This window comes from Coffea eugenioides, chromosome 6 (genome assembly GCF_003713205.1).
Source record: "Coffea eugenioides isolate CCC68of chromosome 6, Ceug_1.0, whole genome shotgun sequence".
In the NCBI taxonomy this organism is placed as follows: Eukaryota; Viridiplantae; Streptophyta; class Magnoliopsida; order Gentianales; family Rubiaceae; genus Coffea; species Coffea eugenioides.
Genome location: NC_040040.1, coordinates 23,787,258 through 23,859,346, shown reverse-complemented (window position 1 = coordinate 23,859,346; position 72,089 = coordinate 23,787,258). Strand labels below are relative to the sequence as shown.

At 33.3% G+C, this 72,089-nt stretch overlaps 1 protein-coding gene and 1 long non-coding RNA gene across 3 annotated transcripts; one reads left to right on the top strand and one right to left on the bottom strand.

The window, feature by feature from the left end:
• Positions 1-25,421: 25,421 nt before the first annotated feature.
• LOC113775148 lies at positions 25,422-27,243 on the top strand. 2 transcript variants are annotated; one of them, XM_027319906.1, is made up of 5 exons: positions 25,422-25,491; positions 25,996-26,122; positions 26,450-26,575; positions 26,810-26,940; positions 27,064-27,243. In XM_027319906.1, exons 1-5 carry the CDS (start codon positions 25,447-25,449, stop codon positions 27,181-27,183), a joined length of 549 nt encoding a protein of 182 aa, XP_027175707.1. In that variant the 5' UTR covers positions 25,422-25,446; the 3' UTR covers positions 27,184-27,243. The 2 variants fall into 2 exon arrangements, with proteins under 2 accessions (XP_027175707.1, XP_027175708.1); XM_027319907.1 differs by having other exon boundaries at positions 25,996-26,127; positions 26,455-26,575.
• Positions 26,512-26,798, bottom strand: LOC113775149. The gene is made up of 2 exons (XR_003468859.1): positions 26,741-26,798; positions 26,512-26,617 (listed from the first exon to the last, which is right to left on the bottom strand). It is a non-coding gene; the product is annotated as an uncharacterized LOC113775149 (long non-coding RNA).
• Positions 27,244-72,089: the final 44,846 nt, after the last annotated feature.

Below are 72,089 nucleotides of genomic sequence, written 5' to 3'. Positions count from 1 at the left end.
GACACATAAATAACATAAAATCCAGAACTTGCATATTAACCATACTTAAGAATCCAATACAAAAGATAAAGAATTGGAGAAGAGATAACCCATGTCACTTGAGTTTCAACTCCTCCTTCTTCATCTCTATCTTCATCCTAATCTAGCTAATATACAAGAATGAATGAGCTAACTAGCTAAACTACACTAAGAAAATGGAAGAACTACATTTCTGCACTTCCAAGTTTTCTCCCGTATGTTTCTCCCTTCAATCTTGCAATTGTTTTGGCTATATAAAGATTAAGGTCGTCAAGGAATGAGGTTTACACCTCCCTTTTACAGCTGCAAAGTGGTTGTCACATGTCTAGCCTTACATGTGACTTGTTAGAGGTGAAATCAAGTTCTTCGCATAAAGAGCAGCCTTTTCTGACCACAATCCGGCCATAAATCCGGCCATAACTCCGTCCAAGTTCCGGCCGGATTGCTACAGTGACCTTTTTTGCAATTTCTGTTCAATTTTCATCTCTGCTCCGATTTTGCCTCAATTTCAACTAAACTTTTCTTGATGATAGAAGCTGATTTAACTCTTGACCAAAACATAAAACTTGTAGCCCTTTGCGTTAGCTTTCCAATGCATTAAGAATTAATTCAATTGGATTTGTGTAGACTTAGAAATGACTGAAATACCCTTGACTGCTAAATGCTCTGTTTCAGTTTCGACTAATAGAAATTGACTACCGTAATTCGGCTTTTTGACCTGGAAAACCTTAGAACTGGATTTCAATGTCTTCATCGAAGTTGTAGATCTATCTCTTATCTTCAAGAATCATCTCAATCCGATCACTGTAGCTCAAGTTATAGCCGAAATACGAAAATGTGTCAAGACTGTCAAAAATGCACAAAATGCAAGTAAAAAGTGATAAAAACCTCATTTAATCACTTGAGACATTTTTCCCCAATTATAGCCAAAATGATTCATTTTCTTCCAATAATATAAGCAAAGTGACTAAAAATAATATAAAATATCAATCAATTATTACGTAAATTAGTCACTTATCAAACTCCCCCACATTTGAATCATTGCTTGTCGTCAAGCAATCCACACATAATCAACTACAATGGTTCAAGAGGTGAAACAATATATGCACTTTTGTTGAATTTAATTACTCATGACTTGAAAAACAATCATTATACAATTGTTCAAATTACACTAAATACTTATAATATCAAGTAAAGGAAAGATAATTATGCCCTAAATTCAACAAATTAAACTTAATCTCTCACCCTAATCTAATTTCACAAATAAACAATTCACATAGTCAATTTATAGCCTTCCTCCTCCTATAATTATCTTTTTCTCAAATTTTTAAACTAAGAGGATTTTATTCATACTTGATTTTTACTCAAATAGTGAAAATGTCTTTTGACGCGAAAATCGACACTTTTAGGTGAAGATCTCCGGTTATTCAACATTTCACTTATTCTAGTTGTCATGCATACTCTTAATTCAAGCACTTTTTTACGCGAATGTCAACATTTGTAACTGCCAACCCCCGGTTATTGGGTACAAGAATCATTGGAGTAGACCAAAAACTCTTATTCTTCTTTTGTTTCTTTTTTCTCTTTTTTTTTCTTATTATTTTTTATTTTTATTTTTCTTCTTTTTCAAAAGTAAAAGACAATAAATAGATATTCCCTCTTAGAAAATATATAAGAATAATTAAAGGAGGAATATAACCTTCATTGACTATATCAATCACTCACTTGCAAAATTAAATAAAGAGGAGAAATCTCATTCAAAATGCAAAATTATAGGCATAATTCTCCTCACTTTACAGGATATAATTTCTAAAATGCAAATATCCTAATTGCATAATAACCATTTCCAAATCAAATGAGAAATAAATCTTCCAAAATACATATAACGTTTCAACAAATTAAAGAATTGGACACTTAAGGTTGGAACAATTTTGCCCTTTTAAAAAGTGCAAAAATTTGAAGAATTTTGGGCCTTAATGAAATATTGGATAAGATTTTAGAAAAATTTTGATGGAGTTTTCCCTTATAAATAGACGAAACTCCCTGCCAACAAACCCAATTTCAAGCAAATTATCCACATGGCAATATTTTCAAGCACAATTCCAACATTTTTAAGCATTTAAATCTACAAAATATCATCACATAGCATTAAAATGCAAGTTCAAATATTTCCTCCCCCACACTTAAACTTCACATTGTCCTCAATGTGAGAAAAAGAGAATAATTGTCCTCAAAATGCAATCTATTTTCACATACAACATTCCCACCATTCATGTTAGAATCATTTTGCAAATTATTAAAAGAAATAACTTCACACAATACATTCAACTGCTCATGTATTCTATCAAAAGTGAGAATTTAATTCATCTATTCTTTCATCAAACCTATCAAAACGGTTGGAAGTCACATTAGCTAATTTTTCTATAGCTGACTCCCAAGATGGCTAAAAATCATTAGCTACTCTTTCTATTGCCAACTCCCATGATGGTTTTAATTCATATTGGACACATTCAGGTTGGTAATCATATAAACAAAAAGAAGCACTATTAACACATTGATTATCCCAACCATAAGCACAAGAATTGCCCCACTTTGGACCATATTGATCAAGATAAGGATTGCAATGCCCAAATTCATCATAATAATCCACATTTTGTGCTTGTATACATGTATAAGTAGCATGATCACCTCCATATAAGTCACAAATCATTTGATTAGAATTAAAAGTATTAACATTCCTCTTTTGTTCAATTTCATGCATAATGGTGTCCATTTGAACTTGTAACATGATTACATCAAACTTTTCCTTTAAGACCTTCAATAATTTCTTGATTACCTCTATTAAAGGAATTTTGCACTTGGTAATCATCCATTGCCAATCATCCATTTTTCAAGCATTGTCCTCCAAATTGACCTACCCTCCTCATTACCTAAAATTGCTTTTAAACAACTTAAGAGCAAGATTAGTAAGAAGAATAGGTTATAAAACACATACACACAATAAACACTAAAATAACAGAAAATAAAATTTACACTATAACTAATAAAATGTCTAAACTAATAAAGTTGCTCTTCACACCGATATTGCCAAATCTTCCCCGGCAACGGCTGATAAGAGTTTATTTTACGTATTTTTAAGTGCATTTTATTAGTTAATTTTGAGTTGATTATTTAGTTTTATAATTAAAATAAAGAGGTTTTTGGTAAAATTATATATTTTTGGTAAAAGTGGATAATATTGCATTTCTATTGATTTTAATGGTAAAAACTTCATTTTTATGCAGGAATGATGATTCAATCACCAAAGGATGTCAAATGAGGTAAAAAAAATAGAGATTTGGTGATAAATTCAAGTGGCAACAAGAAGAATGAAGTGAAAAACGTTCAAGTGAGGAAATGCAATACAAGTCAGTTTTGACACTTTTCAGTATTTTGACCATATCTGGAGCTACACTTATCGGATTGAGGTGATTTTTATACCATTTTAAAGCTAAGAAAGAGACCTACAATTCGTATGAAGACATCGAAATCCATTTCTGCCATCTTCGTGGGCAAAACGTTGGAATACAGAAGCTGCACCCTGTGGTCGGAAGTTAAAACAGAGGTTTGAACAGGTGACAGTATTTCGATCATATCTCAGGCTACAAAGCTCGGATTTGGATGATTCTTGAAGCATTGGAAAGCTAACTCAAAGGGCTACAACTTTTGTGTTTTGCACAAAAGCTAGTTCGGCCTTTATGATAGAGAAAATCGCAGATGAAGTAAGGCCAAAGTGAATACGCGAGTACACAAATCGTGACTTGTAACCGCGTTTTGTGTAGGCGCGTTTTATAGCCGAAATTCTGCAATTTGACTCAGCCAATTCTCTTGTGTTCATACCACTTTCCAGCTATAAGATGCAAGGGAATTCGGTGCACATGCTTCAGAAGACAAAAGGGCAAGAAAAGTGGCTTATTTTCAAGTCAAAAATATTGGTTTTTGACTATGCTAACAAAGTGGAGATTTGGGAATCAAAGGATAGAATTTGACTTGGAAAAATGGAGCATTTGAGTGTTTTTTTATGCAGAGATATGGGGAGAGATCGGGGAGCCATTCGTAGCTTAGCTTCTTACAGAAAAACATATTCTCTCTAGCTAGGTACTTGCAAGGGGCAATTGAGGTTTCATCTTGTAATCATCCAAGTTCAAGACAAAGGAGATTTTTGGAAGGCTTTACCATATCTTGGCTAAGACTTTCTTTATTCCTCTTGTATTTGTAATTCATGATGATTTACATTAATGAAGTTATGAGTGTTTCATCATTCATGAGTAGCTAATTTCCTTTATCTAGGGAGTAGATGAAGCTTATGGCCAAATGATATGAAGTGATTGTGATTTATGCTTGTTATGTCTTGTATTAACTTATCTACTTGTGTATGTTGGATTACTTGTTGTTGCTTGATCACCAATAGTAGGTTTATAGTTGTTTTTACTCATTGAGAAATGGTAAAAATAATGGAATGACACAAGTAGAACTTGAGTTGTATATTCATGAGAATAGAAATACATTCAAGTGGATGAAATCTGCATTTCATGTGTAAATAAGAACAGATTTAGTATTTACCAAGAGATTAGGAAAAACTAATCTGTTTTAACCCATTATTATCATGAGAATGTGAATTTGGTATTTCTGGAAATGAATCCTTGGTTAAACAAGAGCAGTAACAAGTGTTGAATTAATTCATTTTAGATCTTTTGAGTCATAAGTGGAATCTACATCCCTAGATCTTAATATTTAGTGAATTCTACTCCTATTGTGAAATTGCATTTATCTATTTAAGAATTTTTGTAGTTGAATTAAAATCTGAAGTTTCTGCTCAAATTAATTGTAAGTCTAAATAATAGAGTAAATTAGTATCTAATAATTGTTTTAATTGCTCCTCGTGGGATCGACCCGATACACATCTTGTACTACAATTGCGACCTGTATACTTGCAGTCCAACGGGTGTAAAATCGGAATTAAACTTGCATTGATAAAAAAATTCCCGTCAAGTTTTTGGCGTCAAAAACTTGACGGGGTTTTGCTATATGTACAAGTTAAAATCCGATTTACACCCGTTTCACTGCAAGTATACAGGTCAACTAGTAGTTTAGGGTATATATCAGGTCGATCCCACGAGAAAGATTGAACAATTACTGGCACTACTAAAGCTTCTCTATTATTTAGACTATCAATGAATTATAACAAGTAAAACCTACTGAACTTATATAAGAAAATAACAAATAAAAGCTCCTTAGGTTATGGTATCCCTAACTACTCATGCAAGTGTGATATTTGGATCATTGAGTACTACTATCTAGGCTAACTATGGTGTAATTTCCTTATGCGTATGAAACCTACTTTCGTAATGAATCAATTATACTCATAACTCATCCATACCTATTCTCATGATTATGAAATTAGCTACAAGTTCATTTCTTCAATGAAATTACATGAAATGAATCACTAAAATCACATAGGTGCACCTCTACTCTCGTGAGTGTACTCCCTATGTTTAGCACTTCTTGAACCAGTGTTTAAATCTCAATTTTCATTGCAGAAATAACACCTTAGATAATCACAACTAATGGTATCAGATTAATCATGATTTAAAGAGCTAAAGTGCTAAATAACTTGCTCAAATAATAGCAATCAAATAACCAAATATTAAACACTAACAATCATGGAAAGTTCAACCAAGCCCAAGGTATAAACTTTAGAGACATATAAATAACATAAAATCCAGAACTTGCATATTAACCATACTTAGGAATCCAATACAAAAAATAAAGAGTTGGAGAAGAGATAACCCATGTCACTTGAGTTTCAACTCCTCCTTCTTTATCTCCATCTTCATCATAATCTAGCCAATATACAAGAATGGATGAACTAACTAGCTAAACTATCCTACACTAAGGAAATGGAAGAACTACATTTCTGCACTTCCAAGTTTTCTCCCGTATGTTTCTCCTTTCAATCTTGCAATTGTTTTGGCTATATAAAGATAAAGGTGATCAAGGAATGAGGTTTACACCACCCTTTTACAGCTGCAAAGTGGTTGTCACATGTCTAGCCTTACATGTGACTTGTTGGAGATGAAATCAAGTTGTCCGCGTAAACAGCAGCCTTTTCTGACCACAATCCGGCCAAAAATCTGGCCATAACTCCGTCCAAGTTCCGGCCGGATTGCTACAGTGACCTTTTCTGCAATTTATGTTCAATTTCCAGCTCTGCTTCGATTTTGCCTCAATTTCAACTGAACTTTTCTTGATGATAGAAGCTGATTTAAGTCTTGACCAAAACATAAAACTTGTAGCCCTTTGTGTTAGCTTTCCAATGCATTAAGAATTAATTCAATTGGATTTGTGTAGGCTGAGAAATGACCGAAATACCCTTGACTGCTCAATGCTCTGTTTTAGCTTCAACTAATAGAAATTGGCTACTGTAATTCGGCTTTTTGACCTGGAAAACCTTAGAACTGGATTTTGATGTCTTCACTGAAGTTGTAGATCTATCTCTTATCTTCAAATTGCTTCAAGAATCATCTCAATCCGAGCACTGTAGCTCAAGTTATAGCCGAAATACGAAAATGTGTCAAAACTGTCAAAAATGCACAAAATGCAAGTAAAAAGTGATAAAAACCTCATTTAATCACTTAAGACGTTTTTCCCCAATTATAGCCAAAATAATTCATTTTCTTCCAATAATATAACCAAAGTGATTAAAAATAATATAAAATATCATTCAATTATTACGTAAATTAGTCACTTATCACTCCTCTTTCTGTCTTCTCTCTTTAGAAAAAACTTTCTAACTAGAACTCCTTTCAACTCTTCTATGGGAGAGAGATCAGATTATTATGATCTTTATCTATGAAAGGAGTTCTCTCTATAGTTTCTTTTATTTGTGTGAATAAAATCTCTTCTAAGATTTTCTAACGAGACTTTCTTCTCTCATTAGGTTGGCTAGTGAGAGTTAAAAACTGATGACACTAATTCATTTCACTTAAAAAAAAAAAAAAAACTGATGGCACTCACATGATCACTTCTCTAGGTGTCATAATTCTTATTCACCAGACTCATAGTCGAACAAGAAAGCATAAAGGTCACCTGCAGGTTACTCTATCATGTTTGATTATGAGTTTGGTGGATAAAAATTAGGATTCTCTATTCAAGAGGTGGTCATATAATAGTCTTGTGCTTTGTTTTTTTTTTTTTTTGGAAGAAAATAAATTGTGTTCCCATTTTGCCATTAAAATTGTGGGCACATAAGAGGCGTGCATATTTTGGCCAAAAAACTAATAAAAAATGAGCTCTGTGACTAAAAGGATGCATTTTTTTTATATTTAAGGGGCTATTTTAGCTAATTCTAATTGTGAGGGGCTCAAAAGTTATTGAAAATGGAAGGGACCAATTTGATAATTTTTTCTTTATTATATTATTATTTGCATGTGTAATATTAATGGAATAGGGGCCACACAAGTTTTATTTCCACAAGTTTGCTCTTTGATGTAATTGGGTTGGAAAATAGTATAACAAAAGTTTAAATATATTGTAATTGAACTTGTCCTGAAATCGAGTAAAGTACAACCCTAGATCCAAATTAGGGGCCGCTCCGAAACTAAACGTGTAAATCCCATCTAAGAAAAAATTATTAAATTGCAAAGATTGAAATGCACAAGACATAATCTCAAAGAATCAAAAGTATTTAAATAAGATCGGAATCCAAATCAAAGAAATCGACAACCAGAACCATGTGATCAAGAGTGCAGCTATTACTTAAGAAACACTTTATTCATGATTAATTAGAAAAACACTCAAATCTTTATCCACACGTGAATCACCAATTATATCTTTGATTATTTTCTGCAGGTATGAACTATGAGGTCACTTGGGGGTATCCATCATGCAAGAGGCAAATCAAAACTCAGAAGAAATGTAAGAATCTATATCCAGAAACCATTATTGTGCATAACAAATTGTTTTATTCGGAAACAGTACCCACCACATGCGAGCCAACTTAGAGCTCAGAAGAAGTATATGGTTGCTGCGGAATCAATCTCAAGAAACCAACGTTGTACCTAAGACATTATTTTATTTTTAGCAGAAAACCTTAATTATAAACTTAAGTAGACGGACAATCATAGAGTTCCAGTGTCGACGCATCCAACGCTAGCTCACCAAATCTAGGCCTTGTTCGAATTGCATTTTTTTGCCAAAAACTTTTGTAAATTTTCTTGAGAACTTTTTTATTATACATCACATTTTAAGAAAAGTAGTATAATATATTTTTATATAAAAACTCTCAAAAATTATAATATACATCTTTAAAAATTTACTACAGTATATTTTTCTATAATAACTTTTAAAAATTACAATCTAAATCGACTATTAGTCTCACTAAATACATAGTCGAAATTGAAAACGAAATGATTTCACGTGACCTGGCCAAATTAAGACCCCATAAATTCCATTCGTTTCATCAAATTAATATTTGTTTGGATAGTAAATTATTTGCCAAATTTTATTTACTTGCATCATTGACATATTTTTCAATCTCCTTTTTATCTCACATACATCACGTCCAAAAAGTATTACAGTATTTTGTTCTAAAAAATTATTTCAAATAACCTACTACCCAAACACACTGACCTAAGTTAGGTCTTTTGGAGCCTTACTAATGATCTAAAGCCTCAGCGAGGCACTTGCAAGTGTGTGTGTGTTTTTTTTTTCTTTAAAGGTATACAGTTTTTTTGTTTGAAAGGATACATCTACTAGGTAAATTTGAATGTTTTATTTGAATTGGTACTTGAGGAAGTAAAATTTTGTCCTCAGTTATGATTTACTCTAAGTCTGTCTGTACTGGTACCTCTTGTTCAGCACAATGGCATAAAAAAGACCGTTATTAATCTAAGAAACAATTATTAAATTGTAAGAGTTGAAAGAGACAAGAAAGACATAATCTGAAATGATCAAAACTAGTGGAAAAATGTTGGAGTCCAAATCGAAGAGATCGACAGCTAGAATCATGTGATCAAGACTTGCAACTACCACTTAAGAGCACTGAATTCTTTATCAACTCATGAATCACCCGGTAGCATTATTGATTATCTGTCGGTACGAATTATGAAGTCAATTCGATGTATCCGTCACATAAGATGCAAATCAAAGCTCAGAAGAAATGTAAGAATCGATATCCAGAAACCATTATTGTGTATAATAAATTGTCTTATACAGCAAGTTAAATTCTATCTAGTTCAAATCAGTTTGTATAATTTTTAGTACATTTCGTGTAAATTTGTATGGTTTTGATATAAACATAAAATTAATTATAAAAAATGTGCCCCTTTAGTCTCAAAACTCACTTTCGATCAATTTTTATGCCAAAAAGTGCACCATCTCTCTGGTTCCACAATTTCAATGGCAAAATTGAAACACAATTTCTTTCTCTTAAAAAGAAAGACATGACAATCACATAACCACTCCTCTAGCAAAGGAACCTTAATTCTTATCCACCAGATCCATAATCGAACAAGAAAGTGTAAAGGTCATCTCTAGTTTACTCTTTTTTCGATTGTGAATTTGGCGGATAATAATTAGAATTCCCTATTCAGGAGGTGGTCATATGATTGTCAAGTGCTTTTTTGGGAAGAAAATAAATTGTGTTCCCATTTTTCTATTTAAATTATGGGTACCTAAGAAAGGCATGCACTTTTTGGCTAGAGAACCGATGAAGAAATGAGCTCGCAGACTAAAAGGACGCTTTTCTTTTTTATATTTTGATGGACTATTCTCACTAAGTCTAATTTTGATGGGCAAAAAAAAGCTTTTACCAAAAATTTAAGAGACCAATATGGCAATTTTTCTTTGATTATAATATAATCTGCATGTGTAATATTAATAGGATCAGGGGCTGACGGGGTCTCACAAGTTTGCTTTTTAATGTAATTGAGTTGGAAAATAGTGTACCAAGAGTTGAAATATGATGTGATTGAGTTGAAAAATGGTGTAATAAAATATGAAAAATATTAAATACCTGAAATTGAGTAGAAATACGACTTTCAGGCCTTGAATTGAGATTAGAAGGGCTCTCCAGAACTAAACAGTTAAATCCAATCTAAGAATCAATAATTAAATTGCAAAGATTGAAATGAGAAAGACATAATCTAAGATAATCAAAATCCAATCTAAGAAACAATGGCATAATAAAATATGAAATTACTAGATACCCGAAATCGAGTAGAAATACAACTTGTCAGGCCTCGAATCCAGATTAGGAGCTATGTTTTCAGAACCGGACCGGATAGCGACTCGGCCGAGGTCAGGGGTCAGGGGTCAATGGGTTCGACCGGGGGTCGATAGGGGTCGAACCGGATGACGTCATAAATAAAAATTATTTAAAAATTAAAATATTATATATATAATATCTAATAATATATTGATATTAATAAAGATATATTCATATATATTTGATGTTTCATATATATTTAACAAAAAAATACAAAGAAATTAGAACAATCAAGTAGCAATTTATATTATTTAATAAATATTAACAAGTTTAGAATTAAAATTATGAATTTAATTGAAAAATAACATCAAATTTTAGGATAATATTTATAAAGTATCAAATATTTGAGGTATATCAATAAGTTTTAACAATTTAGGGGGTCAAAACATAATATTAAAAAGTTTGAATTTTTTTTTAAAAAAATTACTGTTGAACCGGAAAAACCGATTTTTACCCGGTCAAATCCGGTAAAACCCGGTTTTTGACCGGCTTTGACCGGGTTTTAAATTTCCGGTTTTTTAATGTGACTCGGACCGGCTACCTGGCCGGTTCCCGGTTCGACCGGCCGGTCCGGTCCGAGTTTCAAAACAGAGATTAGGAGGGCCTCTCCAGAACTAAGCATGTAAATCCAATCTAAGAAACATTGGTGCAATAAAATATGAAATTATTAAATACCCAAAATCGAGTAGAGATACAACTTGTCAAGCCTCGCGTCCAGATCAAGGGGCCTCTCGAAAACTAAACATGTAAATCCAATCTAAAAAACAATTATTAAATTGCAAAGATTGAAATGCACAAGAAAGATATAATCTAAAAGAATCAAAATCCAATCTATGAAACAATTATTAAATTGCAGAGATTGAAATGCACAAGAAAGACATAATCTGAAAGAATAAAAAATATTTGAAAAAGATTGGAATCCAAATCGAAGAGATCGATAACCAGAATCATGTGATCAAGAGGTGCAGCCACTACATAAGAAAAACTCCATCTTTGATCAATTAGGAAACACTCAATTCTTTTATCCACTCGCTAACCACCATACAACTCTATCTTTTATCCACTCAATTCTTTTATATTTTTCTATAAAACTTCCCAAAAATTACACTCTAAACCGGCTCATAGTCTCACAAAATATGTAGTTAAAAACTCAATTTTCTTTATTCAAACCCAATTTCTAAGCAGGTCTAGTCAATGTCTGTTCAACTCAATTGATTAACTCGGACGGAATGCCCACCGCATCCTCGGTTCAATGTTTGGAATCTGTTGGTCCCGTATGGTTTAAAAACGGTGTTATATGTTGATAGATAATTGGGAGACAAGGTGGATAAGGAAAACTCTAGTGAAACCAATGCGTTCTGATTTTCAACTACATATCTTTATGGGATAAGACTTAGAAAGCTGGTTTTTTTTTTTTTTACGATAGTTTCTTACACTATTGGGGTTACGATAGTTTCTTACACTATTGGGGAGGGGGAGGATCTAAAGAGGTTCAAGGATAATTCGAAGAGAATTGAACTACCACCAGACTAGACGGATGCATTATGCACCTACCTGGATTTTTTTAAATAATGCCACATTTAATTGAGGCACCCCACCAAGTTTTAATACTTTGGTGGTGGTTACCAACCCAAAGGCTGGTGGTTGACTCAGAGAGCTGGCGTCCGCACATTTCTGGACCAATCTTTCATGGGAACAGTAAGGACGGTCCCATATGTAGAATAAAGGGGTAATTTCAGAAACCTTCCCTAAGGTTTTTGATAGTCTCGCTGTCCTTCCCTAAGATTTTCAAAATATCGAAAACCTCCCCTAAAACTAATTAGCTAGTAACAAATCAGCCCAATTAAAATACAAAAACAATATAAAATTAGTGTTAGGAGAGAGAAAACAATTTAATTCCATAACTGCCCTCAAGTTTTGCATTAGATAGTTAATTTACTAAGAACAATACACATTTATTTTAACTTTATCAAATGCTGATCCATGAATTTTAATGTTGAGATTTTGCTTATTAGTCGAACCATTTGCTTATGGATGTTGGTTGAATATTTTATATTCTTAGATTAGTTAGTCATAAATTGAAAGAGTTCTTGATCTTGAAAGCTGACTGGAGAGATATTTCTTGAAAATTGTCACTAATACTTGACATATGTTTTTAATTGTATCTTGGCAATAGATGATTCGAGTAATAGCCATTGTTTGAATTTAATTGCTTGATTTGTGTTCTCATGCTTGAGAACAAGCATTGTTTAGGTGTAGGGGAAATTGATAGGTCATAATTTGTTACTAAATTTATAATTATTTTCCCCTTGATTTTAGCCAAATATTATTTTAATTGATAGATTCAACTTATATTTGGTTAACGGTGCCAATTGTAGGAAAATGAGCAAAATATGATAAAAGGAGTAATTTTCCAAGAATTACTGTCAAGTCTAGAGAAGTTTGGGATTCAAAGCCGGAAAGTCAGGATTGATATTGGGCAGTTTTCCAATCCAAGTCAAATTCCAAAACTTGACAGCTACTGAAGTTTCCTATTTCTTTGCATTCCACGTCAATCTCGAGCAATTGGGAGAGTTTTTAGAAAATTGAATTGTAATAGGAAACTCTTTAAGAATTTGATTGGTATTAGGAAACCAATCAATTAAGCAATTCGGCAAGGAGAATTCAGCATATAGCTCTTGCTTAGGAACAAAGCATAGTTATTCTTGTTTTCTTGACCGATTGACAAGAAGACAATTGGAAAGTTTCGAACAGATTTTTGCATGGTTTGTTCTCCATTAATGGAGAACTAATTTCATATTTCTAGTCAAGAGGACAACTGAAGATTTGGTTCAACAATAACTGTGAGATCTAAATTATTTTAATTGCTTCTTTCATTCATTGGTATTTATATGTTTTCTGCTTTTAGTGGCTATGACTATTGTATTTGATTGAATAGTCGCGTAATATTTAATTATTCACATAGTCTATTTGCTAATTGGGGGTAGTTGAATCCGTAATTGTTTGATTACTCCATCCCGGTAGCAACTAGCATGATTGGTTTCATGTTAGGGAAACGTATGATATAACTTAAACGAACCCTCGTAGTGTGTTTATTGGTTAGGATTGGGTTTTTCCAATTCTTATTGCAATCGAGAAATTAAATCCTATGGTCGTACCTAGGGTTATTTCTTGGTTAGGAAAATAGTTAATGGTCGTACATTGACTATCGAAAAAGTAAGGAAAGACTAGTTGTTTATCACGTGCATGACAACTATAACCAATCTATTAATGAGTAATTGAATTATCTTTGCATCGATGATCAGTTGAATGAACCGTGTTTGAAAAGTTGCACCTATGATTAGAATCGTATTGTTTATTGATTAATTCATGTTTATTTCTGTTAGTTGTTTCATTAGTTAGTTAATTAGTTATTTTATATTCTTCAAAAACCTCCCATTCTTCGGACCCTGGAAGAAACGAATTATCCCCAATCCCTGTGGATTCGACCTTACTTACCCAATATACAAATTAGAGATTTTTCGTGAATAAATTCTGATATATCGGATTTAGCAAACTCTTCGGAATTAGGGTGAATCTAGTAACCCATTGCACATCTAGAGTCCCTGTTCCAGTACCAGAATTGACACGAAGTTGCTTCTGTTGGCAATTAGGATTATTAATATTATTATTGCACAGGCTCGACACCTGTCAATAGTCACCTAACAAACCTCCACCCGGGGAAAATTTTTTGGAAAAAATCTACATTAGGGTATACATTAGCAGAAAATGAAAAAAAAAAAACTTTAGACTGCAATCTAGTAACATGTGTCCCAGGTGCACAAAGAAATTGAAACATATAGAGCTTTGATTGTCAAAAGTAGCACTAGTACTCGTCGGAGTTTAATTCAAATACAGATGATCAAATATGAGTGACGCCTTGCGCATAGCGGCAATAGAAAACTAGGAAAGGATATGCCACGGTGTGTCAGCCAACCGTCTTTAGAGTTGAAATTCTTTCAGGAGCTTCTGTGATTGTATGGTTATGTAATCTAGCAGCATCAGATTTTGTGAGGCGATGCGTTGATGAAACTTGGGTATTGGTAATCAATCCCAAGATCTTTCATGTAAAATGACTCGGATGCGGCAAAAGCCTTGGATTCTCTGCTCCGGTCAACTTGAAATTGGACTGGTCCCAGCACTTTAGGAAGTTGGTTATTAGCACATTTAAATTTTTATACTAATTGTAGTAAGTAATATTTGGAGGGACCATAAGTTCAGGTTGAAAAGAGGCATGGTGAAAATCTTTCCAAATACATACCCTACTACTTATACAAATAAAAGAGAGAACAAAAATATATAACCCATTAATACATACTAAAAGTTTTTACAGCAATTACATGGTGAATTCATTAAATTAGGCATTTGGTTGACTTTGACATGTGTGTCAAAACATTGTCAAAAATTGCAACTTATTGTATACTGATTTACTCAGCAAAAATAAATTTAGTTATTTATTGAAAGGAAAAAACTTTTAAAATTTTGTTTTTCTTAATAGATACATCGAATGCCATTGTTAATCTCCACGTACTTTGAGGCACCATTATTGCCAACCTTGCGTCTAAGCATTTATCCATACAAAAATAGGTGATTTTAAAAGCTAAAGACATTTTTCAACCTTTAAATGTATTTTAATATGCATAAACAACACGCTTAACCGCTTAAGTATTACGGTATTCTCATGTGTTATCCTGAAATTTTAGATTTGTGCATGTATTTATAATTTTCAGAGTCACGTTGTCTATGATGCTACCGTGATTCTCTTCCCTATTTAATTTACTATCCTTTTGCAACAAGATTGATACTTGAGACCCTAGTCAAGAATACTAATACTAATACAATACTAATACTTGCAACAAGAAATTTTGGTTGAATACTAATACAGAAGATTAGTGCCAATTAACAAATATTAACTTATGAAGAGTTGGAACTGTACTTTGCGCTCCAAAATTTGTATCACTTTTCCGCTTTGTATGCTAAATATTAATTTTGGACATTTTACATCCTAAATTCTTAATTTTGGACACTCGTAGCTCAATCTCTCAAGTTTATTCCATTTAAATACAATCAGTGATAACTTCAGTAAAATTAACGGCATCAACAGCTCAATAAATCGATGACAATTTACTGAAAGTGGTCGAAAGGTGCTAAAATATAGTAGCAAAAGTAAAATAATACACTATCATTAATTTACATCAATTTTTCACTGGATAATGCCTAATTGGCCGTAACAAATGAAGTTTCGGTACTTGAGGTGACGCACTAGGGAAACCATGCATTCCAGGGATAAGAATTAAACTTGGAAATCTGAAAGATAACTAAAGAATAAATATTAGAATCAATAATATAAAAAAAAAAGTTTCCAAATCAAATCAAAATTATTGAAAATTGACCAAAGCTCAAATCCAAATCAAATAAATCCTTACACGTTAAACCCACGAGAAACCTGTTATCAAGAGGTGCAATTACCACTTGATAAAACTCCAATGTAGCTATCACCTCGTGGATCACACATATATTGGGTCCTCTTAATTATTTTCAGTTGGTACGAAATCATTCAGATATGATTTCCGTGACAAATTCTGAGTGTAACGCAATATTCACCTCAACCAGTTGAGACATTGTCTGATAACCATGAAATTTGACTCTCCAATTCTTGGGTTTTGCCTCTCTCTTTATAAGGTGTAGAATGTGGGTTTTCTTTCGAATGAACCTGGTTCTAAAGAATGCTAACTGGTTGACAATTGCGGAAGTTTTTGTGCATATCTGTACCATGAAGCCAATCAAAATGTGAATGGACTAGACATAAAGGGCAGTAGTTTAAAATTTGTAGTGAAATTAACTTAATTACCTTAATGGAATTGAACTGAAAAATGCAATTTTCTATTCAGACAAAATTCATGAGTTCTAAGTTCATTAAGAAAGATCAATGCCTGTCATATTAATGCAAAATTATTGATAACAAGAAGAAGGATACTTTTAGAGGTGATATAGTCTAGAGTCCATGCATCTAACCCACTCTCTTGACATAGATCGGAGTTCAGTGAGCGTTAAACTCAAGTCCATTGGCCAAAAAAAAGAAAAAAAAAAGACTCAAGTCTATTCAAAATACCAAAGATTGGACTCCAAATCAGTGATGTCGAATTGATTATCCATGGACGCTAAAACCGCCAGAAACAAGTCATCAAGAGGTGAAACTACCACATACGACAATACCCAATTGTTTAGCAAATCAAGGATAAGGATCAGACAAGTATCAGTGTATTAATAGTCCTCTATATTATTTATTTGCAGCTGGTACGAAGTCAATTAATCAGAGATACCCACCAAATGACACAACTTAAGACTTGAAGGAAAAATATGATTGCTGAAGAATCGTTATCAGAATCAAATCATTGTGCCTTAAATACAACTTTTTTGGATTCGGTTAGGCTTGCATCGAGGTGGAGAAGATCTCAATTACATACAAGCAATTAACAGCAGAAGAAACATAGCTTTAATATCTGATTCTAGTAATGGTTTCTGGCAAAGAATACGTTGTCCTTCACGATTAATGTTTCTAGAAACAATCTTTATATTTTTTGTGTTTAAAATAACTTGAAGAATACGGCAAAAGTAAACTTTGGTTTATGGACTGATGAGTAAACACTATGAAATGATGAGTAAACATCAACACAATATGTCTGGAAAGAGAGGAATTACATTATTTTTAGCAACAAGGTTACTAAAATTGGGGGTTATTATAACTTTATCCCTTTAAACTATAGTGCTAATATTAATTTACCTTTTTAACATTATTTTGCAGGCATTTGACCTCGCAGTTATTCTCCTTTTTCATTCTAAGAGGACCAAGAAAAAATATAAAAGGGTTCCTTTTTTTTTTCATTCTCAACTATTAAGAAAAAAAAAAAGAAATTGAATAGAGGTTGACAGAAAACTCAATTTCAGAAAAAAGGAAAATAAAGAAGAATCCAATATTATAATTAATTTAAAACAAGTTAGAGTGGGCGGTAGGGGTGAAGAGTAAGTAGTAATTTTAAAATAATAAGCACATTGGATTCTTTATTATTTTTATTTTCTTTTTTTAAAATTGAGTTATCTCTCTATTTACTTATTTTAAGTATTGATAAGTACACGAGGAAAAAAAGAAGAAGACATTTTTTTTGACTTTTTTTCCCTTGTTATTAAAGAGGGTGGAAAAAAGGGAGAAGACACTTTTTTATTTTTTTTTTCTTGGTATTAAAAGGGTGAAAAAGGGCGAAAAAAACCACTCCATTTTTTTTTATTTTTAATCATACAGGAGAGGGATGTATTTCTTCTAAAATTTTAGGTAAATTATCTATAATTTCCTGTGTTTTCATCTATTGCCACATGATCCCCAAAACATTTTAGGGTTTTATGCGGCTAATGTAAGGGAAAAAATTCATATTAATACCTCAAATTTCCCTTAAGGAGTTTTTATATTTAAATCAAATTATTCAATGAATATATTTTTGTTTTTCTCCTAGTCTTAAAGAGTCTTGCCTCAGGCCTAAACCATTTCCGCTATATTCCTTTGGCCAAATTTACAATCGTATATTTGTGTTTGTAGCCGTTGATTGAACTTTGGTCTTAGGAAAAATGATAACAAATGGAAAGAGTGAGATACAAGTCAATTAAAAAACATGATTAACACTAGAATTTGTGAGACATGGAGACTTGGATTATAAAAAGTATAAGAAACTTGAATAGGTGAAAAAATGTGGATTAAAACTATACGAAAGAAGTAGCATAACAGTGATATAGTATTTGGTGATGGGAAGATTCTTGGTGATGTGTTTTTTAAGTTTGATAGGCATTTTATTACTTTTGGGAAGATTATTATAATCATTTTGAGTCCCTAAAAAAAGCATAGAAGTATAATATTTGAATATAGAGGTGGGAGAATCCACCTCCACCTGAATCCGCAAGAATCCCCTAAGGAGACATTGCTGCACTCCAACCAACAAGGACCTAATCTCCGCTTGAAGGCAAGTCAGCTCCACAAGCGGAGTTGAAAACCCAAACACCACTACACCAGATGAATCCCGGAGCACACCACCCCCACCACTAGCGCCCGGGTTGCCCAACGAGCATCCATCCGTATTTAGCTTGAAAGCCCCCTGGGTTGGAAGCACCCAATGAACCAGACTATGGCAATAACGAGGCCTCCATCCACAAATATTGGAATAAAATGCCATCCAAGATCCATGTCCCATAGCCTCCCCTGCATACTTCCCGCAAAAAAGCCCCACAATATCCGCGAGGATGCGATCACACATGGCTTCCCTACGCAGACACTTCCCTTCAAAAACCGCAAGATTTCGTGCTAACCAAATATGCCAGCAGATTATACTAGGCACCAGTACGTGAAGTGATGCCAAACGCGAACTACATTTCGGTTGACACCACCAGCCAGCCAGACGTGAACGCGCCCCACTCCCTCGGTACGTCACCCCCGCACCGTTCCCAAAGAATGTCCACAAAAACTGAGCTACATCACCTTCCCCAAATATATGGTCCAAAGATTCGGATTGCGGGGCCGAACAACAAAAACACTTGGAAGGACCATACACATGCAATCGTCCTAGCACAGACGCCAAAGGCAATCGATCCTGCAACAACCGCACCATGAAAAAAGATACCTTTATTGGTATCAAAGAATGCCATACCCTACTAAACATGAATGAGGAAGGACTCTGCCTGCCCAGGAGCACATAGGAAGAAGCAATCGAGAAATCCCCAGACTCCGTCAATGCCCACACCGCACAATCATCCGCGACCCCCACTGGGGGAGGTTTGGTAACAATTTCTGACACTATATCATCCGGAACCCAGCGCCGCAACAACTGTTGATTCCATCGTCCATTCAACACGAAATCACGTACTGGATGATCAGAGACACTTTGTAGTCGCTGACAAAGAGGTCCAGATCCAAGCCAATTATCAAACCAAAAGTTACACTGACCAGACCGGACCAGCCACCAAAGATTTTGCTCCGCCACCTCACGCACTTGAAGCATGCGGCGCCACACATATGAGCTACCCTGCACCGTCCCCACCATGCATGGATGACTCCGCCGACAGTATTTTGCCTGCATAAATGTCGACCATAAACAATCACTTGTACGGAACCGCCACCACAGTTTGATTGAGAATGCTGACTGGACCTCCAGTAACGAACGAATACCTATTCCCCCCTGAGACAAGCTGGCACACAAATCATCCCATTCGATCCAGTGATGCCGGAAACCACCCTCCCGCTCCCCCCAAAGAAAATTGGCCATGGCCCGTTCAGCCAAGGCAAGGACTCCTCTTGGGGGACAAGCTGCCGCAAGCAAGTGAGTCGGAATCGCAGAGAGAACATGCCTTATGAGTATGAGACGCCCCCCACTGGATAGAAATCTGGATCTCCATGAAGAAATTTTATTAATGACTGACTGCACCATCTCCATGAAGTACACACTCTTTCGACGCCCTGTGAAAAGCGGGCAACCCAAGTATCGCACAGGAAAAGATTTGAGGCCAAAACCCGTTGCCCGCCGAACCCTCGCCATACAATAGCTAGGCAACTTATCATGAGCCAAGAAACCACACTTCTGAACATTAATCTTCTGCCCCGATATTGCCTCATACCCGCCAATCGTTTGCATGACACACCTCAAAGAAGAGGAACAAGTACTAGAAAAAACCAGGACATCGTCAGCATAACTAAGATGAGTGATCTTAGGGCATCCTCTAGGAACTGAAAAGCACTTGAACTCCCGATTCTCCAAAAGCTTATTTAGAGAGCGAGACATCACCTCCACACCAATGATAAATAGACCTGGGGACAATGGATCGCCTTGCCGAATCCCTCGCGTAGATTTAAAAAACCCCACACTCGCTCCATTAACCAAAACTGAAAACCAGCTATTCGACACCAATCTCCAAACCCTGTCAATCCATTGCTCCCCAAACCCAAATCTACGCAAGACCATAGTAAAAAATACCCAAGAGACACGATTGTAAGCCTTTGACATATCTAGCTTAAGAGCAACATCAGCATTTTTAGAGGTTCTACCCATACTAGATAACAACTCCTGCGCAAGCAAAAAGTTATCTGAGATGATCCGCCCCCGAACAAATCCACTCTGCTGCGGGGAAATGATCTTAGGAAGTATTTGAGCCAAGCGATCCGCCAAAATTCGCGAAATTAGCTTGTTAACGAAGTTACACAAGGCGAATCAGGTGGCGGATGCGTTGGCCAAGGTGGGGGCACGGTCAGAGGATTTTGTCTTGTATTCTTCACAGCAAGACTTTCCCAGAATGGCAAGGGGGGCCTTGGGCTTAGATAGGTCTCAGACTCCCGCTATCGTGTTAGAGTTGCTCGCAAGTGAACTCGTTGTAATTTTGATGGTTTCTATAATAAATATAATAAATAAATAAATAAATAAAGAATATAGAGGTGGGTAACATGAGATTATCAGAAATCTTAGAAGAAGTTTTTGAAATTATCCTTTGCTGTAATACTATTCTTTTTTTTTCCTACCTTGTGATTATTGATTTCCACATTCACACTCGAAATGCTAAGGCAAAAAGAAAAATTCAAGGATGAAAAATGAAAGAAAAAGAGACAAGGTTATAAACATGGGGAAAGACTCTAGATTTGATTAATGCTAACATATTATAAAATGATTATAGCATTTATTTTTCATTTTTTATGAGTGACACTTTTTTAAAAAAAAAAATTAGTAGGGGAATGATGGGATTTAAAAAGCAAAAAGAGAACAGGGAGATCAAAATTTAGGATCTCTAATTCCTGGGAGTAACATGATAATATTATTTCTAAGAACCCAATATCAAATCCTATTGGTGTAATATAAAGGAATTTGGATGATTGACGTGTTTAAAATATAAAATACTTCTTAATTATAATATCTTATTCATTAGTCGAATGTGGAATCTTATGTTTGTTGCCCCTTTCTTTTTTGCTTTCGATTTGGGTTTTTGGCGTTGAATTTTGAGTCTGAATTGAGTAAGATTATAGAATGAGAAGGTTCATTTAATTAAGTTCTTCCTACATTTAAAATGGGAGCTTACATGACATAAAAAAGATTAAAATGGTAATAATCTACAAAAGAGCATCATACTGGGAATATTTTTCCTAAAAAAGGTCATTTCAGAAATAAATTCAATATGAGTATATTACTAAATTTTAACCATAATTAGTGATTAGACATTAGTTCATCATTCATATTTGAATTATTGAGTATTTGAATATATAACTTGTAACTTGCAACATATGCTAAAAGTACATATATAATGGCTGAATTATTGGACTCCGACAGAATTTTGCGACCAGTCCGTCCCAGGGGTGGAGTTCCAATATCAAAGAAATACTGTAGCAGTGGTTGAATTAATTAATGAGCACAATCGAAATGTACAATTAATTACACCAGCCATGGGTAGATGATTAGAAAAAAGTGACCCGGCTAAATATGCATCAATAAATGCTGAAAGGAAAAATCAAGAGAAATTGGCAGGTTGGAATTAGATAATAAATATAAGTAGAGTTTATTTCCAAAGTAACCTTCTTTAGAAAAAAAATAGTCACAGTGTGATGCTCTTTGACAAATTATTACCTTTTTAATCTCTTTTATGCAACGTAAACTTCCATCTTAAACGTTGTGAGACCTCATATCAAAAAATCTCCTCCTTGTTCTAAGGGATAATTTCACAAACTTCCCCTAAAATTTTTGACAATTACATTTAGATCCCTTTACCTCTAAAAAATTATGCAAACCTTTCCTGAATAGTAGTTGTGGGTTTTATGCAGCTGATATAAGGGAAAAAAATTCATATTAATACCTCAAATTAGGCATGGCCACGGTTCCAGAACCATTGGTTCTGGTTCTTCAAAGAGGTAGAACCAGAACCGCACCATATAAGATGGTTCTGGTTCTGGTTCCAGAGCCGCCGGTTCTGATATTCAAAGAGGTAGAACCAGAACCGCATAGTTCTGATTTTGGTTCCTTATGGTTCTGGTTCTGGTTTCCGGTTTCGTATGATTGTATATAATTTTATTTAATTCATTATCCTTACCAATTTTAATACGAATATAACAATATATTTAAAATTTCAAATAAAATGTAAAAAAATAAATACAAAATAAAGATCATATTTTAATTTTATTATTATTCTACAAAGTAAGAAGTAATAAATAGATAATATAAATTTTATGAAAAGTACATTACATTGTCAAATTAAAAAATACATTACACTATCAAATGGTTGTCATGTGTTGACTTTCTTGAGTTGGACAATCATCAATGTTGAAGATTCCATTTGAAGAAATATTGCAAAAAATATTTTTTTGCTTACTTGATTTTGAAGATGAGCTACTACCATCAAAACTTGTCATTTGATAGCAAATAAGCAAAAAAAAAATTGTAAGTAATAATTTAATACTTACAAATTATAATGATAGATATTAGATGAATAGAAAGAATTAAATAATTAATAAAATATATAGAAAGTCCATAAAATTTAAACTTTCCTAAAACCTATTAAACACATGCTAATTTTTTGTGAATTATCTCACTACTTATATTAATTATTTTTAACGGTTCTGGAACCGGCGGTTCTGGTTCTGGTTCTATTTTTTAGAGAATTAGAACCGGAACCTTTATCCAAGGTTCTACCACGGTTCTGGTTCCATGGTTTTGGTTCCGGTTTTGGTCCGGTTCCAAACGGTCCGGTTCTCGGTTCCAAATGGAACCATGGCCATGCCTACCTCAAATTTCCTTTAAGGAGTTTTTATATTTAAATCCAATTATTCAATGAATATATTTTTGTTTTTCTCCTAGTCTTAAAGAGTCTCGCCTCAAGCTAGCCTAAATCATTTCCTCGATATTCCTTTGGCCAAATTCACAATCGTATATTTGTGTTTGTAGCCGTTGATTGAACTTTGGTCTAAGAAAAAATGATAACAAATGGAAAGAGTGAGATACAAGTCAATTAAAAAACATGATTAACACTAGAATTTGTGAGACATGGAGACTTGAATTATAAAAAGGATAAGAAAACTTGAATAGGGGAAAAAAGGTGGATTAAAACTATACAAAAGAAGTAGCATAACAGTGATAGTGATATAGTATTTGGTGATGAGCAGATTCTTGGTGATATGTTTTTTAAGTTTGATAGGCATTTTATTACTTTTGGGAAGATTATTATAATCATTTTGAGTCCTTAAAAAAAGCATGGAAGTATAATATTTGAATATAGAGGTGGGCAACATGAGATTATCAGAAATCTTAGAAGAAGTTTTTGAAATTATCCTTTGCTGTAATACTATTCTTTTTTTTTCTACTTTGTGATTATTGATTTCCACATTCACACTCGAAATGCTAAGGCAAAAAGCAAAATTCAAGGATGAAAATGAAAAGAAAAAAAAAAGAGACAAGGTTATAAACATAGGGAAAGACTCTAGATTTGATTAATGCTAAAATATTATAAAATGATTATAGCATTTCTTTTTCATTTTTTATGAGTGACATTTTTATTAAGAAAATTTAGTAGGGGAATGATGGGATTTAAAAAGCGAAAAAAGAACAGGGAGATCAAAATTCAGGATCTCTAATTCCTGGGAGTAACATGATAATATTATTTCTAAAAATCCAATATCAAATCCTATTGGTGTAATATAAAGGAATTTGGATGATTGAAGTGTTTAAAATATAAAATACTTCTTAATTATAATATCTTATTCATTAGTCGAATGTGGAATCTTATGTTTGTTGCCCCTTTCTTTTTTGCTTTGGATTTGGGTTTTTGGTGTTGAACTTTGAGTATGAATTGAGTAAGATTATAGCATGAGAAGGTTCATCATGTTCATTTAATTAAGGTCTTCCTGCATTTAAAATGGGAGCTTACATGACAAAAAAAAAGATTAAAATGGTAATAATTTACAAAAGAGCATCATAGTGGGAACATTTTTCCTAAAAAAGGTCATTTCAGAACTAAATTCCGTGAATCCATGGTTTCATGTGGGTTTTCTTTTCATGGACGTGATTACCATCATGTCTCTTATCATTTCGATGAGGATTATTAACATCCAAGACCTAGAGCCTGATTGCATTAGTACTATCCTTGGCCTTGGGTATAATATCACGAGTTCCTCCCTGTAAAGGTTGCAATGCGTTTTAAGAGAGTGAGAATTAAGTATATCACGGAAAAAAAAATTAATGGCAAAGTAACTTACCAGAACAACCAACAGATGGAGGAGGATAATCCAACAAGCAAGTCCTTTGGAATCCATCAATTGGTAGGTTTATATCCCTTGCAACTCCTCCTTTGAAGGATTAGGCAAGAGCAGAAGCAAATGCCAAATATTACATATGGATAAAAAGTGTGCTTGATTAGAAGGTTCTTTTTCAAATAGTCGATTAAAATATGACCCCTTGAAAGATAGTGTTTCTTATTGAGATTGAAAAATGAACCAAATTACTTGATACTCAAATCAAATTTGGCTAAATAAAAGTTTGTTTGAACTTAGTTTGCCAACTAATCAAATCAAAATTTAAGAAGTATTATTATGTGTTAGATTAACTATCAAATTTGGCATTAACTTGGCTTGATTAACATAAAATTAGAATTTACAAGTAAAAAATTCAAGTTACTCAAGTTCGAGTCATGCTCGATTCTATAAAAAAGCTCATTTGAGTTTGGCTTAATTAATAAACAAGTCAAGTTTGAAGACCTTCCTCTTAAAAAAATTTTAAAAAAATCAAGTTTGAGTACAGTTTCAAGTTTATTAAATAATCTAACAAGTTTGAATACTAGAACATTGAATCTAGTAGATCTAGACAAAATCACTAAATTTATTTTAGACCATAACTGTAGATTGTTTAGAAAAAAAGGACCAAAATGTAGACCTACCCACATGATGCAAACCAACCAGCCACGTGATCCATGCTGTAACCTTGCTAGCTTCACTTAGCTATCGCCTTGTATAAATAGCCGTATAGCCCCCAAGAGTCTTTTCACCACCAAAGTTACATTTTGAATCTGTTCATAGGCAAGGCATGGCTTCATCTATCACTCTGATCGCAGTCTTTTCAATTGCCCTGGTAAGGTTTCTCAACCATCAATACTGTACTTGAAGTAGTAGGTCATACGAGATAATTGCTAGACTGTATAGGAATACTGATGAAACCCGTGAATTAAAGCTACCTGAGAAAACACATTCTTCTTCCTTTTTGCACATTTATCTGCAGCTCTAACCATCGCCACTGAAGGAATGGAAGCTCTTCAGATGGCTCTCTAGTTCTATTCTCATAAAAGCTTGACTTCCAAACATTACCAATGCTGGTACCATACTTAAACGTCAATGTAACTTGAGTAATGGCATATGACACTATTTACCATTTTTTAGTTAGAGGATTCATCCGGGAAAGATTGAAAGTCAAATCAAGACCCTTAAAATCAACAAAGGAATATTCCTGTTGCCAGTTGAGCTCGTATTTGGACATTAACTATCCTTCCCTACAAGGGGTCATCTTTTACGGTGCTACCATCAACGTACCTATATTGACGTTAGTTTCTTTTATGTTAATATTTGCACAAATGTGCAGTTTGCATGCATCACGGAAGCAAGGAAGAATCCTACGGACTTTTTGCAATCTGCTGTCATTAATGAGCATACTGAGGACAATCACCATGCAGAGTCGTCCCTTTCCAATCAGAAGAAGACAAGTAATGGTAACATATTGAATGATTTCGAGTCGAAGTTTGAGTCGAAGCCCGGCGTCTTTCTTTGGGGGTATCAAGGCAACGACGCTGAGTCTAAATCTAAGGAGGAGAAGCCTCTTATGAAAGACTTCGAGTCGAAGCCCGGCTCCTTTCTCTGGGGGCATCAAGGCAACGACAATCACCATGCAGAGTCGTCCCTTTCCAATCAGAAGAAGACAAGTAATGGTAACATATTGAAGGATTTCGAGTCGAAGTTTGAGTCGAAGCCCGGCGTCTTTCTCTGGGGATATCAAGGCAACGACGCTGAGTCTAAGTTTCAGAAGAAGACAAGTAATGGTAACATATTGAAGGATTTCGAGTCGAAGTTTGAGTCGAAGCCCGGCATCTTTCTCTGGTCGTATCAAGGCAACGACAATCACCATGCAGAGTCGTCCCTTTCCAATCAGAAGAAGACAAGTAATGGTAACATATTGAAGGATTTCGAGTCGAAGTTTGAGTCGATGCCTGGCATCTTTCTCTGGGGGTATCAAGGCAACGACAATCACCATGCAGAGTCGTCCCTTTCCAATCAGAAGACAAGTAATGGTAACATATTGAAGGATTTCGAGTCGAAGTTTGAGTCGAAACCCGGCATCTTTCTCTGGGGGTATCAAGGCAACGACGCTGAGTCTAAGTCTCAGAAGAAGACAAGTAATGGTAACATATTGAAGGATTTCGAGTCGAAGTTTGAGTCGAAGCCCGGCATCTTTCTCTGGGGGTATCAAGGCAACGACAATCACCATGCAGAGTCATCCCTTTCCAATCAGAAGAAGACAAGTAATGGTAACATATTGAAGGATTTCGAGTCGAAGTTTGAGTCGATGCCTGGCATCTTTCTCTGGGGGTATCAAGGCAACGACAATCACCATGCAGAGTCGTCCCTTTCCAATCAGAAGACAAGTAATGGTAACATATTGAAGGATTTCGAGTCGAAGTTTGAGTCGAAACCCGGCATCTTTCTCTGGGGGTATCAAGGCAACGACGCTGAGTCTAAGTCTAAGGAGGAGAAACCACTCGTGAAAGATAATTAATGTCCAGGGAAGCCGCAACTTTACCTCTGAATGGACTACGGACATATATGTCTTCTAGCTGGTCTGATATGAATATGTGTGATATGTAATAAATGCAGTTCTTCTTTCAACCAAGCGTTCCGTATAATTAATTAAATGAAAGTCAGTAGCGTTGAGTGCATTTTCTGTTTCTTTGTTTGTTGTTTCTTTTTGCCATTTACCATAGACAGGAAGCGCACAAAAAATGAGCACTATTCAAGCATGACAAGAATCATAGAGTGAGCGAACCAACTATACCTTGATAATCTAAAAAGAGTTCTGCAAACTCGTACTCTTGTACGAAACCAGGACCATATATATATATATATAGATATATCGATTCAATTTTCTAATGATGTGTGTGGTACGAACGCACATTAGAAGTACAGAAAATTCTAGAGTAAACTTTCACAAAAGAAGGGAAAGAATGGAGAACTCTTGAAGCGTGATTGATCGCTATTCTTAAGAATTTAATTATCCATACTACACTAAGTATTTGCTGTAGAGATAAAGGTAATTTAAGATACAACAAGAGAAGAAGAAGTTGATAGCAATATCAAGTTTCTCAAACTAAGAAATGATCAAATAATTCTAGCTAGTTTTGACAATAAAAGGCTTGTGTTTTTTACAAGTAACCTGTTTTCGACTCGTCTCTAAGTATCCTTTGAAATGTGGCACTTAATCCCAATTATTTGACTTTAAACTTCATTCTGTGATGTGGATTCTATGTGTTAGTATATACAAGACAAATCTTAAACATTACTTGAAAATCATATTATATGTAACTGAATACCGCATAACTTGCAATTATCCACTTACGCTCTCAATATTATTGGGAAATTACATGGATTTTCGTTTCGGTAACTCTAATTATATAATCTCACGATCCATCTTAATTGAAGGGGCCATTATGAATTAGATGAACATGAAGTTGTATTTCGATTCTCAAGCTATTCCTTTCCTCTTTCTTCATTGTAAGGATTAGAGTCTCTTTTGGAGAAAAAAAAAACACTCTAATTATACAGGATTAAAGCAAGTAGCAATGGTCTATAAAAGGATAAAAAGTAAGCAGGCTGGGGCATATTTATTAAAACATGAAAATAATATGAAATTTTATAATACACATGATACGAATAATAAACTGTACGTAAATAATGCAAATATATTCGAAAAGTACAAAGCTGAAAATACAACTTCATTTACCATGTGCATAATAGCTGTGTGCACATTCTAGTGAAGATTTTTTTTATTTTTAGTGTAAGTGAGAAGTTTCGAGTTCCAAACCTTTCACTTACACTCTCTTTTCTCATATCATCTAATCCATCCCTTCCCACATTTTTATGAAGATGAGCACATAATGTGAGTTTTTATTTTTTGAGGTGAATAACTTGTTCACAAAAAAGTTTTCTCGATTTAGGTAAAGTTTAAACTTTACGTTGTCTAAACAACGCAAGTAGATGCCACTAGGACAGAAATCATTATGATGACTTCATCCAAGGTAACGAAAAAAAAAGGCGTACAATTGCACTTAAAATTTGTGAATTTATAGTACTATTTCATGGTTTATCGCCTCAAAGTTAACAACAAATAATGTTATGAGTGTGATTCAAATTTATTGCTCCATTATGTGTGTACAATGTATCAAAACAAAAGAGTAGCAAATTGTGTTTTATTGCACTTTTTGTTTAGCTAGCTTCATGCAAATTTACCTTCTTAGATGATAGGTAAAGAATTGGTTTGCCATTCAATGTATCCAAGAAATATGTGTTAGTACATAATGTTTATTTTAATGGATGTACTGGTGTAAAACAAAATTACAAATTATTAAGTTTTAAACTTTACAAGTACTTAAAGCACAATAATTTTTTATTAAATTAAAATTTTCCCTTCTGTGATTTGGTAGTTTATCTTATAACCCCTCTATAGTTTAAAAATCTGTAATCAACCTCCTCATAATCTGGGTTAACATGTCATCGTTAATTTTTCTAAAGTTTAAGTCAAATTAATATATTGAAAAATTTATACTTTCACTAATTCTTTGAGGTAGTTTCAAAACTATTACAATTATTATACACCTTAAACTATGTATTTGTTTTCAAGTAAACACAAAAGATGCAGCAAACCATTTTTAGCCAAGTTAATAAAATTGCAAATGTAACAATATAAAGCACCCTATGAAAAGTTACTCTATATGATTAAGAAAATAATTTATATTTATTAGAATGGAAAAAAGTTGCCAGAAGAGGGAGAGACCATAAGAAAAATAGTTTAGAGTGAACTGCATCAATCATGCCTTCCATCGGGGAAAAAAAATGATAGATGTGCGTGTATATAGGTACATACACGCGCATTTATGTATTTGCATGTACACGGACGTGAGGTTGTTCCTTTGAAAAGTAGCTTCTCCTGCAATAATCCAAATTCTAGCACAGTGGCAGAAATGGAAAAGTAGTATAGGCTGCACCGAAATGTAATAAAATACAAGCTTGAAATTCAGATAGAAATCGAAATACATAAAACGTCCAGAGCTTTTTTTTTTTTTTTTTTTTTTTTTTGAGGAGATAAAACGTTCAGAGCTGAAAGCAGAACCAGTCTTTGAGTCGTAGTGTTATTTAGATTCAAGTGAAAGAGGGGCACAGGATACAATACAGCAGCCAAACAGAGATGGAAGCTTGAGCTCTTGGACCATTTGGCCAGAAGGGTAGAGCCCTAAATTGGAACCAATACAAAGCTTTCTGCCGGAAGAACATGGCAAACAGGGGAGGTCCCGGAAGGCAACGCGACCGTGGTTCCGGTATCCATGTGACAAACAGCTTCGATTGTCAGCAAAATCCTGTACACGCCCGATTGTCAGCCTCTTGAGAATGGCAATAAAAGATTTAAGGATAAGCCATGGTACGACAGGATGTCATCTTCGGAGTTAAAATCATTTCAGGAACTTGTAAGATTGTGTTGTTTTGCAATCTATCTGGAGTTGATCTCGTGGGCTGTTGTGTCAAAAAGACTCCGATATTGGTCTCCGGACCCATGATTTTTCCTGCAAATTCACCCAATAACTCATAGGATGTGACACAAGTATTCTTCTCTCCGTTGATCGGCATCCTCTCACACTCTCGAAGAGTATTTTCCATCATCTGGGCTTTTCGAGGTCCTTGAGGAATCGAAAAGTGTTCAAGAATGTAAGGGAGTTGCTCTAGCTGTGGCAAGTCCATCGAGCAAGATGCATGAAGATTTTTGAAACTGCGTTTTCACCCTTGACTTTTTAAATAATTTCATTATAGCCCAAAACTTCTGCTAATAAATCATTTTTACCCCTTTAAGCTTTAATCTTCTTTGATATGTTTTAAGCGTGGTTTTCAGTTAACTATTTCTGGTTTTTTAGAGTATAATTAGATCTTAATATTTTTTATTGATTTATTGTCTTGTTGGGTAATGTTATTAGTTTAGGAGTTTGGGTAATGTTATTTGTTTGGTTTCTGGAAATGGATTTTAGTTATTTCTCATTGGGTTTTGTCTTGGGCTAGGAGGCCAAAGCCCATGCTTTTTCGGTTGGGTTTGTTTGGATAAAACTATGAGTTGGCCTATGTGTATTTTGCCTTGGACTTTCAATTGGGCTTTAGGAAGCTTTGGCCCAAATAAATAAAAAAAAGGGCCCAATGGCCTGATGTTCTTAAGAAACCAGAAAATGAAATTGCATATTAGTCCCTATACTTTCAAGTAATTTCACTTCTGCCCTAAAAACTTTGATTTTATTTCAATTAGGTCCCTAATTTAAATCCCCTGATTAGACCCCTATTTTTGTAATAATAATAATTTGATCCCAAAAACTTTCCAAATTTTTGCAATTAGGTCCCTAATAGTTTTGATTTCTTTAACCCAAGTTGTTTATCTTCTTTAATTGTTAATTATACTTCATTTAAGTATTTTAATTAGTCGATTTCTTCATTATTTCCATTTCTTTATAATTAAATTAGTGTCTTGATCATTTTGTTGATTTTGAAGTATAAGTAAGGCAAATTTCACCCCATTTAATCACAACTTCAAGGGAGGTAACCTTCTTTTCTTATTTTAAATTCTTCTATGTGCTCCAATGTGTTTTTATGTGTAATTGCAAGTTTTGAGTTTTTTTTCTTTTAAATATTCCTTTTATTTTTTTTAAGTTTCATTTATTTTATTTTATTTTAATGATTATTTGTGAGGCGTTTAAATATCAAATTGTAATATATAGGAGCTCGAGACATGTATTTAGCTAGCCCATGTAATAGATAGATTTTAATTTTGCCAAAATGTAATTAGTTAGATAAATGTAATAGTTAGGTAATTATTTTTAAATTTTTCCTTAGATTGTAGTTAGGGTCCCGAATGTAATAGTTAGGTTTTTATTTGCGTTTATTTGCTTGTGTGCTTGCATGCTTATGTGCTTACGTGTTTATTCGCTTTCATTAGGGTTTTGCATTTAGAGATTATACTTATGTGTTATGTGCTCTATGTGCATTATGTGTTTACTTGCTTTAATTATGTTTATATGATTTATTTAGTTATAATAAATGCATGACGTCACCACACTAGTCCAACACTAGTTGTAGCACTTTCTCCCTGATTTCTTACTAGTCCAACGCTAGTGAAAATTGGTAGAAATGGACTAGTCCAATGTTAGACCCTATAGGCCATTTTTGCGCTAGATGCATACTTTGCTCGACATTTTTGCATTTCATGCATGCTTTTCATTTTTAGGATATTTTCTCATCTTGTATGATATTTCCTCTATATATAATCTCCCTTATCCCTATGTATGCGAAACATGACATTTAGACTTGCATTCCATTTAGAAAATTAGAAATAAGCTAGTTCATTTGTTTGGTTAGATTAGGAGAGTCACCCTTCAAAATATAAGAAATGGACGAATATGGTTTCTTAACCTTAGCACGCTCATATCTCCTCTTTGAGAAGGAAAATTGAAGTCACGAACCTTAATCTCCCGTACCCGTTATGTTGCATTCCTCTCTTTTAGATCATGTATATTTATATTATAATTCTTCTTTCTCTTCGAGTCTCATCTTTGCATATTCGTGACCTCTTCTAAAAATCATTTTTGGGCATCACAATTAATGTAATTCGCATCAATTAAACTCTGAAGAGAAATTTCGACCCTCTCGATATCCATTAGGTCTAAATTTGCATCCATATAGTAACATCCAAATGTGATAAGTTTTATAGGTTAGATTAAGAAAATTTTTGACTAAATCTCGTAACTAGCCTTGGTTAGGTTAAAAGGGTGCCTTAGGTTTGATTCTGTCAAATCTTTGCCTTCCTTTTCTACAACCATGACTCCCGAACCATTTTCTCTTGTTCTCAAAGACCTAGAGTCGTGTAAACTAGGGGTTTTATCTGTTTTTATTTATTAAAAATATAGTTTTTGGTGACTTAGTACACCTAAACTCGATACCAAGTGGCAACTCCTACTATTTCCTAAAAACCCTTTTTAGACTATTATTTTGGGTCAAAATCATCGCACTTTTTAAGTCCCATTTTAGGTCTTTTTCTTTTATAAACTCAAAAATTCATTGTTCACTCAAATAAACTCAAATTTTCTCAATAACCTACTTATAAACTTATTATTTTATTATTTTTCAAAAAATGGGGCGCGACAATGAAGATGAGTGAGGAGATTGAAAAAAGTGAAGAAGAGAATTCTTCTTCGCCCCAACCTATGACGAGGCGTCAATGGGGGAGTACATCTAGACGCTCAGAGGCGTGGTATTCGGATTTACTTGACTCGTGATCTCATCGCACGCATTTTGGGTTACAACAACATTGGTCCAATTGTTGATTTGAAGAAAGGGCTTGTTGCTCCCAATAAGAGATGAGATCCATCACACACATTGTCTCAATTTGATCTTGAGTACCAACCTTTCTACTCCTCAAGGAAAGAGACGATGATTGTAAGCGTTTTCGACACTTGCTATCACCTCATTATCTATATGATGGCACACAATGTGATCCCAAAGAAGAGTGGTCACAGAGAGGTCCGAAAAAGTGACATCTATTTTTGGACTATATGTTTTATAATCGAGAATCCTCCTATGCCCGCATTCTGCTACTGAATATAATCATTAGTTACATCAGGTCAATGATGAGACGGCGTACTACTTCTTTCAAGTTTGCATTTTTCCGTCTCCTATCGCTAGTGTTTGAGTGGATGGGAGTGAATTTGAATGGAGTACCTCGTGATAAGTGACTAATTTACGTAATAATTGTATGATATTTTATATTATTTTTAGTAACTTTAGTTATATTATTGGAAGAAAATGAATCATTTTGGCTATAATTGGTGAAAAATGCTTTTAAGTGATTAAATGAGGTTTTTATCACTTTTTAGTGGGATTTTGTGTATTTTGACAGTTTTGACACATTTTTGTATTTCAGCTATAACTTGAGTTACAGTGATCGGATTGAGATGATTCTTGAACCAATTTGAAAATAAGAGATAGATCTACAACTTTGGTGAAGACATCTGAATCCAGTTTGAAGGTTTTCAAAGTCAAAAACAGAATTACAATAGCAAATTTCTACTGGTCGAAGCTGAAACAGGGCAATGAGCAGGCAAGGGTATTTCGGTCATTTCTCATCGTACACAGATCCAAATGAAGTGATTCTTGATGCATTGGAAAGCTAATTCAAAGGGATACAAGTTTCATGTTTTGGTCAAGAGCTAAATCATCTTTTATCATCAAGAAAAGTTCAGTGGAAGTTGGTGCAAAATCGGAGCAGAGCTGGAAATTGAACCAGAAGTGACCAAATGGTCATTGTAGCAATCCGGCCGGAATTTGGCCAGATTTGTGGCCGGATTGTGGTCAGAAAAGGCTGCTATGTACGCGTAAAACTCAATTTCACCTCCACCAACTCACATGTGATGCTAGACATGTGAGAAACATTCCCAACTATAAAAGGGAGGTGTAAACCTCAAGTCTTGACCAATCTTTCATCTTTATATAGCCAAATTCATTGTAAGATTGAGGGAAGAGAGAGATACGGGAGAAAGCTTGGACTGCAAAAATTTAGCTCTACCATTCTTCTTAGTGTAGGATAGTTTAGCTAGTAGTTCATCCATTCTTGTTTATTAGCTAGGCAAAGATGAAGATGGAGGATGAAGAAGGCAAGGAGATGAACTCATGTGACAAGGGTTACATTCCTTCCAAACTCTTTATCTTTTGTACTTGATTCCAAGTTTAGTTAATATACAAGTTCTGGATTTTGTGTTCAATATGTGTCTCTAAAGTTTATGCCTTGGGTTTGGTTGAACTTTCTATAATTGTTAGTGTTTATTATTTGGTTATTTGTTTGCTATGATTTGAGCAAGTTATTTAGCACTTTGGCTCTTTAAATCATGATTAATCTAGTACCATTGATTGTGATTATCTAAGGTGTTGTTTCTGCAATGAAAATTAAGATTTAACACTAGTTCAAGAAGTGCTAAACATAGGGAGTACACTCACGAAAGTAGAGATGCACCTATGTGGTTTTTAGTGATTCATTTCATATAATTTCACTGAAGAAATGAACTTGTAGCTAATTTCATAACTATGAGAATAGGTATGGATTAGTTATAAGTATAATTGATTCACTACGAAAGTAGGATTCAAATGCATAAGGAAATTACACCATAACTAGCCTAGATGTAGTACTCAATGATTCAAATATAGCACTTGCATGAGTAGTTAGGGATACCACAACCTATGCAGCTTTTATTTGTTATTTTGTATAATTTCAGTAGGTTAAATTTGTTATAATTCATTGATAGTCTAAATAATAGAGAAGTTTTAGTAATACCGGTAATTGTTCACTCTTCCCTGTGGGATCGACCTGATATATACCCTAAACTACTAGACCTGTATACTTGCAGTGAACGGGTGTAATTCGGTTTTTTAACTTGTACGTATATGTAAAATACCCGTCACCTCGGGTAGCTATTCACCCTAGTACAAAGTTATCAGTTTTTTCACTTTGTGTCATAGGAATTGCTATAGAACATATTCCTTTGCCTACTCAAGAACGACGACAGAAAGCACATCATGGCCGAGAAGAAATTGGACCCTCAACTACTACTCCATCTCCTCCACCACCTCAATCTAATTGGCAGAGACTTTTTAGTCGATTAGATACAATTGAATATCAATTGGGTTCAATGGACATTCGCATGCAGTAGATTGAAGAGCATTTGGGCATACCTCCACCTCACCGTGATGATGATGATGCCGTCGATGATTGAAGACGCGTTGACCTCTTGATGCCTTTTGCTTTTGCTTCCATGTTTCTTAGTAGTTTTCTTTTTATCTTTTCCCTGTAGAATTTTTAATTTGCACTTATCATTTTGCACTTGGAACTTGTGGCAGTTCTAATTGATTTTGGTTCTAATTGAACTGGATCTCATCCATTGATTAGAGAGTAACTTATTCTTATTTTCTTTATTTTCTTTCCCTACACATTGAGGACAATGTGTATGTTAAGCGTGGGGAGAGGAATGTCCTAAGTAGAAGTTACTTTTGCGTTTAAATATTTGGACATGTTATTAGAAAATTATTTTATGCTCTAAATTGTTGATTCTTGGGTATTGTTGGTAGAAGTTTAGTCTAGTTTTAAGAGGAAATTCCGTCAAAATTTTTCCAAAATCTTGTCCACAATTCAAAATTTGCCCCAAAATTTTCATACGTCATTCATTTGAGTCCACAAATGCATGACAATTAAGTTTCTTTTTGTTTCAAATTCTACTATATTAGTGAGATGAAGTAAGTAATTTGAGAAGTCAATGTTCATGACTTGAAAGCAATTATTATGTGATTACTACTATTGCATGTGAGAAAGAATATCTTGTAAAATAAAAAAAATTATGCCTATAATTTTGTATGATAAATGAAATTTCTCATCTTATTTGCTTTTAGATGTAATTGATTTATATAGTTGCTAAGGCATTTTCTTCCTTGTATCTATATTATTAAGGGAATTGTTCATAAAAAAAAAGAGATCCAATAAATTCTTGTACTAAGTAACCGGGAGTTTTCATCTAAAAATGTCGACTTTCGCGTAAAAAGGTATTTGAATTAAGGAGAAATAAGTAAAGTGTTGAGTAACCAGGGATTTTCATCTAAAAATATCGATTTTCCTGTAAAAAGACACTTTCTCTTTTTTAAAAATGAATAAAAGAGAAATAAAGTGAACAATTCCCTCTTTAGATTCGTAAATTTAACAATTCATTTCAAAGGAAGAAATTCTAAAGTGACTATATAGGTTAGTTATTTGTGAGACTAGGTGATATTGAGAGATTGACTTTTGTTAAGTTGAATTTTGGATATAAATATCTCTCTTTTGGACGATATGATGAGTATTGAGGGTGATATGAATGGTTGCATAATGAAAGCTTGCCGAGTTGAGAAAGATTGATGTTCAAATTCACTTGATTCGTTTCACTTCTTAAATCATTGTTGGATCATTTTTCTTATTATTTGAGGACAAGTAATGATTCAAGTGTGGGGGAATTTGATAAGTGTTTTTAAGTAGCATTTTGTGTTTATTTTTGGTACAAATTAGGATGTTTTAAGATGTAACTTGCTCCCTAAGTTTCTAAATTTTGTGAGTTTCAATTGAGCAATTTAATGTGCAAAGTTGGTTATATTTGTAGAAATTGAGGTGAATTATCAACGTTGAATCGAGATGGATTTAATTCGAACTCATTAGTGTTTGATTCAGCGGCAATTCGGGAAGTAGAAAAGCATCAAATACAAGTATTATTGGTGAAATACATGAGCAAACACCTGAACAGGGCTTTAGTGATCAACTGGAGCAGAAAAGAAGCAAGAAAATGTATATTTTGTGATTCGCCATGAGAATAGGGAAAACTAAACTATTCACTAGATCATGAGAGTAAGTTTTGATAAATTTGGAAATGAATCTCTAGTTAAACAAGAGTAATAACAAAAGGTAAATCTATTCACTTGTATCTTTTGTATCATAAGTGGACTCTATTTCCCTATACTCAAGTATTTAGTGACATTTCTCCATTGTTATCTTGCAAGTTATTTAGTTAAAATAGTTAATTAGTAAGTATTATTATTTCTATGACCTTTATTCGATAGATAGTCTAAATAATAGAGTAAGTAAATGACCTAGTACTTGTAATAGCTGCTCTTCGTACGATCGATCTGATATATGCTCTAAACTACTATTTGACCTATATACTTGTAATCAAACGGGTATATTATTTATTAAACTTGCACTTATATTGAGAACCCATCAGGAATTAAAGCTACAAATGGGTTGTTTCTAATTGGCAAAATTGTCTCTTGAAATTAGCAAATGATGAGTTTTTCTTTTTTTTTTCTTTTTAATTTTTTGACCAACGACAATTTTTTAATTCATTTTTTGTCCTTGAAGAGGATGGAAAAGAGGACTTCACTTACTCTCTTATTACCTAGGAACTTTGAAGTACTCACAAATTAGAACTTGGAGCAGGGACAGTTGTGAAGTCAACTATTCATGAACGATTTAACTTTTTTTGAACAATTTTTGACAAGTAGTTAAGAAGTTACAAATTGTATAAACAGTGTTACACCGTTCAAAGGCCCCAAGTCGTGCAAATTATGTCATCCTACCAAGTTACGTGCCATTGTGAGTTTTTGCTCTGCTATATTGGAGACGACACGAGTTCTAATATTCGAAACTCTTGTCAAATACCAAGATCTTTTGCACAAATAGTAGAAGATCTTCCCCCAAAAAAAAGGGAAAAAAATTCTAATGGTAAATCTCAAAATCAAGAAGATTCACGCGTTGTGAGAAACAATACAAGCACAAATTGGCTTTTGAGGGCGAAAAACATAAGTGCAAATTATCGACGGTAGAGTGATATTTATACAACGACATTAGACATCACTAGAACTAAGGCTTCTGGCACGTAAGAATGCAATACTTAAGTAGACCATTTTTGTATCTGTCGAACACTGACGGCATTGTCAGCTAGGGGTGAACAAATTCGGTACATACTGAATTCATAACCGAATTCAAATTCAATTTGGTAATTTGAAATCGGGTATTTGGTAATTTGGTACAAATTCGGTACGTATTGAATTCACCGAATTCTAATATGATATGAAATAGGTAATGAGATTATGAATTTTGTAATAACCGATTTCGCATTCAAATTCGGTAAATGAAATAAGGTACCGCATTACCGCATTCGAATACTAAATTAGTTTATAAAATTATATAATATATAGATAAATGCTATTTAGTATTAGTATATACTAGTAATATATTATTATATTATATAGGTAAATGCTATTAATAATAGTTAGTACATGGTATTATCATGTACTTATAATAATAATAATATATAAGAATGTACAATATATTTTAGTATTTGTTAATTGTTATATGACTATAATAATACAAATATATAGTAATACATAACAATATAACATAACTGTAATACTTATTATTTTACACATGAGTAACATGACTAGAATTAGATAATAATTAATACATATATGTATAATACTAAATATTAAACAATAAACATAATTAGTAATTAGAATTTAGACATTGGTAATTTGATACATCATTCATGTTTGAATTATTGAATATTTGAATGCGTAACTTGTAACTTACAAGTATTAGTATACTCTAAATTTACATTACATATTTAACATAAAAATTCATATTCTCTATTCACTAATCTTAAGGCTTTAAGTATAGATAAGACAACTAAGCAGTGTAAGTGAATGCATATGAATTGCAAATCAATGTATCAGTGTATTGGCTTTCACAATAACATATGTAAGTAAATAAGTTTTATTTTGATTTGAAATAAATTATAAGTTTGCAACTAATATAACGTATCACCAATCATTGTAATTTGTAAGTTTGTAACTAATATTACTTATTATTAATCATTGCAAATTAAATTCATAAATCATCACTAATCATTGTACAGTCTAAGGTTTATTCTAGTTTAAATTAATCATTTTTTATGTGTTCCTTAAATCATAGACTAAGGATTCTACGTATAAGTGATTAAATAAATGCCAATTAAACCACAAAATGATTAGAACATAAGTAATGTGTTAAATTATGAATAAATTTGGGGATCAAATCAATAATAATTTTTAGATCATTGAGGAGCATAATGAATGTATTATAATTTAGAAGCCCCAATTTGTAAATTAAAAATTACACAATCACTTCCTTCAGGACCATAACAGGGTTATCTCATCAGTTTTTTTTTAATAACCGAATTCATTACCATTTCTAAATTCGAAATCGGTTGCGAAATGAATTCGGTCATAGCCAATTCGAAATTGAAAGCGGTTTAGATTTCTATAAGTCAAATAACCGAATTCACCGAATTTAACTAACCGAATTACCGAATTTGTACTGTTTGCTCACCCCTATCGTCAGCGCCCTGATGTTCAATTGCCTCCATCCTATTAATTGAAATTGAGAAAAGATGGAGAAATGGCTATGCTAGTGAAACACACAATGCTTACCAGCATGTCTAACATACGACATGATTCCCTTCCATGACAACGTTATCTTCCTCATTTCTGCATAATATGGAGCAATTGAAAAAATAATGATACTGGTCGAATAAATAAGTAGCGAAAAGGAACCGCAATTGAATACCTCAAAAGAGCAGGACTTGAATAAATTCATATAATCAGCAGCAGAAATCCACTTAGCACGATTTCTGCTCTCCAGTTGACTCAGTAACTTTTTCTCATCTGGAAGCAGATCTTGTTCAAGGGGGCGAAAGATCCCTATGACACCAAGTGAGTAAAATGATAGTAGCACCAGGGGCGGCCACCCCATTCAACTCATGAACAAACTTCATCAAGAAGAAAATAGCATCAGCAGAATCTTATATTATTACATTTATGTGATACCTACGTTCCACAAGTAGATATATAATCTTTTTTAAAGAATGATAAAAACAAAAAAAAAATAAAGAGAAATAGTAATTGTCAAGGATGGAAGAAGAAAAATAACCTTTGTTTTATCGCTTATGTGATTTTCACATTCAATACACCAAATTAAATCGAATGAACCTTCTTCAAATGGCTGATTCAATGCATCTGCCACCTCAAAGGAAATCTGCTACGTATGTTATGGCAGCTGTTAGGAAAAGGAAGCAACACTACTGATCGATCTTCATAATGTATATATATTACTTGGAACTTGCAAGCAAGTTCCGAGTCATTTTACTAAATTTATTCGAAATAAAGACTTCATCTGAATTTAAGACTTGACATAATCAACATATGTATATATAAAAACATTTTCTATACGCTAACATACTTGACGACTAATCTTAATTTGACTTTGAAACTTATGCTTTGCACATATGATATGCATTCAAATCCAATAGTGTCTAAGTTGTTTGTTAGTCTATAGAGGTTAATCATATATATTAATAGAGTATATGGCAAAAAGTGTGACTAAACAATTAACCTTTTATGTCTTCTGGTCACTAGACTATTTTTTAGTTTAGGATTTTAACATAATTCAGTTAAAGTCCCTAATTCTGTGATTCATGTATTTTTACCCTCAATTGGATATTTTTACCCCTTTAAGCACGCTATTGCTTGTCACGGGACTGCCTTTCCACTTGTTCTAACTCCAAAATTTGACAAAACACAAAAAAAGCTACAATTTTGTTAGTTGACTGATATTTTTGGCTAAAAAAATAGTTTAGTGAGTAAATGACGTAAAAGTTAATAGTTTAGTAATATTTTTTGCCATTTGCTCTATATGTAGAGTTTTTCTCTTTCCTTTATGGTACCTCTAATTGATCAGTAAATAATCGTTATTTATGGATCATTTGGAACTCAAGTTAAACCTATTTTTGTATATAAATTTGATAAAGTTCAGTCATAATTGGATTGGTCTCTTAATTTGAAACATAACTCCAAAAGATAGGTGGTTTCAAATAGTTTTAGCCAAATTCAAGAGTTATCTTCTACACCTAAGATCATTGATAATACGTATCTGAATTCGATTCTATCATGGGATAATTTTATCCCCTAATTTTTAGGATTTAAAAATTTGAAATTATTAGTGTATAACCATGAAGGTGAGGATGAATAATCAAAATAAAATTATCACACATTAGGATTCTCGGAATTTTCAGTACCAGGTTTGCTTTGATGAAGACGAAAATGGGAAGGCTTTGGGAACATTCAAGAACTAGTCTCAAGAATGTTGAACTTTTTTTTCACGCTTTGAAATTGTTTGTTGTTGTTGAAAATATTACATTTTCATGCATTAAGTTGAATGATGCTCTTTTTTGTTAAATTTTTTTATTCATTTCCTTGCGAAAGGCTAAATTACATTTTGGACTTGTAAACTATTAAACGCACTTCCACTTTAGTGTTTAAACTTTATTCTAGGATACTTTACCTCCTAAAATATAAAATCATCCCATTTTAGTTCTTAAACTTTAATTATGAACACTTAAACTCTCTCAACTATGAAATCCATCCCACTTTACTCATTAACCTTTAAGCATCGCTCGCCTACAATGCCATGAGAAGGACATATTTTATAGGGTAGAGTATCTAAAAACCAAGGTGAAAGACTATTGTAGATACATTTCATACTTTAAAGAATAAAGTGTCCAAAATGTGAAGTTTAAGGACCGAAGTAGGAATACATCTATAGTTTAAGGGTCCAAAGTAGAATTTAGTCCCTTGAGAAATACGCTCTACCAATTAATTTTAATTTGCTTTATCTATTTTTATTGTTGATTAACTAAATTAATTTATTTTTGTTGTTAAAAAAATAATAACAGTATGAAGGATAACCATGGAGAAAAAAAATTTAGGAAAAAATAGCCAAAGGGATGACTTGAAAACTGAATGATAGAAGTTGGATCATGATTTTGCTTCTTTGATTACATTATTGGACAAAATTTCCTTTTTTAACAAAACCCAGCGCAAAATGTTTACAAAAAGCTCTGCATGATATCCAAAAGTCAATACAAGTATCTTTTATACGCAAAATCAAGAAAATGTGTCGTCTACATGAAATAATCATCTACTATCAACGCCCACAAATATTTTCAACCCTTAAGAAATGGAAAAAATGAAATCTTCACTCATTGTGTACTTGCATAAAAGTGTGAGCGGCTCAGGTGATTTAACAATTTGATAACTTCTTGCAAATCGCTCAAAACAAAAGTTAAAAAGTGCAAAGTGAGAAGTAATAAGAAATCCATAGTTTAGTAGGAAGTAGACTAGATTGGAAATTGTAATGCATATAGTTCATACAAACCTGACTTTCCAATCCTTGGGCAGCAGTTAGAACACGAGCTCTTTCGGCCTCAACAGGGCTTAGGGTGATGCCTTTAGCTTGAGCACCATATTTGCTTGCTAGGTACCTTACGCTGCCACCAAGACCGCATCCAACATCAAGTATGTTTCTTGGTTTCTTAGATGGATCCTCTACAAATAATTCCATGATAAATAATGGCGGTTAGTTAACCACTACAAAGGAATGAAACCAAAAAATGGCCAAGCTGGAGAGGAGAAAAACTAGAAATTATAAGGGGCATGTTAGTTTACAAAACTGAACAAAATGTTTTGCAAAACTGAACAAACGTCAACGGCTAAATTTTGTAATTAGCTTGTATTGCAAATGAGTACTTAGGATCTTTTGGAAATATCTGATTTTGCTAATATAAGAAGCAATTCTAACAACTCTTATGTGAGGAGTGAGGAAGCTGCGCATTTGACAAATGTTTTGCTATCAAGGGACTCAGCTGTGACCTGATAAAATCACAAGATATATTTTTTTTAATTAGGACAAATCTCATTGAAGGTAATTGTAATTAACCCAAATTTGAGTGATACCAGTGTAATTATGTGTTGACTTTTCAAAGGTAACAAATATTTTGTGATACGAAAAATAAGATACATGACTAATGTAACGGAATTGGTGAAGGAATAATATTTTAAAGAGTTTACCTACAAAAAGCTATTGAAAATCACGATATATGTAAGGGACAGATACAAATATGAGAATTTCTAAAATAAAGAAGGTGAATCATAATTTAGTTTGCGTTTGTTGTATAAGTCGTATATTGCATAGTATAGAATATTCCTGTTTCAAATAAGATTCATGGCTAATGTTATTGGCTGAGGAATAATATTTCATCTTAGATAATTCTGTAATATAAGGTTCCTATTTGGGATTACGGAAGCATACTAAAAAGTATTTCACGTGGTAGATTTTTTGAAAAAAGTACTTATTAAGTTTCTAATTATATTGCTCGAGTGCATAATTATATAAGTGCCTTTTTTATTTGAAATATATTTATCACTTATTTGGTTCGAAATTCATGATAAGGTGGTCAAATTTTATTTTTTTAAGATACAAAAGTTATTTCAAAATCACTAATTTTGAACTTGGCTAAAAGTGCTTTGAGATCAAAAGCTCTGCCCCTAAATTTCTTCTATTGCCCAAAAGTTTTTTTATTAAAAGCGTCGGATTACCCTCACAGTCTAAATTCTTTAGGACTTTGTATAGGTTGACTTCATGAATCAAAGATTCTATCCAAAGCTTCATCGCCTTGCCTACCGTTCTGACTCCCTACATCTTCGGCCTAAAACAAGTTGATTGTCATGGGAAATGACTAAACGAAGTCAAGAATCGAAACTTAATGGGCATCTCCAACCAGTGAAAAGCTTAGCTGTGCAAAGTACAGAGTTACATTTCGTAATTTCAGCCCTCAATGCATATACGTTAGCAGAGGAGGGAGGGGCGGGGTTACCTGATGCAGTGGCAAAACGAAGGGCCGCCTCAATTGTACGAGTCTGAGCAGAATGGACATCAGAACCTGGGATGATGGTGCTAGATTCATTGAAGCCGATGTGAAAGTGATCCCCAGCTATTTCCTCCAGTATTTTGGAATGGACATCATATGCCGTCGCGATTGCCTAATTCATCTTCTCACTCTCCGTCTTTCCCTCTGTATCCATGTTCTTCCCTCCCACTATTGTTGGTTGTATCGCACAATCCTGTTGACGTTCATTCCTCAAGAACTTTTTAGTGCCAAACCAATTAAGAGCTGAACAAAAGATGAGCTTTTTACAGGTACTCATAAATGCTTTTATGGTGAAGTACTCCCTTGATCCACAAAGCGCGGCACAACTTCTTTTTTTTTTTTTGGGTGGACTAAAATCTACATTTATTTGCTTATTTTAAGGTAAGAATATGTATAAAACTTGAATTTTTAATTTTAATACTGTCAAAGTGGAAATGTCATGCACAAGATTACCTTAAGAACTTCTTTCAAAAGCATATACAATTTTTTTGTATCCGTTCGTTGAACGTGAATCTTCGAAAAATAATAAATTATTTAGTCAATTTTATAAAAAAGTCGATATGAAATACAAATTTAATGTATATTTTATTATAACCTTTCTTAAGTATATTACTATGTGCGCTTCATAATATAAAGTATTCTTATAATATAAATGTGAAAATCTAAGTCGGTGAATAATAATTAAAAAATAGAAAAATAACATTCGACAATACCATAACATTCAAAAACTTGAAAAGAAATAAAAAGTGCAGTAAATAGTATCAAATAATATTTTACTCTTCAGAAACTTTTTTTCATTTTTCTTCTGTTTAAACATTATCCTCCATTTATCCGTGCAAATCAACATTTATTGATTTTCCATTATCACTGCATGATAGCAAAGCATGGCAACTAAGTATAAAAAAAATAAATGACTTATCACATTCAAAGTGTGCGTAAGACAATACATAAAGATTATAAATTAAGAAAGTAAAATAGTATTTTAAATCTACCTCCTCATGCAAATCTTTTTACGAGGATTCCCTTCCTCTGTGATTTTTGTTGAACCCTCCGATAGAACATACAAACATTTATTAAGTGAAACTTTCAAATTAAGTAAAAAGTCAATCATTCCAATAAAATGCAAATAGAGAATATTTAGTCCCTCATGGAAATTGCATCCATGTTTATTAAAACAATCACTAAAGACACTCAAACTAACGATTTAAAAAATTCAACATAAAATCTCAACTAATTTTAGTTCATAGCTACAGACTCAGCATCACTGTTTTCAATCTCATAAAGACGCAAATTCAAAATTTTGTTCTGCTTAAGTAACTCCTTATAAAGTTCCTTTAACTCTTCATTCTCTTGTGATAGCTCATATTTAGCTTTCGCGGCGTCATTGGAATACATTTGAAAATGATACATTACTTTGTAGTTCACGTCTTCAACTTTAAATTCGAGTAGTGTTTGCAAGTAGTGTATTGCATGTTCTGCTCCCTGTTCTTCTACTTCATCTTTCTCTTTGTATACATAGCTATGAAAGTATAATTTTACTTCATGATCTCAGGGGTTGACTACTTCAAGATATGCTTTCCATGATTTGTTGCCATTATTCTCGTAGGTTCACTTGGGTAATGGTTTATTGTATGAATCCAATATTTCATTCAATAGTGTCTTGAATGAAATTTTAAAAACTCGTGATTGATTCATGATTCTTACATAAATACCATTAAATAAATTAAGTGTAAATATAAATGTGCAATGATACAATTATGTTAATTTGAGCTAAAATAAAATATTGTATATTTAATTAGCCAGACTATTTATGGTATTTGATGTATAAAATGGATAATACTTTTGTATTAAACTGTATTTGTAGATTTAGTTGACTATATATTATGCCCATGAAAATCTTGTTGCATTGACCCTTGAAAACCAACATACATAAATTTCGCAAAAGGAACATATGCTAAAGGATATAAAGAGATATTGATAAGAATATAAAAAGATGATAATAAAAAATAATTTTACTAAAGGCGTGCATGTTAAAGAAATGTTACGGGTCATACCTTGTTTTTATACCTAAAAGCTCACAAACCAAAAGACAAACAAGCGACGGCAAATATATGATTATGATAGAATGATAATCGTCGGCGAATATAGGGTAGAATGCAAATGACGGTTTTATAAGTCATACATGAATGATAAGGACAGTTTTATATTTGAAATTTAATTTAGATAGATATTGATAATTGATTTCGTGCTTATGAAAAGAGAGAGATAAGCTCCATATAGAGCATAGGTTATTTTTTAAAAAAGGTGGAAATCATGGAATAAATGAACAAAGACAAAAGAAGCGAGAGATGGAAGAGCGTCAGTTATTTTATAGAGCGTGTTGAAACCACTTGCCCTGTCGTTAAGCCACATAAGAAAGAGAAAGCATAAAGCGATAAGGATGAGAATACGACTTTATTATATATATATATATATATATATATGATATGTATAAAACTTGAATTTTTAATTTTAAGATTGCCAAACTGGAAATGTCATGCACAAGATTACCTTAAGAACTTCTTTCAGAAGCATATACAATTTTTTGTTTCTAGTTGCTTCTTGTGGAGGTACTAATTTTCGGCTGCAAGACACCAAGTGTTACTTTGGGAATACTTTTGGGAGAGTCTTAGGTGTGGAATCTTAAAGACTATTTCTGCAAGGAAAAGTTCTCATTTCAGGGAACAATTCCCGCTCTTTCCCCAAAGGAAAGAATAACAAAATTTGCATTAGTATGACATTAGCAAATGGATGTGACCTGCAATTTTTATTGCAGATCTAAGCTAAAGAGAAATCTCACATATTAGCACTTACTCTACCAAACTGAGATTGAATATTTGGAGGATACATGTAAGCAAACAGCACAAGATTCTCCCAAAACTATGAAAAAGAAACATCTGAAACTGATAGCTAACAGGTGTCGAGCCTGTACAATCATAAGTACCTACTTAAGAAAAATACAAATTTTGTATATAACAATGAGTAAGGTCGAATCCACAAGAACTGAAAAAATTTGTTTCTCCTTGAGTTCAACGTATGGAGGATTTTATAAAAATATAAAAATAAATAATTAACTAAATTAAAGCAATGCATGAAAATAGATATGCATGAATCAACAACAGATACGATTCTAGTCAAATGTGCAACTTTTCAAACACAGTCCATTCAACTGATCATCGATGTAAAGATAATTCAATTACTCATTAATAGATTGGTTATAGTTGCTATACACATGATAAACAACCAATTTTTTCTTACTTTATGGATAGTCAAGGTACGACCGTAGGATTTAATTTTTCAATTGCATTAAAAATTAGAAAAGCCCAATCCTAACCAACAAATACACTATGAGAGTTTATTTAAATTAGATCATATGCTTTCCTAACATAGAACCAATCACGATAGTCGCCACTGATATTAACCAATCAAACAATTAGAGATTTAACCGATTAATTTGGCAATAGATTATTAGGTTAATTCGAATATCGGATTCTTGACATTCAAATAACAAAACAATCATAAGAAATTAAACCAGAAAATGTACAAATACCAATGAATAAAATAAATAAATAAAATTAATTCGATCTCACAGATATTTGGAACCGCGCCTTCAAATTGGTATTCAACTAGAAAAAGAAATTCAGCTACTTTCTATTGAGAATAACCCACGCAATTCCATTGGTAAGAATTGCATGAAGTTCCACAATGGAATAAAGAAAACTCAAGGAAAGACGAATAGAGAGGCCAAGCGGCCGTCCTTCCCCTCCAAGCAAAAGAGTCAGGTCCCCCTTTGTATTGTTTCTATCCTACCAAGTACTAATCAAACGAGATTCCGGCTTCCCTTATTCTTCTTGTTTCCTAATTAATCTCAACTACTAATACTACTACTACTTCTCCTAGCAGTCTCGTGTTTCGAGGAAAAGAAAGGACAAGGTAAACGATAATGCCTTTCTGGTCTTGTTTCCTAATATTAGTAGACTACTATTATTTAGCCAAATCAAATTGGTCTAACAAATCATCTTATCCAAAAATGAAAGATCAACAATGATCATATGATGAAACATCCGTGATCGGGCTTTCGAGACTTCGACTCATGGCTGGAAATTCTGCTTCAACTCTCGGGCTCTCCAGACATGCAAAATTTAAACTTCCACTTGCCTACGCCGATCAGCAGACCCAGTGGAAAATCACACCTTTTAATTACTTTTTGCTTTGAAATCCCTGTAACCAACACAATTACCAAAAATGAGTAGAACTGGCCAATTAATGCAATATTTGGTAAAATAAACGAGGGAAACAATAATAAAATTAATGATGAAAATGGAACTTATCAATTTCCCCCACACCTAAACCATACTTGTCCTCAAGCATGAGAAACAATCAAATCAAGTAAACAAATTCAAATAATGGCTATTACTCAAATTATCCATTGCCAAGATACAATTAAAACACTTGTCAAGCAATAGTGGCAATTTTTAAGAAATGTCTCTCCAGTTAGCTTTCAAGATTAAGGACTCTTCTAATTTATAACTAACTAATCTAAGAATATAAAATATTTAACTAGCATCCATTAGCAAACTGTTCAACTATTAAGCAAAATCTCAATATTAAAACTCATAGATCAACAGGCCAATGTAACCATCCACAATCTCATACATTTTTCTTATTTTTTTTCACTCTTAGCACAACCCTCCTTTTTTTCTTTTTTTTTCAAGAAAAATGCTTAATTCTTAGCCATTCAAACCTTTTTGACGCGAATTCCGACATTTACCAAATGAAGAAACCTGGTTATTCAGCCCTCATCACTTAAGAACCACATACTCATAGCTATCGTCACTTTTTGACGTGAAAGTCGATACTTGCAGTAAAGACCTCCGATTACTAGGCAACGATATTAGCGGAATATAACCAAATACTATTTATAAATAAGCACTAAATTAAAATTAAAAATCACACGAAGCCGTTTCATTTCTTAAACATAGAGAACTAAGATTAATAGTTTAACCAATTTGCATAAGGTCACGCCCCATTTTTCGCGATGAAAAAAAAGGTGTTTAAAAAAGATGTGATTTTTATTAAAAAAATAAGTGAAAAGGGCCTAGAATGGAACTTTAAACAATGCGACAGTTTAGGCCCAAAATTTAGTCCAAAAGGGATATTGTAAGAAAAATAAGAGTCGCCACTTGGTATTGAGTTTAAATATACCAAGTCATCTAAAAATACCTTTAACAAAAATAAATAGAATAAAACCCTTTTCAACAACTCCAAGTCTTTGAAAACAAGAGAAAAATGAATTCAGAGTCACGATTGAAGAAAGGGAAGACAAAGGTATGATCGGATCAAACCTAAGACACCCTTTCAACCTAGTCCAAACTAGTTGCTAGATTTAGTTAAAAGTTTTCTAATCTAAACCTTAAATTTATTACGTTGGCATGTTTTCTACATGGATGCAAATCTAAATTTATAAAAAATATCAAAAGGGACAAAATGTCATTCAAGGTTTAATTGATATTAATCGCATTAATTGCGAAGGCCAAAATAATCCCTTGAAGGGGTCACGATCATTCATAAATGAAATTCAAAGAAAAGAAAAGAAAATTAAATTATATACATAGGTATAAGTGATCAAAGGAAAAGGGATGCAGCATAATAGATACAGGAGGCAAAAATTCGTGACATAATTTTCTTGTACAAGGATTGATGGGATATTTAAACTAAAAAGTTATAATCACTAATTTTCAATATTTGAAGAATAATTCTCCTAACATAGACAAGCAAATGAACTAACATAAATGAGATGCAATTCTAAATGATATGATTAACACGTATAGAGGGTATGGGGTAGAGGATAATATAATAGGAAATATCATGCAAATGAGAAAAAATCCTAAAAAAAATGTGCATGAAAATATAATGAATGTGATGCAAGAGATGAATCTAATACATTAACGATCTAAGGATCTAGCATTGGACTAGCCCATTTCTAAAGAACCTTACTAGTATTGGACTAGCAAGTAGACGGAGGAAGGAGTCACAACTAGCGTTGGACTAGTGTGGTGACGTCATGCATTAATAATACATTGTAAAAATAAAATAAGACATAAATTAAAACAATTAAGCACATAAGAGTATATAGCACGTAACATATAAACATAATATCTAGATGCAAAAATTCTAAGGAAAGCGGGTAAAGCATATAGCACATAAACCACATAAACACGCAAAACCTATCTATTACAGCGGAGAGTCTAACTATAATCTAAAATGGAGAAATATAATAAAATAAATCTATCTATCCTATCTATTATAATAGGGGACCTAATTACAATCTAAAGTGGAAAAACTATAATAAAACAAACCTACTTATCCAATCTATTACATTTTGAGGTATTTAAATACCTCCCAAATAATTATAAAATTAACTAAACAAATATAAGAATATTCGAATGAGCATTTGAGTTAAATAAATAATAAAATATATAAAAATATATAAACACATACGAACATGTAGGAGTACATAAGAGTACGTAATTGACATTTCAATAACAATAAGGGTACCTCCCTTTTGAAATGGTGACTAAATGGAGTCAAATTACCCTATTTGTACTCAAAAAAAAACAAAAGAATCATGGCACCAATTTAATTGAAAATAATAATAATAAAAGTACAAAATTCACATTAATATGTCAAACATAAAGAAACTTAAAGACATCTAAGAATTACAAGTTAAATACACTCAAAAGTAACATACTTAGCTATTAAAGAAAAGAAGCAATTATAATAGAGACAGTCAAAAAGTCATAAGGGACTAAATTGCAAAAATAAAAACTTTGAGGTCAAAAATATAATTTTTCAAAAGTTTAGGGTCAAAATGAAACAAAAGATAAAGTTTAGGGACCAAATTGTAATTAAATTAAGGATCTAATTGAAAGAAATTAAAATTTTTTAGGGCCACAGTAAAACTATACGGATGCATGAGGTTGGGTTCACTAATGCATCTAAACTGGATAAGTTTCCCAACCCTTCAGACAAAAGGGTGAAGGGTTATCAATTCCAAAATCCTTAGTCGGTGGCTCGAGTGATCACTCAAACATTGCTACGTGCATGTCGTGCCACGGCCACATGTCCAAATGGATCGATTCTAATCCTCATAGAGAGGAGTGGTGTGACAACTATTAAAAGAGAATAAGATAAAGGGTTAAACGTAATAACGTATGCACATATGAAATGCTCATTTGAGAGGAGGGAGTAATACCATTTAAATATGCATGACGGTTCTAGGCTAATATCGCTCCCCATCTCCAAATGTAAAGCACGATACGGATAAGTAAATATGGGAAACAAAAGTAAACAAACCATTCATCACATATATGAAAAACGAGGGACGAATATGAATGTGAGACGCAAAACATCCTAAAAAATGCAACCTAAAAACATCCAAGTATGATAAGTGAAAGGGTTAGAAGGAGAAAAGATAACTAAACCAAGTGCTTGGACTCACTAGAGATGTTCCCAGTAGAGTCGTCAAGCTATCGCACCCCATTTTTCATGATTAAAAAAAATGTTTACAAAAGATGTGATTTTTATTTAAAAATAAGTGAAAAAGACCAAGAATGGGACTTTAAAGAATGCGACAGTTTGGCCCCAAAATTTAATCTAAAAAGGATTTTTAAAGAAAAATAGGAGTCGCCACTTGGTATTGAGTTTAGATGTACTAAATCATCTAAAAATATCTTTAACAAAAATAAAATCGAATAAAATCCTTTTCGACAACTTTGAATCTTTGAAAACAAGAGAAAAATAAGTTCGAGAGTCACGATTGAAGAAAGGGAAGGCAAAGGTATGATCGACTCAAACCTAAGGCACTCTTTCAATCTAGTCTAAACTAGTTGCGCGATTTAGTCAAATTTTTTTTAATTTAACCCTTAAATTTATTACGTTTGCATGTTTTCTACATGGATGCAAATCTAAATTTATAAAAAATATCGAAAGGGACAAAATGTCCATTCAAGGTTTAATTGATATCAATCGCATTAATTGTGAAGGCTAAAATAATCCCTTGAATGGGTCACAATCATGCATAAATGAAATTCAAAGAAAAGAAAAGAAAATTAAATTGTATATATAGGTATAAGTGATCAAAAGAAGAGGGATGCAGCATAATGGGTACGGGAGGCAAAAACTCGTGGCATTATTTTCTTGTACAGGGATTGATGGGATATTTAAATTAAAAAGTTATAATCACCCATTTTCATATTTGAAGAATAATTATCCTAACATATACAAGCAAATAAACTAGCTTCAATGAGATGAAACTTTAAATGATATGATTAACACACATAGAGGGTAGGGGATAGAGAATAATATAATAGGAAATATCATGCAAATGAGAAAAATCCTAAAAAAATGTGCATGAAAATGTAATGATTGTCACGCAAGAGATGAATCTAACACATTAATGATCTAAGGGTCTAGCATTGGACTAGCCCATTTTTAAAGAACCTTACTAGCATTGAACTAGCAAGTAGATGGAGGGAGGAGCCACAACTAGCATTGGACTAGTATGGTGATGCCATGCATTAATAATACATAGTAAAATAAAATAAGGCATAAATTAAAACAAATAAACACATAAGAGCACGTAGCACGTAGCACGTAACACGTAACACATAATATCTAGATGCAAAAATTCTAAAGAAAGCGGGTAAAGCATATAGAACATAAACCACATAAACATTTAAAACATATCGATTAAAGTAGGGAGTCTAACTACAATCTAAAATGGAAAATATAATAAAATAAACCTATCTATTCTATCTATTACAATAGAGGACCTAATTACAATCTAAAGTGGGGAAAATATGATAAAACGGACCTACTTATCCAATCTATTCATTTTGAGGTATTTAAATACCTCCAAAATAATTATAAAATTAACTAAACAGATATAAGAAAATTTAAATGAACATTTGAATTAAATAAATAATAAAGCATGTAAAAATATATAAACACATAGGACCACGCAGGAGCACATAAGAGTACGTAATTGACATTTAAATAACAATAAGGGTACCTCCCTTTTTGAAGTGGTGACTAAATGAAATCAAGTTGTCCTATTTATACTCAAAATGAACAAAAGAATCATGGCACTAATTAATTGAAAATAATAATGATAAAAGTACTAAATTTACATTAATATGTCAAACATAAAGAAATTTAAAGATAACTAAAAAAAATTACAATTTGAATACGCTCAAAAGTAACATAATTAGCTATTAGAGAAAAGAAGCAATTACAATAGAGAGAGTCAAAAAGTCATAAGGAGCTAAATTGCAAAAATTAGAAAACTTTGAGGTCAAAAATATAATTTTTCAAAAGTTCAAGAGTCAAAATTAAACAAAACATAAAGCTTAGGGACAAATTGCAATTAAAGTAAGGACCAAATTGAAATAAATTAAAAGTTTTTAGGGCCACATTAAAATTATCCCAAAAAGCAGGGGCTAAAATACAAATTCATTTTTCTGATTTTTGTAAGAAAGGGCTTTGGGCCATTATTGTTAATTTCTTGGGCTGAGCACTACCTTCGGCCCAAATAAAAAGATGCAAGCTAATCCAAAAAAAACAAACAAACGCAAAGAAATTTAAGCAAACTTTGACATTGTCAAAATGTTGGGTCTAACCATAAAGCCCAGACGAAAGCACAAAAAAACTCTAACCCATCAAAAAATAAAAACAAATCAGCACAATTCTCTTTTTCTTTATTTTCTTTCCTTTTTTTCTTTCTTCTTTTTCTTTTTCCTTTTCTTTCTTTTCTTTTCTTTTTTCATTCTTCCCTCTTCTTCTTCTTCTTCTTCTTCTTCTCCAGCAGGCTGAAGATTCAACCACTGCCAGCCATGGTGGCAGCCGCCGGCGCGGCCACCGGATCGCCGTCGATCGCCCGCAAATTTTTTCGATCACAAAATTTCACCAAAATACACCTCCACTCAATATTTTGCATAGAATTTGTTTTTGGGTTTAGTTTTTACAGAAAATGAAAACTAAACTAAAAGTGGTGAAAAAAAAGAAAAAAGACAGCCCAGTTTTTATTTTTTCAAAGCACTCAAACCTTCACCAAAAATCATAAACTTTATACCAAAACCCTCCTCATAACTAATACAATACAACTATAATCTTAGTTTAACAAAAAAACCAACGATGAAATGATGCGTTGAAGCATAACAGCCCGAAAATGAAGAAAAATATTTCAATACCTTTTGAGACTCAAAAACTCCATAATTTTGAATAAACGAATACTCTGCAGGCCACACACTAGTCATAATCATCTATTTTACAAAAAAAATATGCATAGAAATTCACTACTTTAATTCTTTTTTCATTTCGGCATTTTATCAAACACATGGAATGTATGAAACAAAAACCAGTTTTTTTTTAAACTGGAGTAAGTTTGGGTTCGGGATATATCAACAAGCAACACAACAATCATCAGGAGAGGAAGAAAGATAAAGAAAGAAAAAAATGAATGAAACTCTTGTAAAATTCCATTTTTGAAGCTCATAGTACGGGACATAAAGAACTTGAGTAACCAAGCAAAACTTCAGCACCAACTTTGAACTTAAGGCGAAGAACAACAAGGGAAAAGCAAAAATGAGAGCCTTACCTCGTCTTGCAGTGGAGAAATTACACAGTGGTAGCGGCAATGGCGATTTTTGATGATGATAACCTCCTCTACTTGTTTTTCTTAGTTTTTCCTTTCTGTTTTCTTTTCTTTTCTTTTCTCCTTGTATCCGAAATAGGGGAGTTGGGGTTGTTGTTGGTGTTGAGAGTGTATGTGGAATTGAGAGGGGGCAGGAAAAAAGAAAAAGCCGAGAGAATTATTGCTTGCTTGTGTTTGTGTGTCTTGTGATTTGAGAGAAAAGAAAGAGAGAGAGCTGAGAGTCGAGTGTAGGAATTGGTCTCTTGTCAAATCAAGGCTTTTTTACCAAATGAAAAGAAAGATGCATGGAAATTGAGTGTAAAAATAGGTTAATAGTAGTATTGGTAGGGAAAATGCTGAATATGTGTAAGTTTGGTCATGATTTGATTTTGATTTGATTTTTTTTTATATAATTTTCTTTTCTTAAAATAAACCTACAACCATCCCACATCGAAAGATCGTGGGGTCTTTACTCTGGGTTTAAGGTCCTCAGGGAACCTCTCCTGTCACCAATTGGCTGGATGTGGTTTCCTTGTGGGTCCCCCTTAGGCTGACTTCTGGGTCCGATAGTTCGATGCCTTCTGTGTCGTTCTTAGTTTGTGGGGTGTGTGTGTTTTCTCTACTCTTGTGGAAAAAAACAACCAAACTTCTGGCGAGGAGAGGCGCGCCGGGGGGGGGAGGGTTGAGTACCATCCCACATCGAAAGATCGTGGGGTCTTTACTCTGGGCTTCAGGTCCTCAGGGAACCTCTCCTGTCACCAATTGGCTGGATGTGGTTTCCTTGTGGGTCCCTTTAGGCTGACTTTTGGGTTCGATAGTTTCGATGCCTTCTGCGTCGTTCTTAGTTTGTGGTGTGTGCGTGTGTTTTATCTACTCTTGTGGGAAAAATAAACCTACAAAAATAAGAAAAATATACATTAAAATGTTAAGAAATAAATGACTTATCAAAATAGAAATATTCAAGAAAATATTAAAATTTGACAAAAATTTGGTGTCTACACATAAAAAAATGCTAAATAAATATTTACAATACTTAGAGTAGTTAACCAAAAAGCGCAAAAGGCACAAAATCTCAAATATTCACCAAAGAGACATCCTTAGATTTAACCATGTCATATTTAACATCATAAAGTATAAAATCTTAGCAATAGAAAATTTTGAGAATCTAACCATCGTTTATCAAGAATTACCACAAATACGCATAAAGATAGGCAAAAATTGGATAAAATTTGAAAAAAAAAATAGAACAAAAACATGAAATGCCTATACTTGCATTTTTCTAATATATTATCCCTCCCCCCACCCCCCAGCACCTAAATCTTACATTGTCTCCAATGTAAGAAATAAAGAACAGAATACGAAGCAAAAGGGACAACGAAACTTTCCTGATCATCAAGAGGGGTTGTGGCACAGCTATAGGTGAGAGGCAAAAGACATGTGAAACTCGACGTTGGCCAACTGACCATCCATTTGATGAACTTGTGCAATAATGAATCAAAAGACTCATAACTTGTAGGAGGTGGTACAGCGAAAAAAAGATGATGGACGACGTGGCAAGTTGGTCGTGACGAGCAGCTGATGGCAAGTGGCAGTGGTCATGGGGCTCGGCTGGAGAAGGAGGAAAGAAAGAAAGAAAGAAGAAAGAAAATGAAGAGAGAAAGAAAGAAAGAAAAAGAAAAGGAAATAAAGAAAGAAAGAAAAATTTATTATTATTTTTTTGCAACCTTCCCCAGGACAAGACAGGGGTACGTCTTGTTAGTAGAAACACTTCTGACGATAGAGTTGGTTGATAATGAGTTACCACGTGCCCTCTAGATGTGGGCGCATCATGTTGATCCTAACGCTTTGAACGATGGACTGAAAAATTAGCATATTACCACATGCTCTCAAAATGCGGGCACATCATGTTGATCCAAACGTTTCTGACAATGGAATGACGAATTAGCGCATTATCACGTGCCCTCAAGACGCGGGCACGTCTTGTGGGGAGAAAATTTTATAACAAAGAAAACATCAAAAATGAAAATTAAGCACACCAAATTTGAAAATCTAAGATAAATAAAATGAAACTAATAATAAAAATAAACTAAAAACTGAATTGGATTGCCTCCCAATAAGTGCCTTTTTTTAATATCTTCGGTTAGATGTTGTCATGTTTGTTCAGGGAGGATAAAATCTTATGACTCGTTTCAGTATTTTATCCTCTATATAATCCTGATAATCCTCTAAATAGAGTAATTCTTGAACACACAAACTACAGTCTTCCATAGACCAATAGATGGCGCAAAAAAAGTCAATAATAATGTTAATTCTTCACTCACTCCTTCATCACGTGCACTTATTGGTTCAAGGTATTTTGTCATCGCCACTCTTAACTTATTCCTGTCACGAAACTCAAAATCTTTTGGTATAATAAAGTCAATCTCGCTAACAAGAATTAAAGAATAAAAGTCATGAGAATGCTGATTAAGAAATGGAGGAGATGTCACGGCATTTGGAGATTGTTCACTAGATTCATTCACTTGAGCAATCTAATGTTGGGGTCTTATTTCTTGCACTTCTTCAACTAAATCTTTAGATCCTTCTTCTTGAGACCCTTGCAACTCCATGTCACTTGTCAGGATAATTGCATTCTCATCTTTCTTAAGGTCGATGATGGTCTGTGAGGGCAATTCTTCATAAATTGGAGAAATCAATTTGCTCATTGTAAATGCCAATTCACACCTTCCATCTTCCATCCTTCTAATTAACCTTTGTATCTCCTATTGAAAATAATATATCATTTTTTCAAGAGACATATCTAATGTAAATGATGGTTCTTGATGCATTCCATCCTCCGTCTCTTCACTTCTCATTTTGCCTCCTATTCAAATCGATATGTATTAGCAGTTAGTAATTTCATCACTTTTTCAAGAGACATACTTGACATGGATGATGGTTCTCGAGACTCTTGTTGTTGAAAATTCATTGTCTCCTGCTGAAGTCGATGTGCATTAGCAATTACCAATTCCATTATTTTTTTCAAGGGACATATCTGATATGGATGGTGGTTATTGTTGTTGCTATTGATGTTGAAAACCTATTGACACTTTCGCATAATTCAAGTTGAAATTATTCCACCATCCTTGATCATACCCGTTTGAAGAAGGGTCATATCACATTTGAGGTTAGGGTGAAAAATCTCTAAATTTATTGATTGAGGCATTCAGGTAATCTTGAAATTCAAGACACATACCGGTTGAATGATTCGTGGTATAAAAAATTTCACAGGTTGCAACAGCCATTTTTTCTAAGATAAAAAATAAAAAAATCCCTTGTGGTAAACCTAATATATAGAAAAGCCCCCTGTAGTTTCAAAACATACAACATGATACCTCATATTTTGAACTAAATTATAAAGGTGACAAAATCTATTAAACTTAACAGAAATGACTTATTGAAACCTAAAAAAACATTTAACCTTATTTTTAACAAATATACCTATTCTACCCCTTAACCCTCAATTCTCTCTATCTAGAGAATAAAACAAATGATTTTTTTAGCCTGTCTTTTGCTTAATTATATCAGGACATTTTAGTCATTTCGTCCATTTTCGTCAAATTTAATAGATTCCGTCACCTTTACAATTTATTTCAAAGTATGAAATGTCGTGTTGTACATTTTGAAATCACGAGAGACTTTTCTGTATATTAGATTTACCACGGGGGATTTTTTTTTATTTTTTACCCTTTTTTCTATAAGAAAACTCAGTGAATCTGAATGTTGATCATCATAAAAAGCACAAGCCTCATTACCTTTCGTAAGAATATAATATCTAGTCTATCACCAAAATATTGAATGTTAGCAGCCATAAACTAGTGAACAAATGATAATAAGAGGAAAATAAAAATAAAAATAAAATAAACTTAAAAAGAAACAAATTAATCACGCACCAATCCCCGGCAATAACGCCAAAAATTGACATGTATTGAGCTTGTACAATAATAAGTACCTACTCAAAAAAATACAAATTTTGTATATAGTGATGAGTAAAGTCGAATCCACAGGAACTGAAAATTTTTTTTCTTCTTGAGTTCAACGTATGGGGGATTTTATAAAAATATAAAAATAAATAATTAACTAAATTAATGCAACGCACAAAAATAGATATGAATGAATCAACAATGGATACGGCTCTAGCCAAAGGTGCAACATTTTAGACATGGTCCATTCAACTGATCATCGATGTAAAGATAATTCAATTACTCATTAATAGATTGGTTATAGTTGTCATACATGCGATAAACAACCAACTTTTTCTTATTTTATCGATAGCCAAGGTACGACCGTTGACTATTTCTCTAATCAAGAAACAGTCCTAGGTACAATCATAGGATTTAATTTCTCGATTGCATTAAGAATTGGAAAAGCACAATCCTAATCAACAAATACGCTACCAGAGTTTATTTAAATTAGATCATACGTTTCCCTAATATGGGACCAATCATGCTAGTCGTCACTGTTATTAATCAATAAAATAATTACGGATTTAACCGATTAATTTGCCAGTAGATTATTAGATTAATTCAAATATCAGACTTTTGATATTCAAATAACAAAACAATCATAAGAAGTTAAATTAGAAAACATACAATTATCAATGAATAAAAGAAATAAATAAAATTAATTTGATCTCACATATGTTTGAACCCCGCCTTCAAATTAGCCTTCAACTAGAAAAAGAAATTCAACTACTTTCTATTGAGAATAACCCACGCAATTCCATTGGTGAGAATTACATGAAGTTCCACAATGGAATAAAGAAAACTCAAGGAAAGTCGAATAGAGGGGCCAAACGGCCATCCTTCCTCTCCTAGCAAAAGAGTCACGACCCCCATTTTATTGTTTCTACCTTACAAAGTACTAATCAAACTGGATTCCGGCTTCCCTTATTCTTCTTGTTTCCTAATTAATCTCAACTACTAATACTACTACTACTACTTCTCCTAGTAGTCTCGTGTTTCGAGAAAAAGAAAAGACAAGGTAAACGATAATGCCTTTCTGGTCTTGTTTACTACTATTAGTAGACTACTATTATTTAGCCAAATCAAATTGGTCTAACAAATCATCTTATCCGAAAATGAAAGATCAACAATGATCATTTGATGAAACATCCGTGATCGGACTTTCGAGACTTCGACTCATGGCTGGAAATTCCTCTTCAACTCCCGAGCTCTTCGGACATGCAAAACTTAAACTTTCACGTGCCTACGCCGAACAGCAGATCTAGTGAAAATGCCTTTCAATTACTTTTTGTTTTAAATCCCTGCAATCAACACAATTATCAAAAATGAGTATAACTTGACAATTAATGCAATATTTGGTAAAATAAACGAGGGAAACAATAATAAAATTAATGATAAAAATGGAACTTATCAATAGCCTACAACAATTTTAGGATAAAATCAAGTAATGATAAAGTGGACTAGAGGAATTGAGAAACAGGTGCATAATAAACACCTAGCAAAGAACAAAGCTTCTATGCTCCTCGAGAAGCAAAGCAAAAGGCAAGAAAACTTGAGAGAAGAATGAGGAAGCAAGAGAGAGAGAACAATGTGGTGCCGAGTATATTGCCTTCTCAGACTATAAAGGTCGTAACATGATACAATCTTTTACTGCCGTCCATGTAGCACCCTTCGAGTTTTTGAAAGTTATACTTACCTCCTTCATTGAATGGGTTCATACTAAATAAACATTAATCTCCAAGGTACAAGTTGGATTTTAATTACAAAATCAACCTTGTTATCCTCTTAAGAGTTTTTTTTTGGTTGATTTCATATTGCACTCTTCAACTGTATTTTGATTCCTACTTGTTCCTTAATTCTTTAATCCCTAATCCATACCATGATTTCTACTTTGATCCCTAAGCTATAAATTTTTTTTGTGCCCCCTAAGTTCTAAATTGAGGTATGCTCAGACTACTACTTTGGTTTGTAAATTTATTTTTTCCCTCTAATTCTAGAATTCCTTTTTGGCTTGTTTAATTTGATTTTTTTATACCCTCACAACATGCAAACATGCTGCTCACTTGACTACTATCGTATTAGTTTTGGAGATTTCGTTAATGATTTTGCTTAAGTTTAAAGACAAATTGTCATAGTTAATAATTTAGGGACCAAAAAAAGATTTGAGAAATAATTAGAGGGTGAAAATGGAATTAAACCTTAGTTTTTAGAATTAATCTTTCACATACTGATATTGTATACACTATCAGTATTGAATAAGTAGCAATTATGAAAAATTTGAATTTGAAATTCAATTTTTATATATATGTTATGGATCAAACGGTGATGATGTATATTTTATTAGTGTATATATAAGATTTACTCTATTTTTAAAACTATTCTTCCTTCTTAGTAAGTCAAACCCTGAACTTTCTGTTACAACATAAAGCGTATCGTATATTAAAAAAAAAGTAAGGCATTTTACCAATGAATTTGCGGTTGGTAATTATATTCTAAAGAGTATACAAACTCCTTTTTGTATCCAGTTATCATTCTATTTTCCTAACTATATAATTTGAAAAATATTTACAAAAGATATGTTAAAAGGCAAATAATAAAGGGCCAAAAATCTCGATTGCCATTAAACTATTTCCCGCATCTACTTTTGACCATCGAACTATTTTTTGTCTCAATTTAGCTACTCAACTAACTAATCAGTACACTGTAGCCATTTCATTAGATTTTGCTCTTAATCTACAAAATAAACCTAACATGTGCAAATCACATGTCAAACTCTAAGGGTAAATATGTCTACTGAGTTTCTCGACTTGAAGATAAAAAATTTCAATAGCCACTAAACTGCTCTAATAGTATACTTTTAACCACTCAATTATTTTTTGATTCAAAATGATCACTCAACTCACAATATGTATATTAGTGGCCATTTTGTCCAACTTCGGTGTTAAACCTAATGGAATGAGTTGCATGTGCTCTGCACACACTAAAAACTATAGGCGAGTTCATCCAAATATATGAGACAAAAATCTTAAATAGCTATTGAAGTATACAAATAATATATTCTTAGTGATCTTTCGTTCAAACTGGTCACTCAACTCACCAAAGTAGTATATTAGCGACCTTTCATTTATTAAATTTTATCATTAAATCTACTATATTAGCGATCTACTATATTAAATCTACTATATTAAATTTATCATTAAATTTTATATTAGCAATCTTTCATTCAAATTTTATCATTAAATCTACTATTTTCAACTATTAAACATTCTAATTTTTTTTGTTAATTAAAAATCTAAAACTCTAGATGGGAAAAAATCTAAAAGATTGACCTTACAAAATTGTCCTATTTTGGGTATGCGAAATGTGCATAGAACTCATTCCTTTAGCATTAGCAGAAATATTTGACAGAATAACTACTAGTATACTGATTTAAGAGTTTAGTGATTATATTGAAACAAAAATTATTTGAATGGCCAAAAGAGTATGTGGGGAATCGTTTAGTGGCTGTTGGACTTTTTAGATTTGGATTGAGAAACTTAATGGATATGATTACCCTTAAAGTTTGACACTTGATTTGCATGTGTTTGGTTTATTTGTAAACTAAGAGAAAAATCCGATGAAATAACCAAGGGTATATTAATTAATCAGTTGAGTGGTTAAATTGAGACGAAAAATAGTTTGGTTGCTAGAAATAAATGACAGAAGTAGTTTAGTGGTCGCCATTTTTTTTTTGCCCAATAATAAAAGAGCAAAATTTGTTGTGCAACGTGCATGGTGGTTCACACATGCAAGTCCTCCATTAGCCCCCTTGATTTTCCTTGCAGATCCCAGAAAGAATATTGCTTATGGAAACGAGCTAAACAGTGTAAATTGAGCAAAACTGTAACAATAAAGGATCAAAATAGTAATACTTCCAAATGGATAATGTCCAAACTCCTAGAAAAAGTGACCAATCTTTATTATACGGAAGTTTGTCAAAATAGTCCCTCATATTTTTAATAAACACTATTTCAGTCACTCACATTCAAAATCAATCAAAATAGTCTCTTAGATATTAAATAAAAATGTGCCCATTTAGTCTCAGAACTCATTTTTTATTAGTTTTCATGTCAAAAAGCGCACTGTGTCTTAGGGTCCCACAATTTCAATGGCAAAATGGGAACATTCATTTCACTTGAAAAAAAAGGAAAAAAAAACTGATGACAATTGCATGATCACTTCTCTAGGAATCCTAATTCTTATCCACCAAACCCGTAGTCGAACAAGAAAGCATAAAGGTCAGTTGCAGGTTACTCTTTCATGTTTGATTATGAGGTTGGTGGATAAAAATTAGGATTCTCTATTCAAGAGGTGGTCATATGATTGTCTTGTACTTTTTTTTTTTTGGAAGAAAATAAATTGTGTTCCCATTTTGCCATCAAAATTGTGGGCACCTAAGAGGCGCGCACTTTTTTGCCAAAAAACTAATAAAAAATTAGCTCTGTGACCAAAAGGATGCATATATATATATATATATATATATATATATTTAAGGGACTATTTTAGCTAATTCTAATTGTGAGGGGCTAAAAAAATTATCGAAAATGGAAGGGACCAATTTGACAAATTTTCCTTTATAATATTATCTGCATGTGTAATATTAATGGGATCGGGGCTTTACAAGTTTTATTTTCCACAAGTTTGCAAAGATTATCAGGGGCCTCTCTAGAACTAAACATGTAAATTCCATTTTAAAAAGATTATTAAATTGCAAAGATTGAAATGCACAAGAAAGACGTAATCTCGAAGAATCAAAAGTATTTGAATAAGATCAGAATCCAAATCAAAGTGATCAACAACCAAAATCATGTGATCAAGAGTGAGCTATTACTTAAGAAACACTTTATTCTTTATTAATTAGAAAAACACTCAAATCTTTATCCACACGTGAATCACCAATTATATCTTTGATTATTTTCTGCAGGTATGAACTATGAGGTCAATTTGGTGTATCCATTATGTAAGAGGCAAATCAAAACTCAGAAGAAATGTAAGAATCTATATCCAGAAACCATTATTGCGCATAACTAATTGTTTTATACGGAAACAGTACCCACCACATCCGAGCCAACTTAGAGCTAAGAAGAAATATGTGGTTGCTGCGGAATCAATCTCAAGAAACCAACGTTGCACCTAAGACATTATTTTATTTTTAGCAGAAAACCTTAATTATAAGAGTAAGTAGATTGACAATCATAGAGTTCTAGTGTCGACGCATCCAACGCTAGCTCACCAAATCTAGGCCTTTTTTGGATTGCATTTTTTGCCAAAAACTTTTGTAAATTTTCGTGAGAATGTTTTTATTATATATTCTTATTACATTTTTACTTTACATACATCACATTTTAAGAAAATTAGTATACTATGTTCTTTTTATATAAAAACTCTCCAACATTATAATATACATCTTTAAAAATGTACTACAGTATATTTTTCTATAATAACTTTTAAAAATTACAATCTAAACCGAGTACTAGTCTCACTAAATATATAGTCGAAATTGAAAACAAAGTGATTTCACGTGACCTAGCCAAATTAAGACCCCATAAATTCCATTGGTTTCATCAAATTAATATTTGTTTGGATAATAAATTATTTATCAAATTTTATTTACTTACATCATCGACATATTTTTCAATCTCCTTTTTATCTCACATACATCACATCCAAAAAATATTAAAGTATTTTGTTCTAAAAAATTATTTCAAATATTCTACTACCCAAACACACTGATCTAAGTTAGGTCTTTTGGAGCCTTACTAATGATCTAAAGCCTCAGCGAGGCAGTTGCACGTGTGTGTGTGCGTGTTTTTTTTTTTTTTTTTTTGCTTTAAAGGTATACAGTTCTTTGTCCAAAAGCATACATCTACTAGGTAAATTTGAATGTTTTATTTGAATTGGTACTTGAGGAAGTAAAATTTTGTCCTCAATTATGATTTACTCTTAAAAATGTCTTTATTGGTACCTCCTTTCCAGCACAATGACATCAAAAAGACAGTTATTAATCTAAGAAAGAATTATTAAATTGCAAAGATTGAAGTGCACAAGAAAGGCATAATCTGAAAGAATAAAAAATATTTGAATAAGATTGAAATCCAAATCGAAGAGATTGATAACTAGAATCATGTGATCAAACGGTGCAGCCATTGCATAAGAAAAACTCTATCCTTCATTAATTAGGAAACACTCAATTATTTTACCCACTCGTTAACCATCATACGATTATATTTTTCTATAAAACTTCCCAAAAATTACAATCTAAACTGGACCGAATTCCGGAGCAGGTCTAGTCAATGTCGGTTCAACTCACCAAATATGTAGTTAAAAACTCAATTTTCTTTATTCAAACCCAATTTCTGAGCGGGTCTAGTCAATGTCTGTTCAACTCAATTGATTTAACTGAATACATCAACTCAATTTTTGATCGTCGGTTCAAAACGTTATGGTCAACGTTTTCGCCTTTTAAAACACTGGATATAATTTTAGTACAAAACTTGAGTTTATAGCTTGTACAACTAAATTTGTACAAAAATCACATTTCATTCCTGATGTTGTTAAATTTATACAACTTGTAAGGCCCCAAATCCAGCTTGAGCTTGGGTTGGAGATAACAAGTGATACTTGGATACGAAGAAATTGGAATTATTCGGTTACGGACATTTTAGTATGTATATTATACGTGGTATTGATTATTCCAAGTATTAAATAATCAATACTTTCTTTTCTAATTTACATTTTAAATAAAATTTAGAGATGACATCCCTCCCCCATGTATGGGGTTTGCCATTATTAACAAAAAAAAGACTATTCCAAATATTGAAAAAGAAAGATATCTTTCACTTAGATATCAAATTATTAGAATTAAACTTTTTATTGGATGTCTCTTTTGGACAGTGCAGTGTACCATCCATGGCCGTGGGTACGTCTCTTTTCATTTATCTTGGCATCTTAATTTTTCTATATTTTTATTTGGTTTTCTCCTCTCCAGCCGTTGGAGACCAAATTTTGACTTTTCTCAAAGTTATACTTGCTTCAGGCACTAAGAGACTTGTCAAGAGTGAGACATCCAAATTTAGGTATTTAATTAAGAGAGTTCAACTTAGACTAATTTGCTTTTCCTAAAAGAAAAGTAAAAAAAATTGGATTAATTTGCAACTAAAAGTTACACCTCAGCATTGACAACTCGACTTGAACTTTTCTTTTTATTTCAACTTTAGGTGGACCAAGTCTGCTAGTTCTCAGTATAACATGTATTACCAGTTGAGTCAAAGTGCTCACTTGTGGTCCCAGCCCCCCCCCCCCCTCCCCTCCCACGCCACACCATCCAAAACAAAACACCAAAAAAAAAAGAAGAAATACTAAATTTTTATGCTTTTGACTGCAACCAAGTATTCACCGGAAGGTCTAAGGACAGGTATACAGCGAATGGGTTTAATCAAGTATTTTTGAAAATGCTAGAGGCTAGACCAACTATTAGATTTTCCTTTTTTTCATTTTAAACTTTTTGACCAATGACCAGTTTTTTTTTAGTTCTTTCTTTTGTCCTTAAAGAGGATGAAAAATAGGGTTCCTTTTACTTTCCTATTACCTGAGAACTTAAAAGTACTTACAAATTATGGGTGAAATGACATGAGTTTTGATATTCGAAACTCCAATGTCAAATATCAAGATCTTGTGCAACGCATATGCACAATATAGTAGATCTTCCAAAGAAAAAAAAAAAGGAAAATTCTAATTGTAAATCTCAAAATAAAAAAGATTCTCACATTTTGAGGAACAATACAAGTACAAATTAGCTTTTGAGAAAGAAAAACAAGGAATTATCGACTGTGGAGTGATATTTATGCATGGACATTAAACATCACTGGAATTGAACTACTGAGGCTTCTGACACGTAAGAATGCAATACTTAAACAGGCCATTTTTGAATCTGTCGAACACTGACGGCATCATCAGGAGAACACTGACCGTTTTTATTGTCGTTGGGCATGGGTTTTATCCCTCCAACCTCGGCAGGTTCGGGTCTTATCCCACTGACCGTTTTTATTTTAGTTGGGCTTGGGTTTTATCCCTCCAACCCGGCAGGCTCGGGTTTTATCCCACTGACCGTTTTTATTTTAGTTGGGCTTGGGTTTTATCCCTCCAACCCGACAGGCTCGGGTTTTATCCCACTGACCGTTTTTATTTTTGTTGGGCATGAGTTTTATCCCTCCAACCCCGGCAGGCTCGGGTTTATCCCACTAACCGTTTTTATTTTCGTTAGGCATGGGTTTTATCCCTTTCAATCTTGGCAGGTTCGGCTCGGGTCTTATCCACTGACCGTTTTTATTTTTTGTTGGGCATGGGTTTTATCCCTCCAATCCCGGCAGGCTCGGGTTTATCCCACTGACCGTTTTATTTTTCGTTGAGCATGAGTTTTATCCCTCCAACCTCGGCAGGCTCGGGTTTTATCCCACTGACCGTTTTTATTTTCGTTGGGTATGGGTTTTATCCCTCCAATCTTGGCAGGCTCGAGTTTTATCCCACTGACCGTTTTTATTTTCGTTGGGCATGGGTTTATCCCTTCAATCTCGGCAGGCTCGAGTTTTATCCCACTGACCGTTTTTTATTGTCGTTGTCGGCAGACTCGGGTTTTATCCCACTGACCGTTTTTATTTTCGTTGGGTATGGGTTTTATCCCTTCAATCTCGGTAGGCTCGGGTTTTATCCCACTGACCGTTTTTTATTGTCGTTGTTCCGGCAGGCTCCGGGTTTTATCCCACTGACCGTTTTTATTTTCGTTGGGCATGGATTTTATCCCTCCAACCTCGGCAGGCTCGGGTTTTATTCCACTGACCGTTTTTATTTTCGTTGGACATGGGTTTTATCCCACTGACCGTTTTTTATTGTCGTTGTCGGCAGGCTCGGGTTTTATCCCACTGACCGTTTTTATTTTCGTTGGCATGGGTTTTTTATCCGCTCCAATCTCGGACAGGTTCGGATCTTTATCGCCACTGACCGTATTTTATTGTTCGTTGTCGCAACCGAGGCTCGGGTTTTATCCCACTGACCTTTTTTTTATTTTCGTTGGGCATGGGTTTTATCCCTCCAACCTCGGCAGGCTCGGGTTTTATCCCACTGACCGTTTTTCTTGATTATTTGATTAGTAATTGTGCTTTATCATTCATTTTGTATTTCATGTTAGAAGTTCTGAGAGTTCAGACCTTTTCGATTTTTGTAAATATCACAGATGGTCAATGTACATGTTTCATTGGGGTTCACTTGCATTCGAACTACGTTTGACCTGATTCCCATAGTGGGATACGTAGGCAACTCTACATGAGTTCGGTCATATTTTCTGTAATATTACTACATCCTTTTGCTCAATGGTTATAGCCAAGTGTTGGTTTATTATTTTAGCTCAAGTGCAGCTAGGAGAGACAGGTAAGCAATTTGGTGTCTACGTCTTTGTCTTGAGTTTTTTTGAAACTCTAGAAAAAGAGGGGCAAGCTGTAGACACCAAATTTTTGTCAATTTTTAATGTTTTCCTTAAATTTTATCTATTTGATAAGTTATTATTATTTTTTTTTAATATATATTAATGTGTGATTTTCTCATTTTTGTAGGTTTGTTTTTGGAAAAAGAAAAAAAAATACAAAAAAAGAAGAAAATCAAGAAATAAAAAATCTTCTCATAATTATTGCTCTTTCACCAAATGCACTGTTGATCCATTTTTGCACTCAAAAATCTCCATGCATCTTTCTTTTTTTATTTGGAAGAAATCATCATTTTATCCCATGCACCTTTCTTTTCTTTTTTCTTTTTTTTTTCAACACAGGGGTGTCCGGGTCAATCCTTACGGGGCCCGACTAATCCCCTGCGGCCCAAGCCCGGAGCCCCAACCCGGCCCGAACGCGTTAAGTGCACGGAGGAATCCAGCGTAGCGGAGACTCGAACTTGTGACCTCAGGGTTCACTGGTGAGAGGCGCTGCCGCTGGACCATTCACGCGGGGGCCCATGCACCTTTCTTTTCATTAGGGGGAGAAAATCATTTTGGTGAACCTAACACACAAAAGCTCCACCTTTGGCTCCAACTGCTCTCTCTCGAGTCTCTCTTCTGGAGACAAAAAAAGAGGAAAAAAGGGAACTCTCTACTTTTCCTCCCAGGACATCTCTCGGCTCTCTCCCAGAGGGGGGAGACAGAAAAAGCCACAACAAGTAAAGAAAATTCCCTGGACACAAGGAGGCAGCCGCCGGTTGGACAAAGAGCCTGGAGCTTCCTCAAAATTTTAGTCAAAGGACCACAACCTCATTGAGGTATTCTTTCCAGCTTTTCCTTTTTTAATTAATTAGATTACATGCATGTTTTGCTACCTATTTGTCTCTTTCTTTCACTGATTTTTGTTGCTATTGTGGTGTTGTTGAAGTTTTTTTTGGACAAGCCTGCATGCAATTAAGAAAAAAGGAAACGGTGCTGTGAATGCATGCCAAATGCTTGATAAAGTGCCGAAATGGAAAAACGGATTAAAAAGCTGAATATTGTGCATGTTGTTGTCAAAACGGATGACCGTTAGCTAGCACCAGGCCTGGAAATGTGTGCTTATCTAAATTTTTTGGAGTTTTGAGCTTTAAAGGCATTAGAATAATTTTCTTCATTTTTGGGGCTGTTTTGATTTAATGCATCCTTTTGTTGTTGTTTACTTGTCAAACTAAGATTATAGTTGTATTGTGGAAGTTATAAGGAGGGTTTTGGCATAATTTTTATGATTTTTGGTGAAGATTTGAGGGTTTTAAAAAAATAAAAACTGAACTGATTTCTTGGCATTTGGCCACTTTTGGGTCATTTTCTGTAAAAACTAAGTTCAAAAATGGAACCTACGCGAAAAATGGAGTGGGGAAGTGCATTTTGAGAAATCTTGGCGACTGAATAAGTCGCCGGCGACCGCCGCCAGAGGCGGTGGCGCCACCTGCGGCCACCATGGCCGCCAACTGAAGTAAGCTTCGGATGGCCAGAGGAGGAGAAGGAAGAAGAAAGAAAGAAAAGAAAGAGAAGGAAAAAGAAAGAAAAGAAAAGAAGAAAAAAAAAGGGGTTTGGGCTAATTTTTTTTCGATGGGCTTGTGGTTGGGTTTTGTTTTATTTCTTTTGGGTTTCGGTTGGTTTATGAGGTCTGAGCCCATGTGTTTTCTTTGGTCAGGCTTGAGTGACAAAATGAAAGGTTGGCCTGCTAGTTTCTTTTGGGCTTCGGCTGGGCTTAGATAGCATCCGGCCCAAATAAATAAAAATAACGGCCCGATGGCCTTTCTTCTCCCAAATCAGAAACCGAATTTTGCACTTTGGCCCCTGATCTTTGGAGTAGTTTTACTACGGCCCATAACACTTTAAATTCTTTTCAACTCGGTCCTTATAGTAATTGCACTTTGGTCCCTGAATTTTATCTTTTATTTAATTTTTGACCTCTAAACTTTGGAAAAATATAATTTTTATCCCTGAAAGTTTTTCAATTTTTGCAATTCAGTCCCTGATGAATTTTGACTCTCTTTATTATGATTGTTTCTTTTCTTTAATAGCTAATTATGCTACTTTTGAATATACTTAACTTGTAATTTTTAGATTTGCTTAAATTTCTTTATGTCTGACATATTAGTGTGAATTTAGTGCTTGTATTATTATTTTCTTTTTCAATTAAATTGGTGCCATGATCCTTTTGTTCATTGTGAGTATAAATAGGATAATTTGACTCCATTTAGTCACCACTTCAAACGGGAGGTACTCCTATTTTATTATTTCAATGTCAATTACGTGCTCTTATGTGCTCCTATGTGTTTCTATGTGTTTATATATTTTTATATGCTTTATTTATTTGATTTAAATATTCATTCAAATTTTCTTATATATGTTAGTTAGTTTTTATAATGATTCGAGAGGTATTTAAATACCTCAAAAATGTAATAGATAGGATAATTAGATTTGTTTTATTATATTTTTCCCTCCTAGATTGTAGTTAGGTGCTCCCCGATGTAATAGATAGGTTGCGTGTTTATGTGGTTTATGTGTTATGTGTTTTATCCGCTTTTCTTAGGATTTTGGCATCTAGATATTATGTTTACGTGTTATGTGCTACGTGCTCTTATGTGTTTATTTGTTTTAATTTATGTTTTATTTGTTTCACTATGAATTGTTAATGCATGACGTCACCACACTAGTCCAACGCTAGTTGTGGCTTCTCCCTCCGTTTACTTGCTAGTCCAATGCTAGTAAGGATTTTTAGAAATGGACTAGTCCAACGCTAGACCCTTTAGGCCGTCCTGCGTTAGATTCATCTTTGTGTGCTATTCACTACATTTTCATGCATATTTTCATTTTTAGGATCTTTTCTCATTTGCATGATATTCCCTATTATATTATCCCTTACCCTCTGTAGGTACAAATCATGTCATTTAGAATTGCATCTCATTTAAGCTAGTTCATTTGCTTGTTCATGTTAGGATAATTATTTTTCAAACATGGGAAATGGGTGATTATAACTTTTTAGTTTAAATACCCTATTAATCCATGTATAAGAAAATTATGTCACAAGTTTTTGCCTCCCGTACCCTTTATGTTGCATTCCCTTTTTCTTTGATCACTTATATATGTATATAATTTAATTTCTTTTCTTTTATTTTAATTTCATCATCCGCATACTCGTGACACTTTCAAGGAATCATTGTGGCCTTCGCAATTAATGCGATTGGTTCGATTAAACCCTTGAATGGATATTTTGACCCTTTCGATATTTTATAAATTTAGATTTGCATCCATGTAGGAAACATCCAAATATGATAAATTAAGGGTTAGATTAGGAAAATTTTGATTAAATCTCGCAACTAGTTTAGACTAGATTGAAAGGGTGCCTTAGATTTGAGTTAATCGAACATTTACCTTCCCTTTCTTTAACCGTGGCTCCCGAATCCATTTTCTCTTATTTTTCAAAGACCTGGAGTTGTCGAATAAGGGTTTTATTTTATTTTATTTAAATACACTTTTTGGGTGATTTGGTACACCCAAACTCGATATCAAGTGGCGACTCCTAATTTTTCTTCAAAACCCTTTTAGACTGAATTTTGGACCCAAATTGTCGCATTTTTTAAAGTCCCATTTTAGGTCCTTTTTCACTTATTTTTAAATGGAAATCATATCTTTTATAAATACCTTTTTATTCTTATTTTTCCATCGCGAAAAATGGGACGCGACAGTTAACTTTTCAATTTTGTTTATTTTATT

Bases quoted from the DNA above. Each gene is read 5' to 3' on its own strand.
- LOC113775148 (XM_027319906.1), top strand. From the start codon at position 25,447: ATGGCTTCATCTATCACTCTGATCGCAGTCTTTTCAATTGCCCTG. The intron at 26,576-26,809 runs GTAACATATTGA...AGACAAGTAATG, and splicing joins TCAGAAGAAGACAAGTAATG to GTAACATATTGAAGGATTTC. The intron at 26,941-27,063 runs ATATTGAAGGAT...AGTAATGGTAAC, and splicing joins AGAAGACAAGTAATGGTAAC to ATATTGAAGGATTTCGAGTC.